At 35.5% G+C, this 72,089-nt stretch overlaps 1 protein-coding gene and 2 pseudogenes across 1 annotated transcript; 1 reads left to right on the forward strand and 2 right to left on the reverse strand.

Moving 5' to 3' along the window:
- Positions 1–3,301: 3,301 nt before the first annotated feature.
- Positions 3,302–11,239, forward strand: LOC126591244 (isoeugenol synthase 1-like). Its single transcript, XM_050256828.1, has 5 exons — positions 3,302–3,658; positions 3,819–3,953; positions 4,111–4,339; positions 10,481–10,684; positions 10,921–11,239. Exons 1-5 carry the CDS (start codon positions 3,470–3,472, stop codon positions 11,112–11,114), a joined length of 951 nt encoding a protein of 316 aa, XP_050112785.1. The 5' UTR covers positions 3,302–3,469; the 3' UTR covers positions 11,115–11,239.
- A 14,803-nt stretch (positions 11,240–26,042) lies between these two features.
- LOC126590328 (probable carboxylesterase 18) lies at positions 26,043–39,879 on the reverse strand (annotated as a pseudogene).
- Positions 27,068–33,106, reverse strand: LOC126591432 (uncharacterized; annotated as a pseudogene).
- Positions 39,880–72,089: the final 32,210 nt, after the last annotated feature.

Below are 72,089 nucleotides of genomic sequence, written 5' to 3' on the forward strand. Positions count from 1 at the left end.
CCAAACTTGAGGCACAATCCTAACACAAATTTCTTATTCTTCAATATGATGTGACTATTCACGCAGAATGAGGATTATGTAACCGTGATGAAATATGTCAACAAACGAAAGTCATGATATCTAAATGATATCAAGGCTGACACACTACTAGAGGAGGAGAAGATCCTAAGTATGCTCTGAACAAACTAGGCTTTAATACCAAACTGACACGCCCCAACCCCAATATCCCCACATACTAGGGTAAGCACGTGCTGGCTAACACCTGAAGGTAACGAAGCAATTTTAAACATGCACACAAATAGAAGATAGACAATTAGAACGAAATATGCCATTGTAGGAACGTGTTCAAAGCATACAACTATAAAGAATAATATGGAAGAATTACTAAGAAAAGATACGAACAAGGAAATGATACCTATACTGAGAAGACTCGGGGATACCTATGATGTAGAGTCCTGACGCCGGGATCGTATGCCTCGACTCTAACCCCTGAGGTGGCGCAAAACGGAAAAGGTGAGTGGACCAAAGTTTATAATAATACTAATAATAAGAAAACCATTTTCTTTATGAACATACTAACCCCTTGTTTTGAAAACAAATATAATACTCCATAATAGGTTTTTCATAAAACCCTAGCATGCCATGAAATCATCGTAAAACAAGTATGAGTAAAAACATGCTCAATAATGGTGCTATCGTCACCCGAAGGCAAGTCCATAAATCTCATCAAATATGTACTCTCTCTAGGGGTATCATAGTTGCTCGAAGGCAGTATGATAGGGATTTTACCACACAGCAAACGGGTTAAAAATTCCTATATTACTTGCAAGAATGACAAAGATATTATAGTATAAACGGTTCTTGCAAGGTCGTTCTCCACAGAGATTATTAAATAAATTGAAGCAAACCAAATTTCAATTAATTATTGTAAAGCAGAAAGTTGAGATGATTGATTTTAGAACGTACTTAAATTAAAACGAATTTAACTAATAAAAGAAATTAATATGCAATATTAAAGTTGAAAGAAAATGAAACAATTTTTAAAATACTAATTTATAAAAGCATTAGGGTTCCACCATCACCTAGCAATCCTATGCATTTTTACCAATTACTTATGATCTACACATGTCACTTTGATGGTTAGGTTTTTCTAATTTATATTCTACTTGGAACCTCTAACATAAAATGTATATCTAACATGCAACCTGTGCAGACGTTCGGATCAAATATGAACATGAAAGACTCATTATGCTTTATGAAAATCCTTTGAAAAACCATGCAACCCTTAAGACATGGTGTTCATCCTAAGTGAAATTACAATTATTAATCACAAGAAGTTAGCGTCAATTTCAGGGAACCTTCCGACCAAAATTGCATCAAATTACTTTTCTAAAGATCCTAATGGTGATCAGGCATTACGATAATTAGATAGTTTAAAACAATGATTAATAATTCAAAGTATGCATGTAATCAATCATAAGCAAACAATGATTAATAATTCAAAGTATACATGTAATCAATCATAAGCAATTAAATAAAAATCACATATTCATGATAAGGCTCAAGGTTTCGTCCTAGCTAAAAGGAATTAGTTACGCATATTCATAATTGAAATCATAGAAAATATTATTAAGAATAAAAAGAATGAAAACACCTCGAATTAGAAAATCTGAAAGAACCCTAGCAATTACTCTCCATCTCCAAAGTTGCATAAAAGAAGGCGTAGTAAAATAAATAAAATCATAATCATTAATGTACAAGTCTAAAAAATGTGAAAGCATATATAAACACTCATGATTTCATCCTCTACGCTTAGATGATGGTTACATGATCGTTTAGATTTTTAAAACCCTCCACATCTCATGAATAGTGTTTTTTATTTGAGTGCAAAATTAATAAATTTAATAATAATTATTGTAGGAGAGTGAAAAAAGTATACAATCATACGTAATGACAAGCTTTACAACTTTCGTAAAAGGATCAACTTTGAAATCCGACACCATAATTCATAAACCTTAGATTTAAATTTAACCGTCGATTGTTGTTTATACTTTATTCTACTCACCGAATTTCAAATTTCAAATTTTAGATTTTTATTGATTTAAAATATATTTTCTTTAACAGGTAACGGGTCGGATCATATTATTTGATAATATTACAGGTCAATTTCGGGTTTGGTTATTTTACCTATTTACTTTAACGGGTGTTACACAACACGACCCATTAACATATTGGATATGTCACGAAAACGAAATAGAAAATACGACACGAATGTCAGGTTAACTTTGTACGACTATTATTAGAAACATACATTTGAGTGCCATAATAATGATGTGATATATTAGAAACCAACACATGTGACAATAAATATTAGAAACCAACATTTGAGTGCCATAATGATGATGTGACAATTAATTTTTGTAACCTCGTTTTTCATGATTTCATGGTTTTAAATGCTTGATTAAGTCACACCAATGATGGAGCAGACTTTAGCTTGTATTATTCAAGTTAGAAACAAGAAGGTGAGTGTCGAGTTGTATTTCAGAAATTTGGCTATAAAGAGTGCAACTTTTAATTTTTGGTTGTAATGAGTGCACCACGTGGATTAATTAATGGGAACTTTAACGAAAAGCATCCGGTACTATTCACTTTAACGAAAAATCATATTTTTACACTAAAAAGTCAATCATGGTCCTATTCACTTTACCCTTTATTTTGTCCTTATCATTAAAACTCAAAGTTTTCAAGCTCTTTTCATTAGTTTTCCTTTAATTATAAGAAACTATTTTTTTAAGAGTGAATCAACTAACGAGTATCCCGCACTAGCATGTGCGGTAGTGAAAGTCAGAGACCTAATTTATCGATTTTGAAACTCAAGGACGCAAATGAGGAGTTGAATCAATTTCGAAGACCATTTGGGAGAAAGACCCTTATTTTGTGTAATCCACGTGTCACAATTTTATTGGATTTGTGGGTCCCACCTAAAACTAACAAAATTGTTGACAGAATTTAAACGGAATGACCAAATTGATGTGCGATAGTGAATGTCAGGGACAACATTGATTGATTTTGAAAGTGAGGGACCCAAATGATGAGTTTGATCAATTTCAAGGATCATTTGTGATAAAAGCCCATTTGTCTCTAACGATTAGAGTTCTCACGTGCTGCGTTTTTTAGGGACATGTATGTGCAAAGATGTGAAAGTTCACCCACTTTCATCTTCAAGATTTTTTATGGTCCTTAGAGTATCGAATACTCCGAGTCTTTTAACCATTTGATCTTTGATAAAAAAAATTTAAAAAAATAAAAAAATAAAAGACAAAAATCAAGATGCAACAGTTCAAATGTGCAAAATTTCCTATACTCTGGAGCACCATATAATTTGTGTTCTATCTTCATCATGCACTCCTTTTCCCTATATTAAACACAATAGCCCTTGCTTAGAAGAACAATATCTTTGAAGAAGGCCATGGCTTGTGAGAAGAGCAAGATACTGATAATTGGAGCCACAGGGTATCTAGGCAAGTACATGGTGAAAGCAAGCGTTTCTTTGGGCCATCCAACCTATGCCTACACCCGACCAATCAAACCCAACACTGACCCTTCCAAGCTGGAGCTGCACAAAGAATATGAAGCCATGGGACTCACCATCTTCCAAGTAATTAATTATATATATACTAACGCTAATTAACCTCTCATTTCTTAGTTGGCTAAATCCTACTAGTTAACTGATCATGTTTTATATATAGTTACTCTATTCAATACTTAGGAGGTGCATTACCTGTTGGAACCAATTTGATATGGTGTGAACTGAACAGGGTGAACTCGATGAGCACGAAAAGCTAGTCGCAGCGCTTGGACAAGTTGATGTTGTAGTATCTACGCTGCCTGTGCCTCAGCATCTTCAACAGTTAAAAATTATCAACGCCATCAAAGATGCTGGCAATATAAAGGTGAAAATATATGTGAGAAATGTTCTTTCGCGTTGACTGTGAATTTGAATCACTGATTATGTGGATATTCTTTGCTAGACTACTCTGTCAAGTTCATTTACATATATGTTCATGTCTAACTACGTTCAATATATACATGTTGGGACCGTGAAATCAGAGATTTATTCCGTCAGAGTTTGGAGATGATCCAGAAAGAGCAAGCGCATTGCCGCCTTTCGAGGCTCTACATGAGAATAAAAGGGTGATTAGAAGGGCGGCGGAAGCAGCAGGAATTCCGTACACTTGTGTGTGTGCAAACTCATGTGCTGCATATTTTGTTGATTATCTGCTTCATCCTCGTGAAGAACGTGAGGAAGTCGTTGTTCATGGCACTGGTGAAGCCAAGGGTAAGCTTGCAAGTGTTGTATTTCACTTCTGGACCACAAATATTAATGCACTTGTCCTCACATAAGGGTAAGATAGTGGACTTTGTCTAGGTTGAAGACTCGTAGATAATAACAGTAGCTGAAGAAGATCTCAAGAGAGAGAAAGCTCAAACAAGAACCAGAAATGGAAACCTTATATAATAGGGAACTTTAATGAAAAGATCCTGGTACTGTTCACTTTAACGAAAAACCACATTTTTACACTAAAAAATCAATCCTGATACTATTCACTTTACCCTTTATTTTGTCCTTATCGTTAAAACTCAAAATTTTCAAGCCTTTTTCATTAGTTTTCCTTATATAATATTCTTTTACTGAAATTTACCAAATTAGTTACAAATGAATATTCCCTTTGCTATACATACCACATACAGAGCTTACAGACTAAGCAACCTTACAACTACCCAACTCACAAGATTATGACACATGTATAACATCAAGATATGCCACATATCTCTATCAGAACCTTACATCACTCAATATCCCCCCTCAATCTCAACTGGGAAATCCCAGTTTGAGATTGGAACAATGACCAACAAAAGCTAGACCATGAACACCTTTGGTCAAAACATCGGCAACCTGATCTGCAGTAGCAATATATTCAACCTGAAGATCTCCCTTTTTAACCGTTTCACGAACAAAATGGAAATTAGTACCAAATGTTTAATACGAGTGTGAAAACAGGATTCGACCAGAAGCTAAAGTAGAAACATTATCATAGTGAAGCAATGGTGGCTGAGGAAGAAAGACATGCAGATCCTTCAAAATCAAACAAATCTAGGCTATATCAGCAGCTGCATTAGCCAAGGCCTTGTACTCAGCCTTGGTTGAACTTCGAGACGCACTATGTTTCTTAGCTTGCCAGGAAATAGGGTTATGACCCAAGAAAACAACATAACTTGTTGTGGACCTTCGAGTATTAAAATCCGATGCCCAATCGGCATGACTAAAGCCAATTAGATCCAGAGTTTGCATTGAAGAATAAGTGAGACCACAATCAATAGTACACTGTAAGTATCTAAAGATGCGCTTAACAAGATGAAAATGTGCATCAGTAGGATGAGCCATAAACTGACAGGCAAAATTCACAACAAATGCAATGTTTGGATGGGTAAACAAAATACTGACTTACAAGCTGTAGACCCATTAGACTATGTACGTGGCTAACAAGGAGCAGGACATGACTTGCAGGATTCCATATATGCCTTTTTGAGCAATTCTTTAACATATTTTGGCTGAGAAATAAAAAGATCCCCATTAGACTTATAGGTGACCTGAAGACCAAGAAAGAAGGTTAAAGGACCCATATCCTTCATATCAAATACTTCACCCAAACTGTCAATAACTTGCTAGACAAGAAGAGAGTCTGAGCCTGTATTGAATATGTCATCGACATATAGAAGAAGAACAACCACATGTATATTGGAAGCTTTAAGAAACAAACTTGGGTCTGAATCTGAAACAACAAAGCCTAAAATAGGCATTAGGTAGTAAACTTGGAGTTCCATGCTCTAGAGGCTTGTTTAAGTCCATAAAGAGAGTTAACAAGCTTACAAACATAATGAGAACGAACTGGATCCTGAAAACCCTGTGGCTGTTTCATAAAGACTTCCTCTAGTAAATCACCATGGAGGAAGGCATTTTTGACATCTAACTACCTTAAAGTCCATTTTTATGCAGCAGCCAAAGCAAGAACAATCCTAATAGTACTATGCTTGACCACATGATTGATAGTATCATCATAATTCAACCCCTGCTCTTGACTATACCCTTGAGCCACTAAATGGGCTTTATACCTGGAAATAGCTCTATTTTGATCCTTCTTAATCTTATCAACCCACTTACTGCCAATAATATTCCTATTGGATGGGGCAGGAACCAATTCCCAAGTTCCTTGCTTCTGTAACGCTTGAAACTCGTCAGTCATTATTGCTCTCCAATGAAACTGAGAGTCAGTAGCCTTAAATGAAGTAGGTTCACATGAATCCACAATGCTCAATACTGCAGTATAACCTTTACAAGCAACTTCATCTGGAATACTAAGATTAGAAGCTGACTCATTAGCAAAACCAACCAAGATATCAGATTCTCTTTGAGAACCAACAGTGAACTAAGAAGAATCAGACTCAGAGACAGCCATAGAACCATCTCTTTTTCTAAAAATCACACCTGTTTTAAGTCTAGTTTGCATAGGATGGGAAGAAGATACTAATGTTCAAGGAGAAGAAGAAATAGAATCACTGGAATAGGTAAAAAGGAGAATTACCTCAAGTTGAGCATCATGATGGACAGGCAACAAGGGTTCTGTAGAATGCTGGAGATGAGTAGTGTAAACTTGAGAATGAGAGGTTTATGAAGAAGAGTCAGTCCCAATACCCTGAACCATAATATCAGGTACAACCTGTGTAGACTCATTCAAAGATCTGAACTAGAAACATCACTGAGAGACAAAGGAACCATTATCAATCTGGGCAAAATTATCAACATCTTTAGTAGTGTCAACAGAAAAAGTATTTTCAACAAATAGAGGAATAACATAAGGAACAATCACTAGATGTCTTGATAGAGACTGTAGTTTCATTCTAAGAACTGGGAACAATTGAATTTGAATGAAAAGGAAATACTTGTTCATCATGAACAACATACAACATGCCTGACAATGAAAAACTTTTGTTTCCCTCTGTGATAACATATAACACCCTTGTACCCTAAGGCATAACTCAAGAATACACATTTCTCTGATCTAGGCTCTAGTTTGGTAGAAATATAGGGCCTAACATAGGGATAAACTATTGTACCAAATATTTTCAAAGAACTCAACACAGGATGAGAACCAAAAAGCTTAAAATATGGAGATTGCATATCTAAAGACTTGCAGGGCATTCTATTTATGAGAAAAATGGCATGAGAACAAGTATGAAACCAAAAATTGTGAGGTAACTTAGCAGTAGTTACCAAAGTAATTGCAGTCTCCACAATATGTCTATGTTCTTCTCAGCAATCCCATTTTGTTGAGGGGTATAAGGACAGGAAACCATATGTATAATCCCATTAGATTCTAACAACTTCTTGAAAGCATTGCTCATGTACTCACCACCACCATCAGATTGAAAGAATTTCACAGAGGCTTGAAAATGATTCTTAATGAAAGCATAAAACTTCTCAAATACATAATACACTTAAGATTTATAAGCAATAGGAAAAATCCAAGTGAATTGAGTAAAATCATCAATGAAACTGACATGGTATTTATAGCCTTTAGTATATACAACTGGTGATGGTCCCCAAACATCACTACTAATTCTCTCAAAAGGTTTTTACAGAAGTATGAGAACTAGAGGAAAATACTTGTCTAGACATCTTGCCACACATACAAAATTCACAGACATGCTTATTTACATCAGCTTGGTAAAGAACCTTAGAGTAAGATAACATACTATTCAAGACCTCATTACTTGGATGACCTAGTCTATGATGCCAGAGAGAAGCTTTCACCATTCATCCTAGAAAAGCAATCGGCTGTAGTAGCTTATTGTAGTTGAAAAGACTTTTGGTAATGTAGTACAGGTCTCCCTTACTCCTTCCTCTCGTTAGAACCTTCTTTGTTGCCTTGTCTTGCACCCAAAAGCCACTCATCAAGAATAACAAAACAATTATTATCCTTACGAAGAGTATAAACAGATAATAAACTGCCAGCAAGTGCAGGAACATGTAAAATTGTAATAAGATTCAGTGGTTTTGAAAGAGTTTTAATAGAGGTTGAACCAGTGCTCTTGATTGGAAGACACTCTCCATTGCCAACTGCAATCTTTTGATATCCCTCAAAAGGTGAAACCAAATTCAAATCTGCCATCTCTCCAATCATATGATGTGTGGCACCAGTGTCCATTATCCAAGCATGATTGAGCTTAAAACCAGCGGAAGAACTAGCTGTCATAGCAGTGAGAGAAGGAGGTCGTTGAGCACCTTGAAATGTATAGTTATTCATGTGAAAACAGTTCAATGCTGTATGACCGCATTTGCCACAGAGTTGACACTTAGGGACTGTGCCAGCAGAAGTAGAAGATTAATCATTCTAGTAGAAGCAATTGGGAGCAGTGTGCCCTCTTTTGCTACAAATTTGATACTCAAGGATGATGGTTGATTTTTTTACCACTGTTACCATTCCAAAAATTCCAAGAAGATCCCTTTCGAATTATTAGCAGCCTGATTAGAATAGCCACCAGAAGTTCTGTTGTTAAACCTGCCATTATCTCCTCCATTAAACCTCTGTCTAGAACCATTGAAACCACCCATGCTTCTGTTAGAATTGAAATTGGAGCTGGTGTTGTTTTGAGAAAACCCTCTATTATTTCCATTACCATTTCCATTGTTCCTTGGATATTGTCCCATAAAACACGTACCACCATTGAAATTGTTATACTTTTGAGTGGATGATTCTCCAGGATAAAACTTCCTTTGAGAACCAAAATTACAGGACTCTCGTGGATAAAATTGTCTCTGTGCACCTATTGCAGATGATTCTCCTTGTGAAAGCATGCCAGCCATAGGAAATGTAGCTGGAGTTTGCAACTATTCAGCTGTCTCTCAGCACCCGAAATTCTTTTGGGGTGATTGGTGATTCACTAGCCTCTATTACTGTCTTAAGGCAGCCACAATCAAATCATTCTTAGATAAACTCTCTCCTGCAGCCAAGACTTGACCTTTCAAATGCCTAATTTGAAGAAGATACTTCTCAACAGAATCAGCCCCCTTTCTGATTGTATGAAGTTCAGTCGTTAGGTGATTAACCCTAGCTCGAGACACAATAGTATATCGATCAGTTAAAATGAGCTGTTTTGCTTCCAACTACATACTCAATTGCTTCATCACCCGGTGTAGCAATAAATAGACTAAGTAAAGCCTTACCAACTTTTATCCGCTCACGATATGCCTCTGTAATTTCTTTTGTAACTCCTTTCTCCAAACAAATAACATGCTTGGGAGGCCAAACATTAGATCCATCAAAGGAATCAAAGAGATCATAACCTTCAAGAACTGATATAAATTGAAAGACCACTTTGCAAAGTTGTTATCATTCAATCGAATGGTAAGCATACCAAGTAATCCATCAATTTTCAATGGTTGAGAAGTCATAGAAACAATTCATGGTCAAAATTATAAAATTGATAGAAAGACTAGAAATAAATCACCAAATGAACACAGTATACAAACAGTAACAAACACAGAGCTTCGTGCTCACAGATTTCAACTTCAATTTATAGAGCTTTGTTCTCTCAAACTCCATACTTCTCCAAGAATAAGCAACAAACACTGAGGTTCGTGCTCGCAGAGTCCAAACTTGTTCAAGAAAAATTGAGGCTTCGTGTCCTAGACAACTTAATTTCTTCAATTTTCTCAAACAATTTAGGCTTCGTGCCCTAACACAACTCTTCAAGCTCAATTTTCACATAATTCATATCAACAATTACCAAATTCATATCAAGAATCATCACAATTCAGATCTATAACAAACAGTCAAACAGATATGGCTTCGTGCCTCATCATCAATAAAAGATTCAATATCAAAGAATCATAAGCTACAAATCAAAGATTCAATCAGAAACAACCTGAATTGCAACCACCGCCATAGTCGAAGAACACCGATCAACAACACCAGAATCTTGAAATTACAAACACGAAGTACACAACTCAGCTCAGATTATCACTGAGACTCATGTCCGATGAAAAAGCTAAGCTCATGATACCATAATAACAGTAGCAGAAGAAGATCTCAAGAGAGAGAAACCTCGAACAAGAACCAGAAATGGAAGCCTTATATAATATCTTTTACTGAATTTACCAGATTAGTTACAGATGAATATTCCCTTTACGATATATACTACATACAAAGCTTACAGACCAAGCAACCTTATAACTACTCAACTCACGAGATTATGACACATGTACAACATGAAGATATGCCACATGTCTCTATCAGGATCTTACATAACTCAATACTAAACACATTTTAGTCGATTCGGGATTTATATCATTGTTTCGATAGAAAAAAAAGTTAAATTGTTTTGTTCTCTTTTTCAATTCCTTTTTGGATGCCTATAGCTGTGCTGAATTATGAGGAAGACATAGCCACATACACAATAAAAGCAGCAACAGATCCAAGGGCAGCCAATCGCGTCCTCACTTGTAGACCACAAGGAAACATTATATCTCAGCTGGATTTGATTTCTTGTTGGGAGAAGAAGACCGGACGGACTCTTAGAAGGATTCATATCCCAGAACACGAAATCCTCAAGCATTCTGAGAGTAAGTACCTACAACTGCATATAACAAAGTAAAGATGGCGAAGGGCTTACCATTTTTGCTATTACCGCATTGTCCCTCACCATTTTGGCTAGCCCGAAGGGCTTACCATCTAATTTAACTGGATAATCAAATCATTTTTACAGTCATAAACAACACAATGCATGTCACTATTCGCTAAACAAATGGATGGTGATGATCTCATTTTTTTATAAGCATTTTGCTTCAATTTCTTGTAGCCCTTCCTCACCCAGACAATGTACGTGCCGCAATCATTTACAGCTTATTCATCAAAGGTCAGATGAGGATTGAACTCACAGCAAACGACTTAGAGGCCTCAGAATTATATCCTGATTACAAGTACACTCCTATTGATAAGTTCCTTGATATTTGCTTGGTTGATCCCCCCAAGCCAAAATTAGCAGCATTCTAATTAGCTTCCTTGATATTTGCTTGTTTAAACTAGTATTGTAATTTCTTTTTATTTAATAAAGTTATGTGATACGCTACGGTATAATATAATATAATATAATATAATTACGGATTTATATCCTATAACATTGTGCTTATATAGTCATGATTTCATCACGCAGTTTTATCATCAAAACTACCTCCAAATATCTTTTTGTCAGATATAGTAGTGTCGAAAACATACGCAAGCCCAAGGGTTCCCACAATAGATCCTACAATGTACTTTGCTGTCATTTTCCAACTGCAATAATAAAGAACACAACAATAAGGAAAATGAAGAAATGCCGAACGAGAAGAGCCATTTTCTTACTACACTTCACTCATCACCTATAGCCTTTTAACACACACAAGCACTAGGTTAGACGGAAGCATCACTAAACATTTTACACTTTTTAAGAAGTTATGAATCTAGCTACGATCATTGTTCAAACCAAGCTTCTGAGAATACTACCATAAAAGGTCGTACCCAGTGCACAAGGCTACTGATGGCTAAAAGACTAAAAATTTGAGTTAAGAAAACATTTTTGACAAGTCCTAATTCCAACTTACGCACATGAACTTCAATGGGCTAAAATCAGCTAAAACACTCTTCACAAATAAAATTATAGTTCAAATTTTCAAGAGGCGAAGAAATGTGTGAATCTCATTCAAGACCCTAGAACCTAGTTTTCTTTCAACTGGATAGTGGAGGATGGATTGAAACATTAAACCTAGTGTGAACTTCTCTCCATAAGATAATGGTGAAGAAAATAATCCAAGAGATCGATCATTAGTCCCACAAACATGCCTTCTGCTGGGGGTAGAGAGATAGAGGTGGTGGCTAGGGTGGGTGTGGTAATGGCAGCGGAGGGAAGGTAGGAAACCACAATTTCACAGCCAAGAGATTCAATTCACACATTCATGGACAAAACACTAGCAGTTGAATGACGTGATTGCAACGCCATCCAATCACAATCATATGACGTTTAAGAAACATCGTGGGTCTAAATTTTCAGCACAAATTTCTTCTCTTGGCGCCTCTTCATTTTCATTTCCATGATCATATACAGATAGTATGTATGTCCCCTTGTCAAGTGGTTGTATGACATTTACTATGTGTAAAATAAAAAACGAAGGAAGAATGTTGCTTGAGCTTATAATGAATCCTTCTTGTGTACAATTTTCTGGATAGGTTCTTTAAAAAAAAAAAATTGTTATTACTAAGTAAAGTGAGAGAGTTTGAAACTGTTATAATAATTTAGCAGAGGGGGAATTTCGATCTCAAAACGTATGGATAGAAATTCAACACCCTATCCACTAAGTTCTTGTTAATTTGCTATTTCTCTAATTATAGGGATGATGTTCAAATAAAGATGAAGAGATAAAACGGTTCCAATGATGAAATTTGTACATGAAGATACGCTATTTACACGTTGGAGAATTAGCTCATCCCCAATGGGGGAATGCAAGTATTATCCTTTTTTTTTTTATTATTATTGAGGGGAGGAGGAGGATTTGAAACTACTACATTACTTAGAGGAGGAGGAATTTTGAACTCGAAACAAATGGCTAAAAACTCAACACCGTATCTACTAAAATATTGAACCATATGCTGGTATTGAAAGTCATTAATCTCGTGAGAAAAGAGTGGTGTTACAAAAATAAAAATAAAAAACATGAAAAAGGCGTACAAGGTGGAGAAAAGGTCTGATATCCCCATTTTCTTTTTAACACAGAAATGAAATTACAACGAGTAACTTCGAGAGATTGTAGTTCCAAACAGGTCAAATTTTAACCTATACAACATTAAATTAAGAAGGAAAATTACTAAACCAAATACATGAATGATCATATATAAATTACCAAAGGAAGCTAACGTAATATCCCCGTTTTAGACACTGATGATTGTGTGGTATTCCAGTGATGTGTAACAAACACAACCAAGGATTAAGATCTAGTTTGCTAAAAAATAAAACATCTCAGAGAGAGAGAGAGAGAGAGGAACAACTTTATTGACTAGTAGATTGCTTGTCAATGAAATCCTTCATCTCCTTAAAAAATAAAAAGATGACTCCTTTACACTAGTACGTTTTACTATTTGCGTGACGAACTAAAGTTGGTTGCGCAAAGTGTATTTTCATCGCACGAACTTCAACGTGACGGAAACTTCGTCGCACAAAGATCATGAAGAAAGACTTTGCGCAACGAACAATATCATTGGTCGCAACAACACGGCGCGACGGTTTAGCCTTCATCGCACAAAATTTTTAGGAACAAATGTGTTTGTTGCACAAAATACCAAGATCTAAACTTGGAACGACTAATATTCGTCTGTCTAAACTTTGCGCGATGACAGTTTATTCATGCACAACAAAACCTTGTTAGTCGCTAGAGTTTTGCGAGACGAAGGTATTCGTCACGCAAAAATATTTTCTTTTTAAATTTAATTTTTTGTTATGTTTTTTTAATTTTGTAATAAAATTAAATTGCAATAAAAAAACTGAAAATATAACTTTAACCCTTGAAACTCAAGTTTCTTTACATAAAACCCGACATAGTCTTTTTTCCTGAATAATACCCAATGACTAGGCTCCACATAAGCAAATTCATTAATTATGTTTGCCTTTACACATTTTGCATTTTTAGATGCCTAAAACACCCCTAATTACGGTTTTAATGTATACATTTAATTCTATGCATATTTGCAAGGAGGGATTAATGACAAAATGCATTAATGTTTAAAATCATTGCATATTAATATATCACAACAAATTGTATATTAATGCTTTTGGCAAAAAAAAAAAAAGAAAAAAAGCACTAATGTTATACTTTCCTTAAGATTTTGTAATTGTTTTTCAAATTTGCATATTTGATTCAAAATAAATTTATCTATATTTTATACAATAACATAGGTGAATCATTGCACACATATATATTAGTAATAAAATGTGCCCAATATATATGTAATAATGCATGCAAATGATTAACCTATAAATAAAGGAAATTTGGTTTAAAATAATATATCTACTACTTTTAATTTTCCTTTTTTTTTACAAACATAATGTACTTACAACATAATTTACCTATTGTTTAATCTTATATATATATATAAACTAATGTATCTACTGTTTTATGTTAATGGTGATAATTTGTCTTGGTTTAATTTTTTACTATATAATTTGGGCACTATTTTACTATATAATTTGGGCACTGTTTACGTATATTTTACATATAAATTTAGATAAATTATTTTTAACATGCATATATAATAACAAATAAAAAATGTCTAATGTATGTAAAATAATTTACCTACAACATAAAATATTAATTGTTTGTTATTTTATCGAACAATATTATTTGATGCAAAATAACTGATTGTACAAAGGATTTTCCTTTTTCATACGAAAAATGTACCCATAATTGTTTATGAATATTGATAAATTAATATTATATATATATATGTTACTAATATTTATGATACAAGAAGGATAAAATTTCCATATGGGGTTAATTGCTAATGATAATTAGGGTGTGTGATAATATTTATTGACATAATCAGGGTTTTGTGGCATAAGTTGTAAATATGTTGTAATAATTGGTTATATATTTGTCTACATGGTAGTTTATTTGAATTTTGGGTTTTATTTGAATGTTTAATATTATGTGGGTTTTTGTTTGGAAAATAGGAATTTCAAGGACCTTTCTCTAAAGAACCCATAAAAAAATGTAATGAAGAGAAAAATAATTTATTTAAATTAATATAAATGTGTGTACAAGAAAAATGTTTAAAAAGTAAGGCAGTAAAAAACTAAGAAAATAATGTGGCGTAATCTACGGGGTCATCATTCGGAGGCGGCTGGAAGGTCTCGAGATTCTGGATGGGCTGAGAGGTCAAAGGGGTAGAGTTGTGGGCATGCTCAGGTTGAAGGGGCTTGGATATTGACGGTGGACGAAGTTCCGGGAGACGAATGCCAGACTGATTGAGGGCTTGTACAATTTGTGACATCTGGCTCCTATATGAGGTGAGCTTAGTCCTAAGGTTAGCCACCTCTGCTGTCAAAGTTGTCAGTTGACTCTTTGACTGCGATGATGAAGGAGTTCTAGGTACCCGCCGTTGCGCATTCCTCATCCCCCTACAATACGTGCCCGGCCTCCGCCCGAGGGTTTAATCCAAGGTCTCTGTAAGGATCTGAAACCCCGCATCTTCTAGGGGATCCACAGACTCAAGCGGAGTCTCGAGAGGAAACTAGGAGGCGGACTCGAGAAGAACCAACTGCCGCTTCTCCATCATCGTCACATGTGTAATATAACATCAAATATTAATTATAACATTCAAATAATAACCATAAAACTTGAATGTGTAAGATAGTAATTACAATTGAAGAATACTTACATGAAGGGACTCAACCAACTCATCCCCGGGTTGAACATAAACGTCGCTAAAGACATCGATCTCCCAAAATTTTGAACTCCCTGAATAGAACAAGAGAAGAAAAATGTTAGTACAAAAAAAAATATTAATGACATGTTAAAAATTGAATATGAAAAACTTTATTATTACCCGCCGCCGCACCTCCATCCTATATGAGAAGGGCCTCGAACCGGAATGGTGGAGAAGAGTCTTCTTTTCCCGATTGCTCTTGTTTGCTTTCGCCTTCTTCTGTTATACAAAAAATAAACGTATTAGTTCAAATTTAAATGAAATATAAAAAAATCAATAAACATTAGTAAGAAACGTGTAATACTTTTAAACTTAATATAAAAAAAGGTACCATATAGCCTGACTCCTGAAAATGACTGCAGAGCCACGCCTAATTATCTTCCCGGTCCTCAAACTCCTTCAGGCAACCCTCCTCAAGAGCAACCTGCGGATCATCAAATATCTCAAAATATTGGCGTAGGTCGTTCTTCCACTTCTTGTACCGTTCAGCGAAGAGCCTGTCGACGTACGCCAACATATCCTCGTTGATGTCGACAAAATTATAGTTCATCTGCAATGTAGCAAATTAATTACATACATTAAGTAATACAAATATATAAAATTTAAAGGAAAAACAATTAAAAGGTAGCATACTTAACGACAATTGTGCGCGCACCTTCGTCTTCACCTCCTTTGGCATCGCCTTCCAAGACTTCCATTGCATAGGGCAATAGGTCCGAACGACGTGACCAATGTCGTGGGCCAATGCGCTATGCTGCTCCACTGTTGGTGCAGCCCGATGCCAGTCGTCGTATTCGATTGTGATACGTCTGTTGGTCACCCGGGTGATCTTTGCTGTCTTCAACTGGCGACAAGGTCCCCAGGTGTTTTTCTTGGCTGCAAAGAAATATAAAATTAACGTTAACCCAAAACTAATAACAAAGCCTTCTAAAATTTTGGCATAACCCCCTTATAATTAAAACATTTCCCAAAACCCTGAAAATAACATAAATAATATATGTATCCAACACAATGATCACAACTGTTTAATAATAGGTTTGGAACGATGACAACAATAAATAATATATATATATATATATATATATATATATATATATATATATATAATAACTTTTTAATGCTTAAATGACATAACTTAACAAATTGAACCTAAAATAACAAAACTAAGTTAACTGAAATTTCTTTCTACTTTAATTACCAACGGTGGAGGCATATCACAACTATTAGACTCTAAAAACATATAACAAAACAAGAACATATTCAACAGTAGTGATGAAAATGACAGACCAAACATTAAGGATAAAGGTGAAACACTGCAGAAATAACCATACTAACAGACCCATTATATTGCATAAGAACTCAAACATTTAGTTTTTTCAGCATTGTCTTCCTGCTACTCTATCACGCACAAGTTGAAATACGAACACAAATTATACCTGATGAAACGGCATGAGAAAAACATAACCGAGAAATGTTCCAAACAAACCATAAAGAACCGATGATAGCCACCACTCATTTTATGTCCTGAAACATGTCTCTCGCTTATTGCTAAACCAAAGGGGCTCAATCACATAGTCAACCGCCAAATAATTCGTCTAAAATCATAACAATACCTTAACCAAATACTTTTCAAACTAAGGAATTGCGGATAATATCTTGGCGCAGCTGCCTTAAAACTAATAACTGTCACTAGGCAATTCTTTACTAATTTGCAATGTCATTCAACAACCAAATGAAGGGAAAACCATGAGATTCATGTGGGATTTCTAGTGACTAGCATGCATATACAATTCAAAATTTATATACGAAAGCAACGGAAGCATGTTATCAAATAATATCAAAGCAATAGTCATGTAAACCCCCTTCAAGATGCATAGGTTTATGTAAGATGCATCAAAAACAAATTTATATAAGAACAAAGTTTAGGAGTAGTTTTATACCTCTTGATCTAGATCTTAGACCAAGGATGGACCACCTCCAAGCCCTTTGCTCCTTGAACTCCATGAGCCTAGCCTCCTTCCTTGCCTCCTCCACTTTGTTTAGAATGAGTGCTCCTAGGTTCTCTTCAAGTTTCCAAAATTGAAAACCTCTAAAGATCCTCACCCACTAGTGTAGTGAGAAGGATGAAGGAATAACCAAAGGGGTGAAAAGATGATTAGCTAAATCCCCCTTATGGTGGCCGGCCCTTTGAGTGTTAGAGAGATATTTTTCTTTTTCTCTTTTGTTCTTTTAACACTTCAAAAACCCTTAATGAAACATTTGCTATAAAGTTCCTTTTATAGCCAAAAGGAAACAAGTCAACATTTGACCTTTCTCTCCCTCCTTTGGCCGGCCCCTTTGTGTTGTTTGGGCTTTGGGCTTTTATTTATTTCAAGTCATCCAATGCTTGAATAAAAGCCCAATGGGTTTAGGCCCAATGGGCCCAATTAAACCCGAACGTTTCTTTAAGCCCAAAACGATCTAATATCGCTTTTATGATTTCTTTAGACTTTCTAATTAATCACAACACTTAATTAATCCAATTAATTATTTCCATCATCCATTAATTACTCACTACAAGAGTGTATTGGTGAACAATCGTTTTAGGTTCTAATTAGCAAGGCAGTGAGGTGATTGGCACCAATCCAATTGATTATATTTAATCCAATCACTTAGTGAATTAAAACTTACTTTTAATTCACCTTCTTCTTTGACGACTACATTTAATCATCTAGAAGAACTCACAAGCCATGAGTGACATCTAACCATATATCATGGCTACCCAAGCTAATGTAGAAGTTGTTCGGAGAATCTATTCAGTTGGAATTACAATGTAATTCGATCATTCTCTAAAACAATACTCTCAATCACATCACTAGGGTATGGATATATTATGTCAAACCCCTAATGTGATTATTCCTTCTTATATGATTCATTTGAGTCGTATAGGAACGCTTTCCTTTATTGCGCTCGATACTTCGGCCGAAGATTCCAGAATCATATCTTAGAGTATTCATCCTCTCTTAATGAGGATTAGAGATTCCTTGTTGCGCATTCACTTGCCTTCATGACTAAGTGGCTTAACCCCGACTATGCCGTGGACACCCGCGGATGGAGTGACTTTGACATAATCAAAGATCAAGTACTTAACCACAAGACAACGATGATGCTCAGGTTAAAGGACTACTTACATTATTCCAACCATTAGAGTTACTTGCTTGACATGTGAGTAGACCTCCATGCAAGTACTCTCGTTCGATTGTGTTCAGTGAACTCATTCCTTTAATGAGCACCTACATACTTGTCTTAGTGTCACTACACGAATGGGATGAGACTTTCCATCCTTCTAATTGAAGCAGACATAGTATGTACCGGTCTATACATTGTCAGTTTCCCTCCGACAATCCTATGACCAGGAACCTTTTGGACATGATGGTTATGTGAAGGTCTCTGTAGTCTAACTTCATTAGAATTGTCCATGGATTCACCATTTAGGACATATATCGTTTATAGAGATAGTCCTAAATAGTATCTTTGCCATTTGATGTATAAGAGTCATCTATACATCCATTTATTGTCCTGAAAGGTTTCTTCCAAAGATTGACTTTCAGGGCATATTTCCAACACCAAATTCTTCTCATATTTCATATTTGGTATTCCTTATAAGGTTTCTACTTTGCCAACATCGTATGCACTGTTACAAATGTAAATACAATCCAACTCCACGATTTGCATAAGTAAACAAAAATTACTTTCAGGTCATGCAAGCATATGCATTTTAACAGCACAATGATACGTCCACTTTACACATTTTCTTTCTACTTACCTAACTAACTAAAGATCAAACTTAGAGCAGCTGCAGCTCAAATTTTGAACAAAATTGAACTAGTAAAACTCGGAATTAAGTAGAAAAATTGAACAAACATTTTCAAAGACACGTTGTTCCCTACAAAGAACTAATGACCACCCTCCTAGCATCATTAGGCAATCCAATATCATGTAGAATAATGTATATGGAGAAATCTCCAAAGCACTATAGAAAAAAAAAAAAACTGTTATCAATGTGCGGGGCGTTATTAAACTTTATCTTGTTGTGACCCCGATGCATCAGTAGTGGATGCCAATGGCATGTCTGGCGTGCGTGGGCGGTAGTGACCATGCTTAGCGCTAACAGGTAGCACCACTGATGAGGCTAATAAGGCCAGCGCCTAGGAGGCCCCGAGACCAACCAGATCAACCGGCATATGGTCCATTTTTACTGAAGCAGTGACAGCTGACGGTTGAGCCGACAGAGGCGAATGGGGTGCAGTTGTCACAACCTTATGACTTCTAATAAGGTTTGACATCTGCACAATTATGTGGCATATCACTCACACCAACCCCACACATAACTAAATCAAGCATTTTAACCATATATATATCGTTAAACATAAAATCGACAATCAAACCATAAAAGCACGTTGACCTATATGCATTTCCTCATTCAATTAAACAACAAGAAAACAAAAATATATACGGTACTTAGAGCTAATTGGCTTGGGCAGCAGTTGCCTTATGTAGGTCTCGAAATATAAACATAAACATATCCTTCACTACTTTTTCTCAAATTCATATGAGTTCCCTTCCTTTCAACTGAGATTACAAATAATATTAAAAAAAATAAATAAATAAAAAAAAAAACCAGAAACTGTCTCTGTTTCTCATAGGTGGAGAAACTGCTTCTTAAAACCGGATCTCATGGTTTAAGTGGAAGTGTCCAAATGATGCAGCAAAATATTCAAAAAACACACTTCAAGGCCCTAGGGACCAAACACAAAGCTAAATTCTAAATCCCTAGTCCTAAAACCCAACATTACACCCTAGAATAACAAATTATGTCATTACATGGAAATGATGATAAACAAACCTAAAGAAAGCCTAGTTCAAAAGGGTTGGAATCCCACAATGCGAGACCCCATTAGAGGAACTATCAAGATGTATTATACATGACATATTTATCTCTAATTGCACATAAACATGTAACAATAGGCAGGGTATCCTACTATTTGGAGTAATTTAGGGCTTACTTAATGACCTCACAAGGCATCAAATCTACCCAACCGTGGGTGCATAGACTAGAATGCCCTTGTCCACTCAACTTAATACCATACTCAGTTGCAGCCCCCGCTACAAGACTTGACGACTCTTCTTTGTTTGAATTGCTTCTTACAAATAGCATTAGTCAAGTGTAGAACCACAGTCGTATGATATATTTTCTCATACGAATAGCACTAAAAAGTTTAGAAATTAAGAGAATAAAATTATTAGCAATTTAGAAAAGGAAAGTGATTTTCAAAGACCTTTTATAGAATCACACTCCGACTCTTGATTTATCGTCATCGGATTAAATAAAATCAATGGGCTTGATTAAACAGAAGTGTATAACAAGCTAAAAATGTGTCGACATCAATTACCTTTTGGAAATATATAAAGGGTGTGGGAAAGAACCTATGGTAGGTTCCTTTTCACCCTTCAAAACTAAGAACAAGGTAAAATCGATACCAAGTTCAACACCAAGGAAGCGACAAAACATGGCAACTTTTAAGAACCAAATTTGTTGCTCGAGAACAATATGCAACCAGGGAAGAAGGAAAACAAAGATTTGACACATAAAGTAGGACCACTATTACATGTTCAAACAAAACTTAAAGCTTGTTAAGACAATTTAGTTTAGAACGATTCTGTAACAAAATCTCATGACAAAAATCAGGCCTATGATGCTAGTAATACTCGAAATAGTATGAGGTCATTAAGCACGCCCTAAATTATTCAAAATAGTATGCACTGTTACAAAATATTTCGCCAAAAGACCTGAAATTGTAAACACCCAAATGATTACATATATACGGATCTATCTATAACTAAGAACACGCATAAAAAAACTGCCATGCCATACATACATTCAATTATACACAGAGGTTTAATCGTATACAATTATTCTGTGTATCTTTCTAAACATTAGAACCCTAATTGTAGAACCCTAAAGCAGATTAGAACCCTAGTTCTAGAACCCTAATTCAAAGCAATTATCAAATCAAAGAAATTATTCAAAACATTAGAACCCTAATTCCTAATTTGACTAGAGTTAAGTAAATTGAAATTTACCTCAGAGGGAGAGCGTTGTCGGAGGAGGAAGAGACAGGGTTGTCGGAGGAAGAGAGAGGGTTGTTGGAGGAGGAAGAGAGAGGGAGGTACCGGAAGAGGAAGAGAGAGGGCTGCCAGAGGAGGAAGAGAGAGTCTGAGGGAGAGTTGAGGGAGATGGATGTCGAAGGGAGAGTTTACAGAGATGAGAGGTGAGGGAAAAATGGGAAAGTGTTTGCGATTTTAGTTTAATCCTAAGGTTATTGCGCGACGAACATAAGATATTTGTCGCGCAATAAATTCAAACTTTTATGAAATTATTTTCGTGCGTGTCCAATTTTTAGCTCATTGTGCGACGAAACATAATTAATTTTCACTCAATTTCCATTCGCGCGACAAATAATATTTTGTTCGTCGCACAATGAGCTGAAAATTTAATATACCCGGGTAAATTTTTTAAAATTTCTATTTATTCAAATAAAACCAATTTCTTTATAACATAAGATAATTAAATTACAAACAATTTCATTTACTATGTTTTACATGGCAAGTTACAAATAAGTTGCATTATTCATCATCCAAACTATAATTACTTTCTCTATCGTCGCTATCATCACTTTTGGTCTCACAATCCTCCTCCTCGATAACTACGTCACCATTGTCGTTCGGGCCCACTGCAACATCGTAGCACGGAAGATCACCAAGGTCAATTGTAATTGACTGAATCGGTATTTCGATTGAAAACACTCCTTGTATCTGAAGTGGTTCTTGGATAAGATTTGTATCTCGAAGTGTTTCCGCATTATTTTCCATTGAAGATTCTAAACGTTGGTTAGCGATGTTGTTGACGTTGTTGTTAGTAGGGTCTTGTTTTGGTATAGCATACACGTTCCTCTAATCCATCTTCTAAACAACTTTTCAACCTCTCCCGGCTTTAGGATCATCTAGATACACAATCGGTTTTGCCATGTTTGCCAAAATGTAAGGGTCGTCATCATACCAAGTTTTGTTAATGTTCACAGATAGTAAGCCATGGTCGATTTTAACACTTCCCTGCCTATTTGGGTTTGTATCAAGCCATCAACACTTAAACATGATCACTTGGTATTTGTCTTTGTAAAGCAATTGCACGATAGTTATTAGTTTTCCATAGAAATCAATGTCCGTACTTTCGCCTCCACCTGGGACATGGACATCGCTATTTTGCGTACACAACTTGTCATCTCGTGCAGTTCCCAAAAAATTGACGCCTTTAACATGACAACCCAAGAACAATTCATCATGAATTTGGCTGAACACCAAGTTATACAACTCTTCACTGTAAGTGGGGGAATTTAATGCTTTCAATTTATTAACCTAACATTATACAAAAACCTACACCTGTTAGTTTGAGAAAATTAAATACTATAGTATATATCACAAATACAAAACACTTATAACTTACATATTCGAGAAACCAATGTGGAAACAATTCTCGGTGTTTCTTGGCATGCAATTTGATGGATGTTCTCGCTTCACCGTCTATTCATGCTCATCTAAGTATGCCATTATCTCGTCACAATTGTTCAGTACGAACCAATGTACTACCTCCATGTCATTTTTGGAAAACGACTCGCCTCATACAGGATCTCTAAAGGGTAGTGCGTTTTGGGTAAAAACATAAAGTTTCTCCTTTCTCACACCCCTGTCATTATTGTGCTAAGGATGATTGAAAGTCGTATCCACATCTTTTAAATACATTCCACAAAAGTAAGCGACTCATATTGAATGGAAGCCTCTATAATTGATCCTTCGGGCTTCGCCCTATTGTGTACACTTTTTTTCAAATCCCCAAGAAGCCTGCCAAAATAAAGCGATATGATACAAATTAATAACCGTGGGTTAATGATGAATAAACAGATGATGAGGATTATATACCTTTCTATTTGATACATCTAGCGATAGTTGACAGGACCAGCAAGTAATGCCTCTTCGGGCAAGTGAACGATCACGTGGATCATACTTGTGAAAAAAGCTGGAGGGAATATCATCTCAAACTTGCATAGGACTTGGAGAATGTCATGGTGCAGCTGATTAACATCTGTCTTTCGCAACGTTTTTGCAGTCAGTTAGGAAAAAAATCTGGACAACAACATGATTGGCTTCACAACATCTTCCAGCAATAAGTATGTCATGTACAAATTTAACAACATAATATAAATATAATTTCACAACACAATATAAACATAATTTCACAACACAATATAAACATAACAACATAAGTTCAACATAATTTAATTAATTTAATATTTTAAAAAAAATATAATGGAGAAAATACCTTCTCAATCGTTCTCCACCAATCGCTAATCAAACACAATATCCCTATAGACAACGAAATTCATGGCTTTAGTATGAATTTACATTAATACTTTTACCCTAACAAAAAAAAAACGCTTACCAGACACACTGAGATAACTCGATCAACCTAGAAAAGAAGATGGAGGGAGTATTAGATGATGAAATTGAGTGAAAATGGAAATGATGGATGTTGGATTGAGCAAAACCGAAGGGGATAAGTGTAGAGACAAAATCTGCAATTTTTCTGCAGTTTGCCTCTGCACAAGCTAAATCCAGATTATAAAGTTTACTTTTGGACGAATGATTTTGCGCGACGAACAAGGTCTTCGTCGCACAAATGTCCTTTGCATGATTAACATAGTCTTCGTCATGCAAATAACATTTGCACGAAAAAAAAGTATTCATTATGCAAGTTTACCGTTTTTATTTTATTTCCTTTACTTTATAATTTATTCTTTTCAACAAATTGCGCAACAAAAACATGTATCGTCGCGCAATGCATATATATATATTTTTTTATGTTTTTCCGTTTTATTTGCATGTAATGTAAATTTTTATTTTATTATAAATAAAAAACTCAAATCTAATTAAACATTAAATTAATTAACAAAACTAATTTACTATCTCAAATACAAATTATAATTAATATAAATATTAATACTCATCCACATAACATAAATAAATAAATTAAATTAAATATAAAGTCCACAAAATCTTATTTCAAAAAAAAAAATTACAATTCAACTTCAATCCTCTCCCACCCGCAACACATCAAACTTCCACCACTGGAAACTCTCCTTGAAAAGTCCATCCACATAAGTCTGACAGGAACTTGCGCGACGAAACCTTTGTCGTGCAAGGTCCCCTTTTTCGTCGCGCAAGGTTTTCGCGTCAAAATAAATTACCTCACATTTTCTTGATGACTTTGCTCGACGACAACCAGTGGCGGATCCACAGTGGGGTCATTGGGGTCGCACGACCCCTTGGAAGCCATGGAAGCAACCTTAGAGACCCCTTGGAGATGGTGGGACGACCCCTGGTGCGACCCCGTTGGTTTTCTGGGCAGGTTGGACGAAGAGGACGAAGAAGACGAAGGCGCTGTGGCGCCAGTTTGATTTTTAAAAAAACCTGGGCAAAACGACGTCGTTTTGGCCCAGGAAATTTTTTTAAATGACCTGGCCAAAACGACGTCGTTTTGGGCCAGGTTTAAACAAAAAAAAAATGCCCAGCGTGTCCTGGGCAGGTCTGAACAAAAAAATAAATACCAAGCGTGTCCTTTCAGCCTTATTTTGCACAGAGACAGAGCCTAACCCGAATCCAAAACCCCCAAATTTCTTTTGTTTTCTCCTCCCCCAACCCTAAGTTCCAAACTCAATCCCCCCCTCCAAACCCTCAACTCCATCTCCTCCCAGCTTTGCTCTTTGTATTTGCTCATTGTTATTGTGAAATTTCACAATCCAAGTAAGTTCTAAACCCTATGTATGATATATTTAATTTAATTGAAATCCATTATTTTGATTATGTTGATGGTTTGTTTATATTGTGAGTATTTATTTTGAATATTTTGTATATGTAGAATATATTTAATTTAATTGAAATTCAATTCATATTTATTTTGATTATATTGATGATTTGTTTATATTGTGAGTTTTTTCATTTTAACACCAATTATTTTGTTAAAAATTATTAAAAAAATTTATTATTGTTCCATGCACAGATTAATTCGACACTGCACCAAACGCCCGACTAATGGAGTTAGTACTATCCGACGACTATTTATCTTATCCGACTGAAATAGTCAGTACAGTCCGAAGTACCAAACGAGGCTAAAAAAAATTTTCGCGCTGCGCGCGCTATGACCCCACAAGCATTATTTCCTGCATCCGCCACTGACGACAACTATTATTAGTTGCATGTAGTATTCTTGCTTGACAAGGTTTTCGTCGCACAAATATTTTTTTTTTCCTTTCCTATCTTTTTTGCGCAAAGACAATATTGTTTCCATCACGCCAGTACCTCTTGTGCGACGAAATATCATTCGTAGCACAAAATCTCGTCGCACAAGCTGTTTTTTTCTAGTAGTATTAGCTCAGGAAACGCATAAAATGCCTGAAATGAATTCAGGTACTCGATCAAGTAAGCTTGTATCCTATTCTTCTGCAACCCCTGGTAGCATATCTTTTGCCAGTCTTGTAACGGATCAAAACTTCCCACGAAAACAATCGTTGTTGGAAACCTCACCCCCAAGACACAGTGTGATTCTGGTCCGAACACGTTTGCCACCGCGTGGTCCCTATCCGACCCTTCGGCAAAAACGCCTTCCAATACCAGTTAGTTTGCTCCAAAGTAATCGCCAAGCCCTTTTTTGGAAGCCATGTTTCCAGTTCGGTCTTTTCTTTCCTGCCCAAAGATGGTTGTATCACTATTTGTCTTATCACCCTCATCTGGCAAAACTCATGGTTACTCGCCTTGATTGGCACATGGTGGGCCAGATGTTAGAATATGAGTATGAAAATGAATATTATAGCCGGTTGTAGTGTTTCAATTGACATAGAAAAGCATTGCTAGAAAACTTAAAACTATCCTAATTCTTGTAGGATTGTAATTAAAATAAGATTTGAATTCATAGTTGGTATCCTATGGTGATTCTAATAGGAGAATAAATTAGGATTGATCTATTACTAGTAAAAAAAACACTTTGCGCGACGTACGTACATTCGTCGTGCAAAGTCAAAAATCGTTGCGCAAGGGTTTGCGCGACGCAACATTCGTCGCACGCTAACCGTCGCGCCAAGCTCGTGACACTAGGGTTTGCGCGACGAAGAAATAACATGCGTCGCGCAAAGACACTTTGTGCAACACACGACCTATGTCGTGCAAAGTCACTTTGCGCGATGCACGTCGTACGTTGTGCAAAGATACTTTGCGTGACGCACATCCTAGGACGTGCGTCGCGCAAACCCTTTTTTATTATTTAGTGAAAAATAATTTTTTTTGTTTTAGTGATTTTTTTTTTAATTTTTGATAAATATTGTAATTAAATTCTAAAGAATAATTAATTAACCAAGAAAAAGTATTTAATTATAAAATATATGAAAATGTACATACAAGATGTCCAAACAAAAAAGAAAAACTACAAGTGAACTAGGTTTAATACATCAGGCTATTGGGTATTGGCAAGGCGAGATGGCTCTAAGGTCGAAGGTGAAGCAAGATGAGGTGCTGGTAGCGAGATTTGGAGGCCGGACATCTGTATAGCTTGTACAAGTTCTTGCACCCTCCCGACACATGTCTTCATCTCCTCACCCTGGGCCCTCAGCTGCGCCTTCATTTGCTCGCCCTCGACCCTCAGGTGCGTCACTTCCGCCTTCAATGCATCGACCTCTGTTGTGTTCGACATCCATGGTTCTTCAACATCTATGGTTCTTCAATGCATCGACCTCTGCTGTGCAAACAAAAAAGAAATAACATGAATATAAAAATAATAATAAAACTAAAAGAGAGAACAACATTTAGAATTTAGTGCCTAGGGAAAGTAAACAGCTATAGCTCTTCAACATCTATGGTTAGATGGAATGCTTTGATTGCACACATTTTAAGCAAAAACCGGAGATTCTCGGCGAGGCCACGAGTTCCGTCATGCCCCACAGGATGAAGCAGACATGTTACATTGTGTTCAACAATCTCTTTTGTGCCTCCGGCTTCGGTTCTAAGCACCTGATCAAAGCAAATACATAAGAATTATATTTAATCAAACGATCGAGATCAGTATTAGTAATGCCATTTTGCTTCAAAAGAGGCTTTATCTTTTATAACTGTTTCTGTTGTTTTCGAGGAGAAACCGGAACAAGGCATACAACGCTACAAAACACCATTTTGTTTTCACGATGCAAAAAAGAACGGCGATACTATCCCTAGCCGAAAAAGAAAGATTATGCCATAAAGCAGTCATATAGTAGCATGCCTTTGCATATTTGAGGTTCGATTAGGGAGACTAAATGTTAGCTGCAGTATAAAAAAAACTATTGATGAGTAGATCTTATATTATATATTTTACCCTAATCTTAGTATATTTTGGTTAATATATTAGAAGATTTTTGATACTTTGAATTGTATTTTCAATACAGGACTTTTGACTTCCTCTGGAGCAAAACAGGATTAAATGGACGAATTTTGGAGTAATTCCAGTTGGAGGACGTTCGTGAGTCACTTAGCTTGATCGTATCAAAAATTGGGATTTTTCCACTAAGCGGTTATTTTCTGACGATGAAATAAAAAAGCAGTGCGCAATGCTGGAAAATGACTTTTTTGGGCTTAAATTGCGTTTTTGGACCCCAAGATGACCTCGGATGGGTTCGTGGCCTTCTGGAAAAGTGTTCAGAATATCCCAAACATTAAATCCAGCTATATTGGGCTAGTTTTGGAGCAGCTTATGGGTCAAAACGTGGCTGTTCAGATTTTAGACGAATTTTATCATTTAATTTAGGGTTATGTTTCCTAGGGCTTGGGGAGAGGCTTGGCAGATATATTGCTTGGCCGTCTACAGTTTTTTTAGAGACGTTTTCTTTTATGCAATTTTGGAGATAGAGAATTGTTAGGGTTTTGAAGAGTTTTTACTTGAAGGTGCTTTCAATCCTTTTCTTGAATATATTTTCTATGATTTCAATTATGAATATGCGGAACTAATTTCTTTTGCTAGGGCGAAGCCTTGAGCCTTAGCATGAATATGTGATTTTTATTTAATTGCTTATGATTAATTGCATGCGTACTTTGAATTGTTAATCACCGGGATAAAAACTATCTAATTGTCGTAATGCCTGATCACCATTAGGATCTTTAGAAAAGTAATTTGATGCAATTTTGGTCGGAAGGTTCCCTGAAATTGACGCTGGCTTCTTGTGATTAATAATTGTAATTTCTCTTATGATGAATATCACGTCTTAAGGATTGCATGGTTTTTCAAATGATTTTCATAAAGCATAATGAGTTTTTCATGTTTAGATTTGATCCGAACGTCCGGACGGGTTGCATGTTAGATATACGTTCTATGTTGGAGGTTCCAAGTAGAATATGAATTAGGAAAATCTAACCTTCAAAGTGGCATGTGTAGATTATAAGTAATTGGTAAAAATTCATAGGATTGCTAGGTGATGGTGGAACCCTAGTGTTTTCTTAATTTTATTCTCCCAAAACTATTTTCTTTTCTCTCTAGCTCTAATATTGCAGATTGTTTATTTTAATTCATTAATTTCGTTTTTATTTTAATTAGGTTATAAAATCAATCACTTCAATTTCTACTTTACAATAATTAAATGGAATCTGATTAGTTCGAATTATTTAATAATCCCTGCGGAGACGACCTTGCGAGATCCGTTTATACTACAATAACCTTGTGATTCTTGCAAGTAAAATAGGAGATTTAAGCCCGTTCACATGAGTAGTAAAAATCCTATCAACTATCATCCAAGTGGGATGAGGAATAAAATGTCATACCGGAAGACTGAATGCCATGGCTTCAATTGTCACTCTCCCAAAAGTTTCTCCCAGTCCCTGTGCACCATTTGACAAACTGTGTTAATTCTAAATGATATAGAATAATTGATCAAATGCATACAAGCATAAATCAAGATTATATATTCAACTGAAATGAGAAATGGGTTACAAACGCAATAAATTGGAACCGCTACATACATATTGAACAGAATAGTAACATTTGGTGGTATGCCTAGTTCATACATCACCAATGGAATTCATGAATACATATTTGACTATTTGACATGACTATCATCAGACACTTCTTACGATACTGTAAAGCATCCAGCTTCAGCCACAATCCTCTTTTCATAAACTTCATATAAAAAAGAAAAACCATGTGCTATTCTTATAAGCATGAATGCAACAAAGTTCTTAAACCCACAAGGTTTTTTAACTTAATCAGATTGAACTTCTTAACCATAAAGTGAAACCTATTGTGTTTAGTAACTGCCATTTTGAAATGGAAGTAAGATAATCCAAAACTGATTAATCTCAAAGGTAAGAGATCATGGAGATAAGGAAAAATGAAAAGTGACGAAACTATGTTACCTAAAACAGAAACAGGATGACTCAACTGTTTCTCTTCCCTCTTCTTCCGCTATAGCACCACTATTTTCTTACTTTATTGATACTCAAGCAGCAACTCAACTACATAAAATATTAAGCTAAATTAGCAGAATATAATAATCCACATTTGGGCATTTTGCTTTAAGCCATACAGTACAAAAAATTATGCTAAAAGTACAAAACAATGAACCACCAGGTAAATCAGAAAGCAAAAAACCCACATCCGAAAGAATGATAGAAAGAAGGAGAAGGGGTATTTATATGTACTTGTCGTTGTTGCAATCCATTTTTGAGCAGCAGCAGTAGCAGTAGCAGCAGCAACTCAATCGTCGCCGCCCAAATGTCAAACCCTCTTTGCCTTCTCTCTTTACACACAGACTCTCTTTCTTTGGAATCGAGAACATATATACCGAGAAAACTTTGAAAGATAGAGAGATAAACCAAAAAATCAAACATGAGAATCAAATGGCTTACCAACTGGGTAGGTTTTTAATTTCTTATGCAGTTATATGAGTAATCAATATCTGAGTTGTGCATTCAATTGCTCACCTCCACACGCATTCTTGTCCACCTTTTTTATGCAATTGAACATCAGCGCCGCTAACGACGCAAATATGCCTGCAAAAAAAAAAATCCCATTTCGCATACACAAATATAAAACCCTAGAAATCTAAAAACATGCAGAAACAGAATTTGGGGTTCGGGTCGGACCTTGAAATATCCAAGAACGATGTGAACTGGCTGAAAACAATTCCCTTTGCAGATCCATCCTTTTCAACCATGGATCTGATTTCTTCTCTCTACAGCACAATTTGTTGGAAATATGCCCTGAAAGTCAATCTTTGGAAGAAACCTTTCAGGACAAATGAATCGATGTATGGATGACTCTTATACATCAAATGACAAAGATACTAATTAGGACTATCTCAATAAACGATATATGTCCTTATTAATGAATCCATGGACAATGGATCGATTGAAGAAGTAATCTAATGATGTTAGACTACAGAGACATTCTTCACATAACCATTATGTCCAAAAAGGTTCATGGTCATTGGATTGTCGGAGGGACACTGACAATGCTTAGACCGGTACATACTGTGTCCGCTTCAAATGGAAGAATGGAAAGTCTCATCCCATTTGTGTAGTGACACTAAGACAAGTATGTTGGTGCTCATTAAGGGAATGAGTTCACTGAACACAATCGAACGAGAGTACTTGCATGGAGGTCTACTCACATGTCAAGCAAGTAACTCTAATGGTTGGAATAATGTAAGTAGTCATTTGACCTGAGGCATCGTCGTTGTCTTGTGGCTAAGTACTTAATCTTTGATTATGTCAAAGTCACCCCATTCGTGGATATCCACAGCATAATTGGGGTTAAGCCACTTAGTCATTAAGGCAAGTGAATGCGCAACAAGGAATCTCTAATCCTCGGTAAGAGAGGAAGAATACTCTAAGATATGATTCGGGAATCTTCGGCCGAAGTATCAAGCGTAATAAAGGAAAGCGTTCCTATACGACTCAATAGAATCATATAAGAAGGAATAATCACATTAGGGGGTTGACATAATATATCCATACCCTAATAATGTGATTGAGAGTATTGTTTTAGAGAATGATCGAATTACATTGTAATTCCAACTGAATAGGTTCTCCGAACAACTTCTACATTAGCTTGGGTAGCTATGACATATGGTTAGATGTCACTCATAACTTGTGAGTTCTTCTAGATGATTAAATGTAGTCATCAAAGAAGAAAGGTGAATTAAAATGAAGTTTTAATTCACTAAGTGATTGGATTAAATATAATCAATTGGATTGATGTCAATCACCTCACTGCCTTGCTAATTAGAACCTAAAATGATTGTACACCGATACACTCTTGTAGTGAGTAATTAATGGATGATGGAAATAATTAATTGGATTAATTAAGTGTTGTGATTAATTTAGAAAGTCTAAAGAAATCATAAAAGCGATAAAAGATCGTTTTGGGCTTAAAGAAACGTTCGAGTTTAATTGGGCCCATTGGGCTTTTATTCAAGCATTGAATGACTAGAAATATATAAAAGCTCAAAGCCCAAACCAACACAAAGGGGCCGGCCCTTGCAAGTGGAGAGGGAGAGATATTTAGTCAAGTTGTTGACTAGGTTTCTTTTTGTCTATATAAGGAACTTTATAGAGATTTAATCCTTAGGGTTTTTTTGTGTGTTTTAAAACAACAAAGAGGCAAAAGAAATATCTTTCTATAAACCACAAAAGGCCGGCCACCTTGAGGGTGATTTAGCTAACAATCTTTCACCCTTTTGGTATTCCTCCATCCATCTCACTACACTAGTGGGTGTGGATATTTAGAGGTCTTCTCCTTTGGAGACTAAAGGAGAACCTTGGACCACTCTTACTAACAAAGTGGAGGAGGCAAGGAGGGAGGCTAGGCTCAAGGACTTCAAGGAGCAAAGGACTTGGAGGTGGTCCATCCTTGGTCTAAAATCAAGATCAAGAGGTATAGATCTAAACTTTCACTTAGTTCTTTACTTGAATGTTTTAGATGCAATATATATAAACCTATGAACCTTGAAGGGGATTTGCATGACTATAGCTTTGATGTTATTTGATAAATTGCTTCCGTTGCTCATGTATATAAATTTTGAATTGTATATGCATGCTAGTCATTTAGAAATCCCATGTGTTAAACTCATATTTTTCCCTTCACAATTAATTACACAATCATTAAATTAAATATACAAATAATGAGATTGAATGTGCGAACCTGAAGAGGACATTGAAATTGACGGCGGCGAGAGCTTGGCCGAGATGGAGGTGTATGAAATTTTTTTGGATGAAGGCAAAAATAGAGAGAAATGGAGAGATGGTGTTGGGAATGAGAGACAGAGAGTTTGAGAGAGTGATTGAAGACCGAGAGAGAGATGAGGCTCAAGGCTCAGAGCTCAGGCTACTACACGAGATGTGAGAGATTGAGTGAGACCAAATTTGGGAAAATAAAAAAAAAGCGCCTAATTTTTACAAAATTACCGCCAAATTTTTAACACATTGCGCGCATGTATACCTTATGTCATCGCGCAAAGTGATTTTGCGCAACAATCCCATTTAAGCGTCGCGCAAGTTATATATATATATATATTTTTTTTTTTTTAAATTATTATAAAATTCTACAAAATTAATTTCAACGATCCAACTATCAAACTTATTTGTATATGCTTCAAGATTGCATACACTAAAAATCGCAAAAAAAACATACATTTAGAGCTCAAGTAACGGGACAAAACATTTCGACGATTATAAACAAAAAATCACGATTTAATAATTATTTTAACTCCGAATTTGATGATTTTTTACATTTACACTCCTTAACCCTATGTGAATACAATGAATGAACTCAGTCGTCAATTTAAAATATTTACACTAGTGAATACCACAAAATCTTATGTTATGCTTAATGAAAGTATAAATAAACTCTTAAGTGTTAGTAAATCTATTGTTTTGATGGGGTACGCATTCTACAAAACTAATTTCAACAATCCAACTGTCAAACTTATTTGTATATGCTTCGAGATCGCATACGCCAAAAATCGTAAAAAACAAACATTCAGATATGAAGTAACGAGGCAAACATTTTCGATGGCTATAAACGAAAAATCACGATTTAACGGTTATTTTAACTCCGATATTGATAATTTTTTATAGCTACACTCCTTGTTCCTATATGAATACAATAAACAAATTCGATCGTCAATTCAAAACATTTACACAAGTGGATACCACAAAATCTTATGTTATACTTAATGAAAGTATAAATAAACTCAAAGTGTTAATCAATCTAATGTTTTGGTGGCATACACATTGTACGAAACTAATTTCAACGATCCAACCGTCAAACTTATTTGTATATGATTCGAGATTGCATACGCCAAAAATCTCAAAAAACAAACATTCAGAGATCAAGTAACGGGACAAACCTTTTCAACGACTATAGACGAAAAATCACGATTTAACGGTTATTTTAACTTTAATTTTATTGATTTTTTACAGTTACGCTCTTTAACCTCATATGAATACAATAAATCAATTCGATCGTCAATTTAAAACATTTATACAAGTGAATACCACAAAATCTTATGTTATACTTAATGAAAGTATAAATAAACTCCAAGTGTTAATCAATCTAATGTTTTGATGGCATACACATTGTACGAAGCTAGTTTCAACTATCCAACCGTCAAACTTATTTGTAAATGCTTCAAAATCGCATACACCAAAAATCGCAAAAAACAAACATTTAGAGATCAAGTAACGGGACAAAACTTTTCGACGGTTATAAACAAAAATAACGATTTAAAAGTTATATTAACTTCGATTTTGATGATTTTTTACAACTATCCTCCTTGACCCTATATGAATACAACGAACTGATTCGATCCTCAATTTAAAATATTTACACAAGTGGATACCACAAAATCTTATGTTATAGTTGATGAAAGTATTAATAAATTCCAAGTGTTAGTGAATATATTGTTTTGAACGCATTGTACTAAACTAATTTCAACGATCCAACCGTCACACTTGTTTGTAAATGCTTCAAGATCGTATACGCCAAAAATCACAAAAAAACAAACATTCAGAGATCAAGTAACGGGACAAAACTTTTCGACGGTTATAAACAAAACAATCACGATTTAACGGTTATTTTAATTTTGATGATTTTTTACAGTTACGCTCTTTAACCCTATATGAATATAATCAATCAATTCGATCGTCAATTTAAAACATTTACACAAGTGGATACCACAAAATCCTATGTTATACTTAATGAAAGTATAAATAAACTCCGAGTGTTAGTCAATCTAATGTTTTGATGGGATACACATTGTATGAAACTAGTTTCAACGATCCAACTGTCAAACTTGTTTGTATATACTTCGAGATCGCATATGCCAAAAATCTCAAAAAACAAACATTCAGAGATCAAGTAACCTTTTTAACAGCTATAAAAGAAAAATCACGATTTAACGGTTATATTAACTTCAATTTTGATGACTTTTTTATAGCTACACTCCTTGACCCTATATGAATACAATGAACTAATTCGATCCTTAATTTAAAATATTTACACAAGTGGATACCACAAAATCTTATGTTATAGTTGATGAAAGTATTAATAAATTCCAAGTGTTAGTGAATCTATCGTTTTGATGGGAAATGCATTGTATGAAACTAGTTTCAACGATCTAACCGTCAAACTTGTTTGTAAATGCTTTGAGATCGCATACGCCAAAAATCGCAAAAAATAAACATTCAGAGATAAAGTAATGGGACAAAAGTTTTCGACGGTGATAAACAAAAAATCACGATTTAACGGTTATTTTAACTCCGATTTTGATGATTTTTTACAGCTACACTCTTTAACCCTATAAGAATACAATGAACCAATTCGATCATCAATTTAAAACATTTACACAAGTGTATACCACAAAAAAAAGGCAATGTAAGAACCCACAAAAAAAAAAAAAAGCCTTTGCGCTACCTAGGTACCACTGCGTCGCGCAAAACGTCTTTGCACGACGTAGTTGTACGTACGTCACACAAAGGCTTTTTTTTTTGTTATTTTTTTTGGGCCCTTTTGCTTATAAGTACAAAATAAATAAATGAAAATGTACTTAGTAAATACATATACCATTGATTTTGATGGGAAACGCATTGTATGAAACTAGTTTGAACGATCCAACCGTCAGACTTGTTTGTATATGCTTCGAGATCGCATACGCCAAAAATCGCAAAAAAAAAACATTCAGAGATCAAGTAACAGGACAAAACTTTTCGACGGTTATAAACAAAAAATCACGATTTAACGATTATTTTAACTCTGATTTTGATGATTTTTTACAGCTACACTCTTAACCCTATATGAATACAATGAACCAATTCGATCATCAATTTAAAACATTTACACAAGTGTATACCACAAAAAAAAGGCAATGCAAGAACCCAAAAAAAAAAAGAAAAAAAAAAGCCTTTGCGCAAAGTCTTTTTTTTTTTTTGGGCCCTTTTGCTTATAAGTACAAAATAAATAAATGAAAATGTACTTAGTAAATACATATACCATTGATTTTGATGGGAAACGCATTGTATGAAACTAGCTTGAACGATCCAACCGTCAAATTTGTTTGTATATACTTCGATATCGCATAGGCCGAAAATCTCAAAAAGCAAACATTCAAAGATCAAGATGTTTTGCACGACGCCAAATAAATGATATTTTGGGCCCTTTTGCTTATAAGTACAAAATAAATAAATGAAAATGTACTTAGTAAATACATATACCATTGATTTTGATGGGAAACCCATTGTATGAAACTAATTTGAACGATTCAACCGTTAAACTTGTTTGTATATGCTTCGAGATTGCATCCGCCAAAAATCACAAAAAACAAACATTCAGAGATCAAGTAACCTTTTTTACGGCTATAAAAGAAAAATCACGATTTAACGGTTATATTAACTCCAATTTTGATGATTTTTTATAGCTACACTCCTTGACCCTATATGAATACAACGAACTAATTCGATCCTTAATTTAAAATATTTACACAAGTGGATACCATAAAATCTTATGTTATAGTTGATGAAAGTATTAATAAATTCCAAGTGTTAGTGAATCTATCGTTTTGATGGGAAATGCATTGTATGAAACTAGTTTCAACAATCCAACCGTCAAACTTGTTTGTAAATGCTTCGAGATCGCATACATCAAAAATTACAAAAAATAAACATTCAGAGATCAAGTAATGGGACAAAACTTTTCGATGGTGATAAACAAAAAATCACGATTTAACGGTTATTTTAACTCCGATTTGGATGATTTTTTACAGCTACACTCTTTAACCCTATAAGAATACAATGAACCAATTCGATCATCAATTTAAAATATTTACACAAGTATATACCACAAAAAAAAGGCAATGCAAGAACTAAAAAAAAAAAAAAAAAAAAAAAGCCTTTGCGTGACCTAGGTACCATTGCGTCGCGCAAAGGCTTTTTTTTTTGGGCCCTTTTGCTTATAAGTACAAAATAAATAAATGAAAATGTACTTAGTAAATACATATACCATTGATTTTGATGGGAAACGCATTGTAAGAAACTAGTTTGAACGATCAAACCGTCAAACTTGTTTGTATATGCTTCGAGATCGCATACGCCAAAAATCGCAAAAAAAAAAAACATTCAGAGATCAAGTAAAGGGACAAAACTTTTTGATAGTTATAAACAAAAAATCACGATTTAATGGTTATTTTAACTCTGATTTTGATGATTTTTTATAGCTACACTCTTAACCCTATATGAATACAACGAACCAATTTGATCATCAATTTAAAACATTTACACAAGTGTATACCACAAAAAAAAGGCAATGCAAGAACCCAAAAAAAAAAAAAAAAGCCTTTGCGCGATGTAGGTACCGATGCGTTGCGCAAAACGTCATTGCGCAACGCAGTTGTACCTACGTTGCGCAAAGTCTTTTTTTTTTTTTTGGGCCCTTTTGCTTATAAGTACAAAATAAATAAATGAAAATGTACGTAGTAAATACATATACCATTGATTTTGATGGGAAACGCATCCAACTATTAAACTTGTTTGTATATGCTTCGAGATCGCATACGCCAAAAATCTCAAAAAACAAACATTCAGATATCAAGTAAAGGGACAAACCTTTTTGACGGCTATAAAAGAAAAATCACGATTTAACGGTTATATTAACTCTGATTTTGATGCTTTTTTTATAGCTACACTCCTTGACCCTAGATGAATACAACGAACTAATTCGATCCTCAATTTAAAATATTTACACAAGTGGATACCACAAAATCTTATGTTATAGTTGATGAAGTATTAATAAATTCCAAGTGTTAGTGAATCTATCGTTTTGATGGGAAATGCATTGTACAAAACTAGTTTCAATGATCAAACCGTCAAACTTGTTTGTAAATGCTTCGAGATCGCATACGCTAAAAATTGCAAAAAATAAACATTCAGAGATCAAGTGACGGGACAAAACTTTTCGAAGGTTATAAACAAAAAATCACTATTTAACGGTTATTTTAACTCCGATTTTGATGATTTTTTATAGCTACACTCTTTAACCCTATAAGAATACAATGAACCAATTCGATCATCAATTTAAAACATTTACACAAGTGTATACCACAAAAAAAAAGGCAATGCAAGAACCCACAAAAAAAAAAAAAACTTTTGCGCGACATAGGTACCACTGCGTCGTGCAAAACGTCTTTGCGCAACACAGTTGTACCTACGTCGCGCAAAGGTTTTTTTTTTTTTTTTTTTTTTGGGCCCTTTTGCTTATAAGTACAAAATAAATAAATGAAAATGTACTTAGTAAATACATATACCATTGATTTTGATGGGAAACGCATTGTATGAAACTAGTTTGAACGATCCAACCGTTAAACTTGTTTGTATATGCTTCGAGATCGCATACGCCAAAAATCACAAAAAAAAACATTCAGAGATCAAGTAACGGGACAAAACGTTTCGACAGCTATAAACAAAAAAATCACGATTTAACGGTTATTTTAACTCTGATTTTGATGATTTTTTTACAACTACACTCTTTAACCCCTTATAAATACAATGAACTAATTCGATTATCAATTTAAAACATTTACACAACAAAAGAAAAAGGCAATGTAAGAACCCAAAAAAAAAAAAAAGAACTTTGCGCTACATAGGTGCATATGCGTCGCGCAAATATATTTTGCGCGACGTGCGTGCACTTGCGTCGCGCAAAGATGTTTTGCGCGACGGCAATATTCGTCATGCAAACGTCCTTTGCGCGACGTTTTGTGTTTTCGGTTGCGCAAGCATACTTTGCGCGGCGAAATTTGCTCGGTCGCTCAAGATTCCGTCGTGCAAACATATTTTTCTACTAGTGTAGCCACTGCTCTCACAAAATGTAAGCTCAATATTGATCTGAGACCTATTGTTAGTTTGAGTACTTTTGGTTTTGCAAGAGAGAAGAAGGTGCATTATTTAGAAGTCTGCTTCGTCTTTTCTTCTACTGCTTCTACTGGTTAGTTTGTTATTGCATTTATTGAATTGTGATTTCAATTCTTGTATAAATTTGTGATTCATGAGCTTAATCTCTTAACTTATGTTTTGATAGGTTTAGTCTTACACCAAGTTGGCGCTAGCCCTGTCTTCAGCGAGGAAACATCGGGGTGATGTTAAGATCAAGGTCATCAATTCTTGTTGTGAAAATGAATTTGAGGACGTCGAAGCCATCTTCGCATTGGGAGGGATACCGATACTTCGGCGCATAAAGATAGTTGATTGAGGTGACTACTGCGGGGAGTTCGGTGGCGAGGCGTTTGCAGAGGTCGTTGTAGGGTTGCGAGTTGGCAGAAAAGAACACCAATCCACCACTGTGGAAGTAGATAACGAGTGGGAGTTTGGCGGCAGCATTGATGGTGGTAGGGATGTAGAGGCTGAACCAGAGATTGCAAGAAGGGTCCACCATTATGTCGGAGGTTTTGACGGGGTTCTTCGGTTTGTTTAAAGACGAGGCTTTAAAGTTGAACAGGCTCATAAGACGGCGGTTGACAGTGCCGCTGGAGAAACGAGTGGCGTTGATGATTATGGTGAGGATGGAGAGTAAGAGACGGACATTGCATTGAAGGTTGGGCGATGTGGGCGTGTTTTGGGCCATTTTGCTCTTTCCGTCGGTGTATGCATGCATGTTTTCCCGTTGGTTCTAAGCTTAATTAATTTAAAGGGTAATGCCAAACAGATTAAATTTGTAAACTAAATAATTTGTCATTAATAAGAAATAACTTCGTTAATTAACACTCAAGTAATAATTCAATGATCAACTTTCATATCATTTAATTACAAAATTTGAGAATTAATTAGCAGATTATAATATTTTTAAGTTGAAAAGAACAATAATATTTTGGGAAAGATTCTCATGTGTCAAGCACATCACATTTAATTAGCTATAGTAGAAACAAACATGGTGGGATTTGGATCCTCTCCTGAGCCCAAGGAGAGGATCCTACGAAGAACTGTGGGTCGTTGGAAGCAAATCGAACGGTTATAATTATTATAACTTTAAAGGGACCCTCTTGTTTGTAACCGTTAGATAAAAATTCAACGGCCCACAGTCCTTGGTCAGGAGGATCCTCTCCTTGGGCTCAGGAGAGGATCCAAATCCGTCTTATTATATTAGGTGTTTTTGGTCGATGTAATCGAAGCTCTCTTGCGATGAAAACCTCACTTGTACCGTATTCAACAATTCATCACGTTGTGAATAATGTCATTTTCTGCATCTTTTCATAACGATCCAAATGCAAGAAAAAAAATACTACTGGTTTTTGGACCGAAAAAAAAAAAACTATTTTTAGTTTTCTTAATATTACAATTTGGTGATATTCTTTTTCACACTAGTAAGTGAAAGAATTTAAGTTCGAATCTTAGAATCGGCAAGCTCGCTCCCACCCTCAATATATCATTATATATAAAATAAAAATAAAAATAAACTGTTATTTTTAGAACATCTTCAACTAAGGGCTATATGCCACTTCTAGTCCTCAAATTAATAAAAACAATGTTTTTTCAGAAGGCAAATGTTAAGAAGACTAATTTTTATTTTATTTTTAGTATATCGATATTTTTACATTAGGAGATGGAGAGTTCGGTTAAGCTATACAATGGACAACCTAATTTAATATCGAAATCCTTATCCAGGAGATTCGAACCTAAGACCTCTCACTTCTAAGTGAAGAGGAATACCACCAGACTGAGTACTGAGTGGCAAGAAGACTACAATTTTAAATCAAATTTGCAAATTAAATGATGTGTCATCAATAGAAAATGAACATTTTAATCAACACTTGAGTAATAATTCAATTATCAACAATCACATCATTAATTTACATATTTTAATTTACAAATTTGATCTCTCTAGCATTATAAAAAAAAAATGCAACCAAAGAACCTTGCTTCATCCAGTTACCAAAAAAATAAAAAATAAAGAACCTTGCTTCATCTAACCCAAGAGCTAGGCACAAAGTGGATTGCGAGCCCCATCATGTGCGACCCACAAGTGTCAATTACTGAGCTCCAGCATTAAACGTATGGGCATTGTCATTTTTTAATTTTTAAGACTTTGGAGCCTTCATTTAGGTGGTTGTGGTATTTAATGAGGTTTTTTAATTTTTTAATTTTTTAATTTTTTTTAACAATCAATAGTATTTAAACTAAATTGGTGAAGGAGTAAGCTAAGCCTTACAATGGATTTATCATAATAATGTGGTTCAACTTTACCTTTGACAAGAATCGAACCTAAAACTTCTAACTTACAAATAAAGAGAAATAGCACTAGATCGTAATATTAAATAACATTTAATGAGGTATTTAAATAAGGAAAACGAATGCATCTAACATATGCCTACGTCCTACCAATAACCAATCAATCCTAACATCGACTCCGACTCCAAACGTTTAGTTTTCACTTGTTTTAAAAACTAAAAACTTTTAGGTAATTGCTTTCAGTTTTCAAAATGTTAAAATAATAATTAAATTAGTTTGTAATAATACAGTTAGTATTTAGTAAACTAATTTCAAAAGCAATATTTGATCATGTCAATTATTAAACAGCGTGAACTAGATAGATGAATATGAAAATTTTGTCGCACCAAAGGGGGTTTCGTCGCTTAAAATTTTAGGCGACGGATATTTATCCAAAATAATTTATTCAATTTTTTTTTAATCAATTTCATTTCTAATTATATTAATCTAAAAAGTTAATATAAATCACAACTTTAGAAATTTATTTATTATATTAAAATAAAAATATTCGCACAATGATATGTAACCCCCTCTGAGGTTCCGAAGCTGAGCTGCTCCTAGTTCGCGGAATTCTTTGCCTTTTCATTGGCAACCCCATCCTTTGCAACTGCAAAGACACCTCTGGATCAAGTTTCAGCTTCTGTATTTATTAGTGTGTCCGGTTGTTCCTAGGAGAGGTTGGCGAGTTCTATGACATAAAAACCTACAAAATAAATAAATAAAGACAAACCAATTATGATCATTGCTCATAATTTAATTTGTTTTTTAATGTAATGAAATTTGAATTTAAAATGTAGAATGGATTACTTACATAAATGTTGTTCGCGACCTGGTTGCCATAATTGGCATGCATAGCCTCCCAAGCCTCCACTTCAAGGAAATGTGAACCATTTGCTTGCGTCCCTCGACCCGGTAAGATAGGGGCCGAGAACCGGAGTGATGAAGATACATCTTCTTTACCCTGTTACTTTTATTAGTTGCTGATTTACGCTATAAATTAAATAAAGAATTAAACTTTAAAAAAAAAGAAGCTTAAATAAAAAAGAGAAAAATTAAATTAAAAGATAGATGAAACTTACCAAAAATGCTGGGCTCTAAAAATGGGTGCACAACCACTCCCACTCGCCAATCCTCTCCTCAAACTCCTCGGGCGGATCGATAGAAGCGGCATTAAGAGACACATAAGTCTTATAGTAGCAATGCAGCTCGTACTTCCACTTGTTGTACCGCTCCTTCCATACATGGTGCATGTACTTGGCAGTTCCCAGGTCTTCCATGTTGATCTCGATGTTGGCGTGAAATAGATAAAAAAAAAAAACAATTGTATTAGTTTTAAATAACATTAAATAAGTAAAAGTACAAAAAAAAAATTTTAATTAAGAAAATTATACACTTACTGAAATCTGTCTCATCATCTCGGCATGCATCCCGGGGGGGGGGGGTGGTGTGCTTCTATGAGACGGCGATCAAAGGGCACTTAGTACAGATGATGGCACCCATGTCATGAGTCAATAAGCTGTTGACTTTCGGGCTCGCTCGCCGATGAAGTTGGTTGTAATAGACTCGGATCTGAGCCTGCAAGATCTAAGTGATCCAATTGGAGGCCAACCCTTTATAGATCCCCCGCGCTTTGCTCTTTGTCCCGGTTGGGAGTTATTCCAAGTGGTGTATTTCAACAAATATTAACATATGTCAAAGCAATATGATGAGTGATATTGAAAGAATTTGTCTAGTGCTGCTCTGATGCAACCTGCGAAACATTTCACCAAATACTTGGCGGACACAAAAGGACTCGTACCAAACATTCAAAGGATTCTTGAAAGACATTCACATGTATATTTTTTGGAATCCAGATGGTTCTGGGACCACTTTGATCCCAATGTACATCCACCACTGTGTCCGAGTTCATATTAAATAGTAATTCTTGGTGCAATGGTGGAGTCAAGAATCTATAATTATGAATTCATGAAAAAGAAGCTTTCACAAAATAATCATACTTTTATTTATATTGTCCACAATGTGTTCTTATCACATCATCATTATGGTGGAGTCAAGAATCTATAATTATGAATTCATGAAAAAGAAGCTTTCACAAATTAATCGTACTTTTATTTATATTGTCCACAATGTGTTCTTATCACATCATCATTATGGCACTCAAGTGTAGGTTTCTAATAAGTTATCAATAGTTATACCCATAGCTATGTATATTTATATTTCCTCTTCCCATTATATCCTTTGTACTTGTACTCATTTTTGCATGTTCTGCTCATGAACTTTAAGCCATTAGATGAAAGAATCTTACGTGATAGCTTTCATGAGTTTTAGATTTGGTTGTGTTTTAATTGTGATATTTATCTTCCACAGTTTTGTTGGGAAAATCGTTGCTTAAATCCTAGATTAAACTGTCGCTTATGTCACTTGATACTATGGTCTAGAGATATTTTTCTATACTAGTAAGCGAGAGATCTTAGATTCAAATCTCGTGAATGGATAGTATGAAATTAAGTTATTCCTGTTCCCTCACCCCTATTGTCAATTTACCCCTTGGACTATTTTTTTGGCTACTTTATCCCCTAAACCAGCATGAAATGTCCAAGTTACTCTCCTAACGTTATATCTGAACCAATCTCATTTAATTTTTTATTAATGGGTGTATCGCGAGAGTCATGCGACTCACTTTTGAGAGCTAAACCATTTTTCCACCACCTGACAATGAAACAAGTGCAATATGCGTATCTTTGAGACTATGGTGAAGTGTTGAAGAGACAAACTATAAGGAGCATAGTTTTAGTGAAGACTTTATATCCTCAAAAGTGAGTTACATAACTCTCAAATGACAGAAAATTGGATGAAGGTGGGTACAGAAACATTTAACGTGGTTTAGCTCATATATATTGTGCTAATGTTCGGGTGATAATGACGAATTAATCAATAGAGATTTCTCGTTGATCGTCAATTACTTGTAATTTCTAGATACTATTGAAGCATTTATTTAGCAAGTTTTGGTATCTTTTTTCTCTTCATTGCTACATTAGGTTTGTGGTGCAACTGCCTAACTGGTAATAGTCTTTTAAAAATTTAGGCCTTTGCTTATTTATTTGGACAAAAGTTGTGTCCCATCAATTTCATGTACAACCTAAAAATTAGTATATGATGTTTGTTATCTGCATATATGTTTCTCGTGTTCAATCATACTACATTGGAAAGAGACGCTTCCATCCACACCATAACACCACAAAATATTCATAGAGACAAATGATCACTAGTGCCAAACTGAGACAAATGACCTTTGATGAATACGCTGTAAATAATTGCCGCATGTGGGGGAGGAAGGGCTATAGGAAATTGAAGCAAAATTCTTTAAAGAAAAAAATATTAATAATAAATGAGACCATCACCATCCATATGATTCACAAAATCAAACAACTAGTTAGTGACATGTATTACTTTGTTTATGGCCGTAAAAATGATTTGATGAAATGGTAAGCCCTTGAGACTAGGTGAAATGGTGAGGGACTGTACAGTAATGGGTGAGAATTATGATAGGTTCATGTTCGATTTTTTCTAACGTAACGAAGAACACGTGAAATGAAATGTTCTTTTTTGGTCAAAACTACAAGAAACATAATCTGAGTATCCATAGAGGAAAGTATAATGAATGAATCCGCCATCTTTACTTTGTTATATGCAGTTAAATGTAGATTAGAATTATTATTACGCTCAGAGCGATTGAGGATTTCTTGTTCTGGGATATGAATCATGTTAGCCTTCTGAGGTTATAAAATTAAAATACAAAAAAATGAGTGACTGATCTGATTCCAATGATGGCTATGGAAGTCGAACACGAAAACAGGCAAGGCACGGCAACACAAGATCTTCTATAAACTCCTAGCCGGATACAACTACTCTATGGGAAGCATTATGTTGTGTGTTCTAAGGCTTATAGGGATCGGTGTTTTTATATAGGCTAAAAGCTAGGATTTCCATCCATAAAGGAAACCTAAACTTACTTTATTAGCCTCCAAGTCAAGTATCATAATCATATTCAATTAAGGATCCCATCAATCCTATTTCCAATATAAGACACCTTATATAAGATTGATATCTTTAAGAGATCAAATCACAATTAACATTATTCTCCAATATTACATTCTTATTACATGTAGTAGACCACTTAAAGGTTGATTTATATTGGATAAATCCAACATTCTCCCACTTGGTCTACAAAATGTAATATTCACGTTTATACTTGAGATTGGAGACTAATGTCACTTTAGTGGCCATGTAACAGTGATTACATCTCGTCCTTAATACAGTTTCTGTCAAATGCATTTCTTAACATGGAACTAACAAGGTTGTAGGATTGACACAACCCAGAACCTTCATAATCACACATGCTAAGATCCTCATTCACATGAAACAAAAATTATGATCAAGAGATGAAACTTTAAATAAACTTTAAATTAATCAAAATGTCTTACTTTATATCATTTCAGGTCCACCTTATAGTAACTCACAAGTTACACTTTATGCTTTTTTGAAGCCTTAAAGTTGCCAATGCAGATATCCTTCATCTAATGAAACCACCATAACCTGCAGATGTGAATACATCTCCAAAATAATCATGCATCACTTTCATTAGATCAATAATAATACAAACAATGTTTGTAGCCAATGGACACAACTGATAATACCAAATAGGCACATGTCCAAGTAAAATATCCCAAAAACTTCATAAAACAAATTAATTCAACACTTGTGAGCAAGATGAATTAATATGTTTTTGACACTGATCTATGCACCATACCAGTTACTTTCATAGTGATTTCCAACACCTGCGGGCAAGATGGAAATCCTCACAACTGAGGTAGTGCACAAACCATGTCATGCCATTTAATATGCAATTTGATAACAACTTGATATCTGATATATATTTCATCAAATAATTGACTAGCACACGAAAAATGTGACTTAATGAATTCAACTGGAGATTAATATGAATACATGGATTCTATACTTACTTTATAGGTCATCTGCAAATGTAAGGCATTACTAACACGAAACTCAAACTCCCACTAATCTGCAACATCGTTACTTAATTTGCAAATCAATACTTAAATCATACTTTTGAAAATATGCCTTTGGGAATAGCCTTACTTAGTCAATGAATGCATATTACCTCAATGAAAGGCACAACTAAGCATGAAAGCATTCATTGCTATTTACACAAAAAACGTGCATCCAACAACCATCTTATATGTATTAATAAGTCCACATTTATTTTAAGTCCTTATGAGCCCCAAAACAATATGATCAATCAAGAAATCTAAATGATTGCAAGGAACATAAATATGTACACATGTACTAAGTAGCCATTCAACTTAAACATATTATTGTTATTCAAGTAACACAAATTCATGGAAGATAGAATAACACTTTAATAAATTCATGCAAAACCACTTAATGCCCAAAAACTCCCACTAAGTTTTCAGAGTTTATACTTGCAAATAAGTTAATGAAGCCCAATTTCTGTTCACTAATTCTCCCACCTGGGCAAACACTTGTTAATATATTCTTTCAAAGATGTTCCTAAAGAAAATTGCTCTATATTTTAGACATAATAAAATAGACATCTCAACCAACATAAAGTTGTCAAACAGAATTTCAGCAATGAGTTATACTTACTTTAGAATTTATCATAATTAATTTACAAGCTTGATTACTACGAAAGTTATACTGATCAAAATAGACATACTAATCTTCATAAAATAAAAATATAGAGCCTTTTTGGGTCAAAATAGTAGTCTAAAGTCATGTCTCAAAAAGACCAGCACAATCTGCCTATACGAGCATGGGTTACTAGTAAATTCACCATAATTAAAATACATGGCAAACAATTACGAAACTTTGCAGACACATATTAGACATTTATATGTTGAACATATCCAAAATTCAGGTCATTTGGTGACAATTAGACATATCATTCACCCGATTTAAATCAAGACACGCAATCTGCCAGAAAAAATCATTCTAAGAGTCTGTCCGATCTTCTTCTCACAACAGGAAATCAAATCCAGCTGAGATATAATGTCACTGGTAGAAAAAACCATTTGCGTGACCAAACTTTATGCTACGACATAAAACTCGTCATGCAAAACAGGTTAGCATGATGAAGGTAACATTCCGTCACTCAAACCCGTCAGAAATAATTTATGGGACAAACATCTTGAGCGACGCCATGTTTTGTCGCTCAAAAGTAGCTTAAGCGACATAAAAAAATCGTTGTCACGCAAAGGTTCACAGAAAAATGGGCGAATGACTGTATTTTTTGCGCTAAAAAAGCGCAACAAATTTTTCGTTGCGCAAAGGTTGTATCAGTTGTTTGGTCAAAGTGTTGAATGCGTTATTTACTCCATTGTTTTGCTTGATCAAGGTTTCGTCGCACAAAGTAATAAGAATTCCTTTAAATAGCCAGTTTCAAGGCGAAGGTTATGAGAAAGGTAATACGTACTAAATTTTGTTGGTTGTTTAATTAATTAAATATTTAAGTAGACTAATATAAGTTTTTATTTTGTTGGTAGACAAGAAAAAGAAGAGAGTTGCAACATGCGTTCGATACACTTCTTCAGCTAAGAGCCGCTACCGAATCACTTACGCAGAATTAGTAGGATATTAGAAGTCGGATAAGGTGAACAAGTTTATGGGTGACATCGGGGTATTGGTGCGTGACAAATGCAGAGTGAATTAGGAGTCTTGGAGAGATGTCCCGAGGAGATAAAGACGGTCATGATCGATACGTTAGCAGTACGTGTAAATTATTAATTAGTTAAATAATAATTTAGTTCTTTAGATAAAATATAACATTGATATGTATAATTTATTTATGGGATACTTTGGATGCGGTCCTTAATTATGAATATTCTTTAATTAAAACCTTGTTGGTTTTTAATTTTTGATTGAGGTCCCTGAAATTAATGTGATAATTTATTTCTATGTATGTTACAATAATTTTTAAATTAAAAAGTAGAAATTTTAGTTGTTTATATAAATGAGATTTTAAATAAAAAAACCATAATTTGTGGGATTAAAATATAAATATACTATTGTGTGTGTGTGTGTGTGTGTGTATAACATGCGTACATTCATCAAAATTAACCAAACAAATTATTGTATCAAAACATGGGTACATTCTTCAAAATCACAAAATAAAAAAAGATATTAGGCTTAATAACATTAGTAAATTTCTTCGATTAAACTTGACATGGATACAATTTAAAATCAAAGAAAAAAGAATGTACCCATATAAGTTTAAAAATGGATTAGAAAAAAATTGAATAGATTTTATATAAAAAAAAATGGTACATTTTACATATAACAAATTGGTATATTTAAGAATGAGTACATTTTAAGATTAAAAAGTTTTACATGAATGGGTACATATAATTAGCATGGGTACATTTAGCAAAATAAAAAGTACAAATAAAAAAAAATATATGGGTACAAATACAAATAAACTTTAAAAAAACATGGGTACAAAAAGAAATTAATATACGGGTACAAATTAAAACTGAAAACAAAATTGGTACAAATTAAAAAATAATTACAAATTAAAAATGGGTACAAACTAAAACTAAAAATATATGATAAAAAATTTAGTCATAAATATAAATATACTAATTGTAACATTTTTAACATTAAATTAATATATTTAGAAATTATTGAAATAATTAATGATGTTATTAATACCTAAGGACCTTGATCAAAAATTGAAAATGAATAGGATTTTAATCAATTGAGTAGCAACAGAAAGGATGAGAATGTGCATCGATGTTGTGTTCAAGTATTGTTTTTGGGGAGTTAAAGTTTGATGTTGAATCTGACACAAAGCGGCACGGAGTGGCTGGACCAGCGGACGATTATAATAGTTTTTTTTATTAGTCTAATTATCATTTATTAAATTTATATGAACTGTATTTATTTTGTTTCGTTTTGAGAACAGATTTCCAAAATATTATAATATTGACATTATTTTGTTGAGAAACTATTTTTGAGACGGAATAAAATAAATATTTTCAGTTAATCGTGCAAGGCTTTATGCGACAAAACCTTTGCGGGATGAGATTTCGTCGCGCAATAACACTGTGAAATAGTCGGTTAGCGTTTAAGGTGTTGTATTTATTGCGTATTACCGCTTAATTATGCGACGAAATTTTGGTCGTGCATAACGCTGAGGGACGAGACTTTGTCGTGGAAAGCGATGGTCGATGGCATTGAAGTCGTGGCATTTATTGTGTATTTATTTCATACTTTATGCGTCGAACGTTCCGTCGCTTAAAGGTTATGCGCAACGAAGGCTTCGTCGCGTAAAGTGTTACATGTTCCTTATAAGCACATATTGTTTTGCAGTTTTCTTCACATGGTTTTGTACATCTGAAGGCCGATAATAGGGATAGTAGGAGAGAGATGGTCTGGGATCGAATAGTGGAAAGAAACAACACTCCCCCGTGCCCCATGATATGACGAAATATGTGGAGCTTGCACATTCGATTTGTTTAGCAATGCAAAACAATTGTCTTACTGCTGAGTGGCGCATTTGGAAATTTGTGCCCTAGGACGTGAAGAAGGCGGTGATGGATCAACTATTAGTAAGTGTGACAAATGTTGAAAATAATTAATTTTATAAATTTTTTTTTATATGTTGTAAATAATTATGTGCATATATGTGTAACATTGTAACAATACTCTTGATGAAGTTGATGGAGAAGGCGTTGAAGAGGGGTTACAAGTAGTGGCGTTATGACGTGGAGTGGAATGGAGCACAAGCGAAGTAGTTTTAAATTTATATTTTTGAGGACAATATTTATTTTTAATGTTTTATTTTAAGTTATGTATTTGGACTTAATTAGCGTTTAATTCATGTTTTATTGTTTAAATAATTGAATTGTTAATTTACTTTATTTAAGTTTTCTATTATTTTTAGAATAAATATTATAATTGAATAAGTCTTTGTAATTATGAAATTTATGTAAATATAGAATATAAAGATCTATGTTTACATAAATTTCATAATTATAATCAATTACATATCTGTTCGTCGCTAAACAATTTACGCGACGAAATATTCGACGCAAGGAGTATGTGTCTCACATATTTCCTTCCGTGACAAAGTGCTCGTAGCGTAATGGCCATAAAATAGAATTTTACGGCTTAATTTTCATTGTATTGCATAATAGACAATATATACAAGATACAATCCTTTTTCTATAAGGAAACAATAAAAGACACACAACTAACCTTCCTAATAAAGGATTCTAATATTTATAATATAATTACATACCCTTTTTAATACCATTCACGTTAACACTCCCCCTCAAGTTGGAGCATAGATATCACACATGCCCAACTTGACAAGTGAGTCACCAAAAGATCTACTACACACGGCATGTGTGAGGATATCCGCAAGTTGCTCTTCCGAGTTCACAAACGGTATCGAAACAATTTTCTTCTCCAGCTTCTCCTTAATAAAATGACGATCAACCTCCACATGCTTTGTTCTGTCATGTTGTACCGGATTCTCTGCAATCTCCCGTGCGGATTTATTATCACAATACAAACTTGTCGCCTCTTTTGCTTTGAAACCTAGACATCAAGTAACTTACGTAACCAAAGGACTTCACATATTCCATGTGCCATACCTCTGAATTCAGCCTCAGCTGACGATCTTGACACCACGTTTTGCTTCTTGCTCCTCCAAGTAACTAGATTTCCTCCAACAAACGTAAAGTATCCAGAAGTAGAGCGTCTATCAGTTACATCACCTGCCCAATCAGCATCAGTAAATCCTTTAATCCTCAGATGACCATAATTTTTATACAAAATTCCTTTTCTTAAAGCCGACTTCAAATAAACTAAAATCTACATAACAGTTGCCATATGATCCACACTTAGCGAGTGCATAAACTGACTCACCACACTTACTGCATAGGCTATATCTGGATGGGTATGAGCTAAATAAATTAGTCTTTTTACCAATATCTGATATCTGCCTTTATCCACTGGTTCTTGATCCGGATAAATTCCCAAGTAATGTTTCTCCACAATGGGAGTATCCACGGGTTTACACCCAAGCATCCCTGTTTCCTTCAATAAATCCAGAACATATTTACGTTGAGACAAGAAAATACCTCTAGATGACCGAGCAACTTCCACACCAAGAAAATATTTCAAATCTCCCAAATTCTTCATCTCGAACTCGGCGGCAAGGTTTTTTTCTAGCTTCATCATCTCTTCCGAATCATCACCTGTTATTATCATGTCATCCACATAAATAATTAAGGCTGTCACTTTACCACTTCCTCGTTTCACAAATAATGTATGATATGAGTGACTTTGATAATACCCAATCCGCCTCATAACTTGGGTAAATCTACCAAACCATGCATGAGGTGATTACTTAAGTCCATAGAGTGACTTTCGCAACCTACATACTCCGGTTTTCCCTCCGGCATCGTACCCCGGAGGAAAATCCATATATACTTCTTCTTCCAAATGCCTATGAAGAAAAGCATTTCACATCATACTGTTTTAGTGGCCAATTCAAATTTGCAGCTAAAGAAATCAGAACTCGTACTGTATTCATCTTCGCTACTAGAGAAAATGTCTCTTGATAATCAACACCATAAGTTTGAGTATAACCTTTTGCTACTAACCTTGCTTTATACCTATCTACCGATCCGTCTGCCTTGTATTTGATCGTAAAGACCCATCTACACCCAACTGGTTTCTTTCCTTTAGGTAGTTCTGTTACCTCCCATGTATCATTCTTATGTAGTGCCATCATTTCCTCATCCATCGCAGTAGCCCATTTAGGATCCTTTAAAGCCTTCTCAACTCGGGTTGGTGCTTGGATTGCTTCCACATTGTTTACCCAGGCTTGACGTTCTGGTGCAAGGTTTGAGCATGACACATAATTAGCTATTGGATACTTCATTTTTCCTTCAGGAGAAAACCTGTCAGGAGGAACACCCCGATTTTTCCTTGGCGACAACTTATATGTACTCATAACATTATCTGGATTAGTTACATGAGTATCAGTACTACCCCAGGAATATTCAGAGAAGACATATTGGGTGGCACTATTGAGCTTGAGAGAGAGAGGGTTGCAGGTTCGGTAGCTAATGGTTGCTGGAGCGGTGAAACTTGTTCGGCAACTCCCTGCTGACACTCTGCATCACACTCGGCAACACATTGCCTAGAAGACTCAACTGGTTCAGTGCTACTTGGCTGAATGATACTCACATTCTCGGCAGTGTCTTGCTGAGATTCACTGTCTCCATTCTCGGCAGTGTCTTGCCGAGAGCTTTCATAACTTTTTTTGTCAATAAATACTCCCCCTGAGCTACATATTTCCAACCACCCAAGATCACCACTCATATTCTCCCTCAAGTGATTGGAAGGTGATGGAGTCGAAGCATAAAAGAACTTAGATTCGGAAAAGGTAACATCCATAGTTAAATAAATATGACAAGTTTCAGGGTGGTAGCACCTTTACCCTTTCTGTTGAGGAGCAAATCCCAGAAAAATACACCGGTGAGCACATGGATTGAGCTTACTACGATGAATCTTGTGAATATGAACATAGGCTACACACCCAAATACACGAGGAGAGAGAGTATTGGTTGACACTACTGGAACAAATTATGTCAATACTTGGAGAGGTGTACGAAAATCCACAACCCGGGATGGCATACGGTTAATCACATACACGGCATAAGTGACAGCTTCAAGCCAGAACCGTTTAGGTACAGATGCACCAATGAGCAAGGCACAGGCAGTTTCTAGGATATGGCGGTTCTTTCTTTCAGTAACCCTATTTTGTTGTGGGGTATGAGGGCAAGTAGTCTCATGTAGAATTCCTTGATCCCGAAAAAAGCTGGACAACTCGGAACCAATATACTCACCTCCATTATCAGAGCGAAGAACCTTAATAACAGAGGAATATTATGTTGCAACCATTTGAGAGAATGATCGAAACACCATACCCACATCACTTTTATTCTTCATCACATAAATCCAAGTCATACGAGTGCAATCATCAACGAAGGTAACAAACCATTTAATTCTAGACAAAGTACTAACAGGAGAGAGACCCCAAACATCAAAGTGCACAAGTTCAAAAGGAAACAATCTTTTATGCATACTGGGAGGAAATGAAATGCGATGACTCTTCGCGAGAATACATACCTCACAATGTAAGTCTAATTCTATTATTTCATGAAATAAACTAGGCAACATACGCCTCAAATAACCAAACGAAGCGTGTCCTAACCGACGATGCAATAACCAAACTTCATGTAAATTATTGGTATGGGATGTTCGAACTGCATTAGCTCTGCTAGGAATGACGTCATCCACATAATATAACCCCTCTCTCTTAGTGCCACGCCCAATTATCTCCTTGGTCTGAATATCCTGAAGCAAACAAAACAATGGATACATAAGTACAACACAATCTAATTGCTCAGTAACTTGAGGAATAGATAACAAATTATGAGACAACGAGGGAACAAGCAGGCAGTGATGAAGGGGAAGGGCCGGTGTGAGGTTCACAGTGCCGGCCCCCAAAACCAGTGTTGTTGTTCCGTTAGCAGTTGCAATACACTTCCGTGAACTGGTTGTCAAACTAGTAAATAGATTCTTATCAAAAGTCATATGATCGGTTGCCCTCGAGTCTAGAATCCAACCTGTATGATGTTCCATATCAGAGGCTAAAAGAACACGCCCCATACTACCTGGAGTGGTCGAAACATCACTTTGAATAACCACCGGATCGACAACACACCCGTGGGTAGAGCCAGACGCCCCACCCTCCAATTTCAATCCAACCTCTCATTCGTCACTCGCCATTAACTACCACACAATACACACACGTACACATTAGTCAGTTTTTTTTTTTTTTTTTTTTTTTAAAAAAACACACGGCTGCACAGTTTGAATTATTCACGGCAGCAGCAGAAAGCTTCCACGTATGTAGCTCTTACACGGGTAGATATCCTAACAATTGTGAGCCTTAATTACAAGCACTAGCAATCGTAGAACAAACACACACGACACAATTTTTAATTTGAAGCAGTAGCAGGATCACTGATTTATGCAACAACTATGCTGCAAGAAAGAAACACACGACATACACACAGCAGCAGCAAGACAGCATGTTGCAATCCCAGGGTACACAGTTTGATTAATTTCTGCAACAAACAGTGCAGGAACCAGTCAACCAAAAAAAAAACAACAGTAGCCACATTGCTGCACACACAACAATACCACACACACATGGCAAACTGTGCAGAAAACAGTCCACCAAACACAGCACCACCTACACTGCTGCACACGCATCAAGATTACACACACGACAACACTGTTTTCTGCAGAAGATTTGCAGAAAAATAGTCAACCAAGCACAACGGAAAAAAAATTGGGTTTTGGCAACACAGGCTCTGATGCCAAATAGAATTTTATGGCTTAATTTTCATTGTATTGCATAATAGACAATATATACAAGATACAATCCTTGTTCTATAAGGAAACAATAAAAGACACACAACTAACCTTCCTAATAAAGGATTCTAATATTTACAATATAATTACATACCCTTTTTAGTACCACTCACGTTAACACATAAAAAACCCGATTAAATTTACCGCCAAATTTGGAATCTATATGTTTTGAGCGATGAAACGTTTGTTGCGTAAGGGTGAAATCAAAGGGTGATGGCATTGCAGTCTAACGCGACAAATCTTTCATTGCGCAAGGTTTTATCCAGACGGTCAGTTTTCTAAGTCAAATGATTTAATGCTATTGAATCAAAGAATTGGGTTTAACTTCGTCGCACAAGGTGGCCAAGGTTCCTATAAATAACAAGTTTTGGTTTCCATATTTTTCAAACCTTTTTTTGGATTACAATTCCAATTGTTTTTCAAATTTTAGCATGATGGTCGACTCAGGTGCTCGTTCGTCGAAGAGGATGGAAGGCAAGAGTTCTGGAAAAGGTAATACTCACTAAATTAATTAGGTGTTTTCTATACATTTTATACTTTGCATTATTATTTTTAATATAATTTTTTTTTGTAGACAATAAAAAAAAATGCACCCGTGGTCCGATACAATTTTGGATGTAGCCGCTACCGAATCAATTATGAAGAATTGATGGGAATTTAGAAGTCGGATATACACAACAAGTTTATGTGAGATGTGCAAGTATTAGAGCGTGACAAATGCAGTGTGGATTGGGAGTCTTGGAGAGCCGTCCCCGAGGAGATAAAGACGCACTTGGTCGATGAGTTAGAGCATGATTGGGACATTGACCGAAGTGACCTGAAATTGATGAAGTGCATCGACAACATATTCAAATCATCTTTCTAGGACTGAAAGTTTGATGTTGAACGTGAGGTAGAAGTGAACCGAATACCAGAACCACCAGTGGAGGAATATAATTTTATTTATGTTTTTCTTTTATATTTAATTAAATAATAACATTTGGGTTTTAAGTTTTTATTTATGAACGTTTAATATGTGATTTTAAGGTTTTTGTTGAATAAAATATGATTGTAATAAACGATTATATTAATTAAATATGCATGAATGCTTTAATTAATTTAAAAATATGTAGATTTGTTCGGGTGTAATTTAATACTTTGTTTAAAAAATAATTAACAAATAGCAATGAATAAAGTAATAAATGTAAAAAAGTATTTTGTTAAGTGTGTATGTGATTTAAAAGGTTATAAAAAAACGTGAGACTGGCCATGAGTTGCCGCCAGAACGTGGAATGCATATGTTTTATGCGATGAATGTTTCGTCGCACACAGTGGGTAAAAAAGGCAATAAAGGAGAATAGATTTGGCGCCATGTACTCGAATGCACAGATTTTGCAGGACAAATGCTTTGTTGCGCAAGAGTTTGAAATTTAATTTAGCTTCCCAGACGTAGTGAGGTAGAAACTGCAAATTCATTACAGCTTTGTCTCTTCTCCCTCAGCTCACTGTCTCTCCTCTCCCATAGCTCGATCACTCGATCTTGTGCTCCCACTCTTCATCACCTATATATCATTTGGTAAGCAAATTTGTTTTCAATATTTTTTTTTTAAATTACACAATGAAACTAACAAAATTAAATTTGTTGTGTGTAGATGTTTTTTTTTAACGACTATCGGTGAGGAACACATTAGGAGGTATATTTTCTTTGACTATTTTATTAACATTAAATGTAGTTTATTTATTTGTTTTTTAGCATTTATGTGATACAATTTATTTGTATGCGAACATTTTTGTACAAAGTTAAGTATTAACTTCGTACGTTATTTTCATGAAAACTTAGTTTCCAGTATGAGAATTAGTAGGATTCCGTGCATGGATGCGAAAGTACGACTGCGGTCCAATTAATTCTTGAATTGTCCCAATTTTTGGACAATTTGGGAATGCACAGTTATGTATCGTAGTTTGCAGTTCACATATTAGATTTCGATAAGGAGAAATTTGGTAGCATGTTTGTGTGTTCTTCGAGTGTTGCGTACGTATTTAGTACATACATGCTGCACTTGAAGAACTGCAAGGATATGCTGCCAAAATTTTTCAACGTCGAAATCTAATATGATAGAGTTGGAAAATACAACATGTTGTCGTGCATTCCTGAATGGGATAGGACCCTTACCAGAGGCGTAAGGTGGCATGCTATAATTGAAGTGCTTGAAACCATTGTGATTTTGTTTCTTTTGCAGGCAATATAGACAGGCAGTGGCAGAATCCTAACAGATGTGCAGACGAATACTTAGATGGAATAAATTAGCTCATTGATTTCGCAATGGCACACGACCAGGGTTCACCTCTAATCCGGTGTCTGTCTAAGAACTGTAACAATTCAATGGTTGAGTATTATAAAAATGTTCGATACCATTTTGTACGACATGGTATGATTAAGACGTATAGCACTTGGAATCATCATCGGGAACGATTAGTACATCATTCATCTTCACATGTGACCCCATTAGTTGAGGCAGTTGAATCTTATGTTGATCCAAACGAACAAATTATGGATATCCTAGATGATGCTTTTCTAGACGCCTCAACCAATTTTGATCAGGAAGGGGGAGATGACATCCCTCAAAGCATGGATAGTCTAGCCTTTAAAAATTATGAAAAACCATTAAAAAGTGCCAAACAAGAATTATACTCCTGTTGCGGGGATTTTTTGGTACGGACTGCTATTGTGGAGCTGATGCATGAAAAACTAAAATTTCGTATATCCAATAAGTGCTCTAATTATTTTTTGGGCATTTTCAAGAGGATGCTTCCAAATGAAAATTGTTTGCCTAATGATCATAAAAGTGCAAAGAAGGTGTTAAATTAGGGGTGGGCAAACGAGTCATCTAGGTCGGGGCGGTTCCAATTTTTTTGGAGAGTAAACAGGGCGGGGCGGGGTGGTGCAATGACAATTAAGGTTTGGGCCCAAGTCTAAATATTGAGAAGAACGGGCCTCGGACTGGCCTGTTTCTTTAGTCCATCATCTAGGATCCTATCCCTAGTCTGCTGAATATCCTTAGATACTAATTTAAGACTCGAAAGATCCCCAAAATTATCCTTGCAACCTGCCACCGCTTCCATAGTCTCATCCATCCTGTATGCATAACCCCAATGGATTTATCTAACTGCAACCCAACCCAGATGGCAAGAAGCTCCACACGTTATACCGAAGTAGTCCCTTGAAACCTCCTCACCACCGGTGCCCTGAATAAACCACCAATCCCCTTAATCACTCCTCCAGCACCCCCTCCCCTCTAAGACTCTTTCTCGTCTCCTCCCACCCACATACTCTGTGTCACTCATTTTCTCCTCCTCGACCTCGACGACATCAAACTTAGAACCACCACCACCGTCGCACCACCCATCTCTCAATTCTCCTCCTCAACAAAGACCCTCATCATCAACATCTCGAGATGGTCAAACACCACCATCGTCAGCGCCATGTGAATCGAAATCGACCACCATGCCCTTTGTTCTTAGTCTTCTAGTGTCTCCTCTTAGATCTTAATTTTCTGTAAGATTGGGCATCTAGCTTATCTAGGTTTTCATTAATCTGCAGGTATCGTATTGTAGGAAATCTGATATGGGTTTTTTTTCTTCTTTTTTTTTTTTTTTTTGAATTTGTTATGGAGTTTAGACTTTAGTCTCATCCTTCTTTGATTTTGTTTCTAATGTTTAGATTAAGGAAAAATTGAAGGACAATGTCTCTTGCAGGTTGTTATCTGTGTAGGGATCTTGCAATCGAAGGGTATAAACCCAGATCCCTTTTGTTGATTTTGAAAAGAAACTAGAGACAAAAGTGATTGATTTTGTTAATTTCGGATAAATGGTGCCACGATTTTATATGTATGGATCCACAATGGGAAGTACATACAAGGCGGTGATGGAGTTTAGGTTTATCATGACGGTGAAGCGGCTGAAGGACTTAAGGAGGTACTCGAGGATGGAGGAGACGTGGACTTGCTAGGGAAGCTGAGGCATCCACACTTGGACCCGTGGGAACCCGTAGGAACCGTCCCGTTTCAAAAGGGCCGGGTTAGGTCCGAATCCCATTTTGAAAAATCCAAAACCTGCCCCGTCCAGCCCCGTTTTATTTACCAATGGGTTCGGTCCGATTCTTTCAATTTTGGGCCCAGCCCAGCCCAGCCCGTGCCCACCCCTATGTTGAATGGTCTGGGATTAGGCTATGAAAAAATTCACGCGAGTAAAAATAATTGTGTATTGTTTTATAAGGAGAATGAAGCACTAGATAAATGCCTTATATGCAAAGAGTCGAGGTTTAAAATAACAGCTAAAAACAGAACAACGAAGATTCCACAATAAGTTATGCGTTAACTTCCAATAAAGCCCAGACTTTAGCGTTTGTATATGTCAACACATACTGCTAGTGACATGACCTGATATAAGGACAGACGGGTGGATAACGATTTGATGAGGCATCCAGCTAATGGTGAGGCATGGAAAAAGTTTGATCGTTTATACCCTGATTTTACACTAGAGCCGTGGAACGTAAGATTGGGGCTGGCCATAGATAGATTTAATCCATTCGTGGTATTAAACCAAAACTACAGCATTTAGCCAATCTTCGTAATTCTGTACAATTTGCCGCCTTGGAAATGCATGAAGAAATAATATATGATGATGACTATGTTGATAGCCGAGCATTCGGGCAAGTCTATCAATGTTTATTTGCGGGCATTGGTTGATGAGCTGAAAGATTTATGGGAAAATAGAGTTCCGACATACGATAAAGCAATAGAGTTCCGATATACTATAAAGCAACTGGGCAGATGTTCACCTTGTGAACAGCAGTAGTGTGGACTATAAACGATTTTTCCATGTATGCTATGATGTCCGGGTGGAGTACTAAGGGTTATTTGGCATGCCCATTTTGTAAGGAGGACACAACGTCTTCTTGGCATGCTGGGAAGGTTTGTTACCTAGGGCATCATAGATGGTTGCCATGGGACCACAAGTGGTGTTAGAATGAGACAACATTCTTCGACAGAGCATAGATTTAGCCACGACCTAGAGAATGGTCTAGAGAAAATATTTTAGCGCACTTGAATCGTTTGGATTTTGGTCCATTTGGCAAATCGATAAATAAGACTAGACCAAACACCCATCTAAACTGGACACACAAGAATATGTTGTTTGAGTTGTCATACTAGTCCAAATTGAAACTGTGCGATGTTATGCATGTTGAGAAGAACGTGTTTGATACACTGGTTAGAACTATATTAGACATCAAGGGAAAGACGAAGGACATGATCGAAGCTTGCATCGATTTGGAGTGAATGGGAATAAGGCCATGTTTATGGATGACAAGGGAGGGTGAGATAGCTAGAAAGGGGTTAGGTTCTTTTTCAATAAAAGCAGAGAAGAGGAAAGAGTTTTTTAAGTTTCTATCCTCCATAAACTTTCTAGATGGGTATGCTTCAAATATCAGATGATGTGCAAATGTAGATGGGGGAAAATTTTCTAGGCTTAAGACTCACGATTTTCATGTCATACTGCAATGCCTGCTCTCGATTGGTATTCGACACCTATTACTAGAAGATGTGGTGAAGCCGATTATATTGTTGGTGATGTTTTTTTCTCAATTATCTACTAGGACGTTGCAAAAGTTTGATGTACAATAGTTACGCACTAACATTGTCGAAGTCCTATGCAAGTTTGAACAAATATTTCCTCATTCTTTCTTCACAAGCATGATTCACTTACCAGATGAGGCATTACTTGCCGGACTCGTCAACTATTGATGGATGTATCCAATCGAAAGGTATAAAGTCCTTAGTCATTAATTGATTTGTGAGCAATTGATGATTTAACTTATTTGAATCATCACAATTTTATTTTTGCATATTACTAGGTGAGTTAAAGAAGTGTGTAAGGAACAAGGTGAAGCTCGAAAGATCAATTGTGGAGGCTTGGGTGGCATTTGAGACGAATACATTTTGTGCTATGTACTTACATGGAGTTGAGACGGCATTCAATCGACCACACCGTAATAATGACGGTGGTGTGAGAAGGCAAAAACTATCTATGTTTGCCCAAATCACACGACCATTTGGCGAACTAGTAAGAGGTGATTCGTTCACCGAAAGGGACATACAAGTAGCTCATTGGTTCATACTTAACAATTGCAACGAGGTAATTGAGTACCTGGATGAGCATGAAAAGTTGATGAAGCGGGAACATCCTTTGCATTTATATGCCGTGAAGCTCCGTGACTTGTTTCCTCATTAGTTTTGCGAACAAGTAAGTTGTTTAGGTTTTTTTTTGTTGATTTTGTCCTAAAATATAATTGCATGTCAGTTTCTTAAATTTTGGTACAACCAACATGTCGATTTTTTGATATAAATTAGGTGAAAAAAACTAAAGGAAACCAATTCTCCCGCCTATACTGAAGAATTATACAACTTGGATATCGAACCTCTAAGTGCGGAACTGTACTTAGGGTGTCATGTGAACGACATAAAATTCTTGGGAGCTGAGCGTGATGGCAAGCTTTGTACTTAAAACAACGGTGTACATGTCCTAGGAGCGGGAGATATTGTAAACATTGAGTTCTATGGTAAACTAACAAGTATGGTCCAATTGTTTTACAAATACCGTTGCCAAGTCATCATTTTTAAGTGTCGTTGGCTCCATACAAACCCTAGTAGGAATGGGAATGTTAAACGGAATGATGGTTAACTGTCGGTGAACATTACTATATGTTGGTACAGTGAAGACCCGTACATTTTGGCAACTATGGGCAAGCAAATTTTCTACATCGATGATGCAAAGGCCAGGAGGGGATGGAAAGTTGTTCAGAGGATGAATCACAAAGGGGTGTAAGATATTCCGGACCGAGATCCTGATGGCAGCGACAATGATGACAACTTTGCCGACCAACTCTTCAAAACTTCAACACAAATTGGTGCAAACACACTTCGGGATACTAATATTGTCCAAGAACCATTTTAGGTAGTTGGAGGTCCTCAAATTGAAATTCCAATAGACTCAATTACAATTGATCTTGGAAGTCTCCCAAGATACAATCCACCTGAGTGTGCGGATGATGTTGTTGATGTAGCAATCGACGAAGATGAATGGGAGACTGAAAGTGATCAAAGTGAAGATAGTGATATTTATTGTACCGAGGATGAGAATTAAGGACTTTTGACTTATATGCAATGCAATTAAGTGTATTTAATTTTTTGTTTATAAACAAATTTTAATTTATTAAATTTGTAATTGGATAAAGGATTTTTTTTTTAAATTCAATTCAATTCAAAGAACGAAGACTAGAAAGTCGTCGCGTATAACGTAATAGCACGACGAAAACAAGAAAATTCGTCGCTCAAGGTAGGTTTGCGCGACGCAAGGGACACATTCGTCGCACTTGGTGGTTTGCGTGACACAACAAGTTCAGTTCGTCGCTCAAGGTCTTCAAAATGTCCCACAATCAAAATATGGGCGCTTTTTTTTTAAATGTTCATTAAACATTGGGCAACGAATGAGGGTGAATCATCGTGCAATACCATATTGTGCGACGAATGGGATAACTTCATAGTTACAGGTCCTCAAAATTCCCAAATTAAAATGTAGGCGCCTTTTTTTTTAAATGTTCATTGAATATTGCGCGACAAAATGTGCTATATTTGTTGCACTTTTTACTTATACGCGACGAATGTTTTCCTTTTGCTGCACAAGGTTCTCAAATTAAGCAAAAATAAGGAGGCTTTTTTATTTTATTTTTATTTATTGTTTTTTTTAAATTCATTCAAATTGAGTGACAAATGTGTTTGTCACGCTAAGTCCTTCACATTATTAGGTCCAGAGAGTCTTTCTTTCTTTTATTTTCCAGAATCTCTCAGTATTCCAACCATCTCTCTCACTCGAACTTTATCTCCCTCCAACTTTCTCTCCCTACAACTCTCTCTCTCTCTTTCCCCCTCAAACTCTTTCTCTCTCCCTGCAACTCTCTCTCTCTCTCTCTCTCTCTCTCTCTCAACTTTGAGGTAATTGGTTTTTTTTTTTTTTCATTTGTTAATTATTTTAGATATATGGTTTTTGTGGATTGATTACATATTAGGGTATTAGGCATTAGGGGTTACGAATTTAGGGATTTTGTCAATTTGGGGATTTAGGGTTTATCTCAATTTGGAGATTCAGAGATTTCGAAATTGGGGATTTAGGGATTTTAGAAATAGGGAATTTAGGGATTTCAAGAGTAGGGCTTGGGTGGGATTCGGGGGTGGGTGTAGGTTGTGGTGGCGGTGCCTTAGTCATCGAGGGTTTGATAGGGGTGGTGCAAGGATGGGTGGTGCGAGGTGGGGGTTGGGTAGGGTTAAAAATTTCATAATTTTTTTATGCAAATTTCATTTAATTTTCAATTTATTCAATTTGTTAATATGTTAACAAATTTCATTTAAATTACTTAAATTTGTTAGGTTGTTAACTTCATAATTTTTTGTGTGAATTTTGTAAGTTTAGGGTTTTTTGTTTTTATTTTTTATATATATATAATGTTAGGATTAACATAAAGTGTTGCTATTACCACCCTTCTGTCTTATTTCTACACCCACTCTTTATTAAAAATTTAATTACTAATTTATCCTCACGTAAAATGTCAAATAAGAACTAAGGGAAAACAAGATCAGATCGTTACTTCCACCCACACTCCTAGCAACTCGTAATCTCAATTCCCAAACGTCTTATCGTCACTTTATTCCTTCTAAATTTTAATTTATGTTTATTGGATCCTAAATTATTGAATCACGAATTGATTTTTGTATTCGTCAAGCCCATTGTATGTAATACAAATCCTAAACACACTGAATGCATCAAGTCATATATGGATGTCAACTGAGTTTCTTTCTCTACCGATTTCACTTCTTATTCTTTTGGCTTTGATTCTATGATTGGTTAAGCGACTAACTCTTCGTTGTATTGTTGCATTGCCTCCGTGGTCAACTATGGGGATAGTCGGGATGGTGGTAAAAAGTGCAGAAGGGTGGTTGCTGCTTTACTTCTCTTTATTTCAATCATATAAATATAATCATTTTCCTTATATTAAAATAGTATTTAAATAATTAAAAAATAGACGGGAGAAAAGGCTAGAGAAGCAATATGGATGTCAATTTCTGTGCTTCTCATCGGTCAGTAATATGGCTATGGGAAGGGGTACGCTTAGGGATGGGTAAATAACCATTGGTTATGGGTAACTGCGGTTATCCTCCCATTTAAATTTGACGGTTACAGTTATGGGTAACCGTTTAGATAAATAAACAGTTATGGGTATAACCGTTTACCCGTGAAATTTAAATAGGCGGTTATGGGTATTACCCGCAGTTATAAACGGGTACCCATTTAACTGTTTATTTTAATATATGTAAAACTAAAAAAAAAAAAAATAGTTTCTAGCTAAGTTTAGTATCCCAAGACATATTTGGTTATAAGGGCCATATAATATATATATATATGCCTCACTTGAGAGAAAAATATAGTTGATAGAATGGGCCAATGTTTAACATATGTGATCGAATGTGCTAAAGCATTAGAGTGTTCGACAGTTTTGTTTTGGAGTCTTTTGAAGCTTTGGCCAATTCAAGATAATGATTACAATGAGATTTTAGAAATATGTTATTGTCGGCTAATGCGTACTTACATATACAAACATTTATCAAATTAGTTTATTAGCAGACTGATGCGTACTTACATATACATATATGTGTGTGTATATATATATATGTATACAAAAATATTAATTAACCTACAACCATGCATGATTCTTGTAATAGATTGACCGTCAAATAATTGGGAGACATCACATATATTTATAAATAATATTGCTGTTAATACAAAAATACATGTTAAATGTACTTATAAAGTATTTAATTGTTAGAAAAAGAAAATTATGACAAATTTTTTTTAAATTTTCAAGTTTTTAAAAAAAAATGGTAGACGGGTTAAAAAAAAAGGGGGTTAAAAACGGGTAAACGGGTACGCGAATATGGTTAAATGAGTATGCGGTTATGGGTATGGTTAACCGTTTATAAACGGTTATGGGTATGTGTATACCTGTTTATGTAAATACCCAACGGGTAAACGTTTATGGGTAAATAACCGCGGTTACCCGCCCGTCATAACCGTTGCCCATCCTTAGGTACGCTGTGCTGGTGAACAGTGTCAAGGGTGGAAATTGGAAGGGTACTTTGGGGATAATGGTTGGTGGGAAGATAGTAGGTCATTTTTCTTGTTTTTTTATGGTGGATGGTGATAAGAGCATATTTATGCGACTTAGTTAGCTTGTTCTTGTGCATTTGTGTTGTTATTCCTTAGTTATTTTAGTGTTTAAAGTAATTTTCGTGCAATTTCATGTTTATATGGCTAATGTGGCAAATAAGTGCATTTGGAGCCTTTTTGGAGCAAAATTGGGCTTGGAATGGATGACACATGCTTGGAGCTAAAGGAATGGATGAGATTGAAGATCTAAAGATGTAAGGATTCCTAATTGAAAGAGGATTCCTAATTGAAAGAGGATTTCTAGAAGACTGAGGATTCCTACTTAAAGTAGGAAAGTTAAGCCAAAGTTTCCTATTTTGGTTTGACATTTCCTAATCCTAAATGGCCCTAAATTCTAGCAACAGTGAAGGTTTCCTATGCATTTTAGGACACAAACCAGAGGTTCCTTGCACTATTCAAGGCCTTGTCGTAGGTTCTAACCTTTTCCCCTTTCCCTAAACCTTTGATGTGGCTTTCCTTGTCCTTTTCTCTTCCTTGCCGTGCAAGGGAGAGCCTTTCTTTCCTATTTCCTGCACCAAATCACATTCCCTTTTCAATTAAATGCCTTTCCCTTTCCCTGCCGCATATCCCTTTCCTTTTCTTTTTAATTTCTGACTTTTAATTCTTGTAGGACAAATTAGCTAAGTTCTAATCCTTTCCTATTATTTTCTAAGTACCCTAGCCCTATAAATAACATATAGCCACACCCTTCACTCATCACGCCATACACCAACCATTCATCCATACATCCATCTCTACACATCCAGCCGACCTCCTACACAACCTTAATCTAGTCTTCCATAAAAATAACCATCCAAACCATCACCCATCCCTTGTGCCATAGCAAAGGAGAAGGAAGGAGACTCTTGGACGTGCTTGCTATTCAAGTTGGATCGCTGGAACGTTTCTTAGGTGTTTTCAACCTTTTGTTTTCAATGTTTATGTTTATTAATCTTTGTTCTGTGAACATGAGTGGCTAAACGCGTTTTTGCTAGAGGGAATTCAAAGCCATGAATATATTTGCAATATGAATTAATTACTTTCACTTGTGAGTTCATAAACCTTGAATGCAATTTACTTAACGGTTTGATTGATAACTTATTCTTGTATGTTGATTGAGGGTCGACACTTAGTTTGCATGCATGAATTTAATGCTAGAATATAAGGGAGTTTCACCTAATTGTTATGAACTTATATTCACAAGTAGTGGAGATTGCTAGTCATGACCGTGTTAAGTAAATTCTTGGCATAAGTATCATGCAATTCATAGTTACAAGTGCCTTGTCAATGCTTATGATTTTCATAGAACTTAATGATCTTTGCTTGTATCTCTACTATTCAATTCATGTAGGGAACTTGTGAGGAATAATTTGGGTTGTCACATGCATTCATCCAATTCAATGAAACTAGGAAAATCTGATGGTTAATTAGTGCAATTCACGGTTAATCTAGGGCATTGAGGTTTATGGTTTATCGAAAGAACAATTGAATATCAATTTGTATGCAAGTGTGTCATGTGTGGAGAAGGAACTCTAGCTAACCAATCATCCATATTTTTCCCTAATTTCGTGTAGATTTCTCTAAGTCTTTAATTTACTTGTTTTACTTTCAATTTCGTCAAAACCAATTCCCCCTTTACTTTGTTGAGTCATATTACTTAGAAACTGTTTTAGTTTGTGTTTATAAGTGCTTTAAGTCAAGTTAAAACCAATTTTTGTCCAAATTCACTCCTAGTGTCTAGTTGAGTCTAATTAGCTTGTTTTGAGCTGTTTTGAGTCATTTGAGTTGTTTTAGTGTATTAGAGTCTAGTTTTGCATTCTTTGAGTCTAGTTTAGTGTTTCAACCTTAGTTTTACGTTTTCAAGTCAATTTCAAGTGTTTTAGCAATCCCTCATAATCCCCGGTCCAGAACAATCCATACTTATACATATACTACAATTGTCAAGAGAGGGTTTAATTTGTGTGCTTATATATTTCGCATCAGATGGGACTATAACGTGGGTGTAGAAATAGGACAATGGGGTGGGCCTAGTAACACTCTTAACATGTTAGTGTTAGGGATTATTTTATAACTTTACAATTATAGGTTTAGAATTATTTTATATTTTGGATGTTTACTTGTTCATTTTTTAACGTTAAAATCTTAGGTTAGAATTTTAGTTTAATTTTTTAATTTTAGGGAACAACGTGCACAGTGCGGAAGCAATAGAGATAAAAGGGAATTGCGAAGGAATAAAAAACCAAACTACTAGCAGAACTAGTTAAGATAGAGTGCTAGTGAGAGATTAAGTGCAAAATACACAAGTAAAACATAAATAGTCTAAGTGCAGTCAAGCAGGACAAGTACTAATAATACAATACCCGAGGGTGATCCTACATGGTGATGTTCTGTTAGAACCCCCATCAGAATTCTCGTGATCCACCAAAGCACTTCTACTCAAAACCTGGAGGGGCGCAAAACAGAAAGTGTGAGTGGGCAAAACAAAGCTTTTCAAAATCATTTCATTTCTCAAAAGTTCTAACCCCTCGCCGTAAAACCTGTATAATTTCCCAGAAAATATAATATATGCTATATCAGAAATCATACTCAAGATGAAAATCCATAGAAGTATACCATGCCAAAGTATCTTAATGCAATGCTATAGGTAAACTAGGCAAAATATATAAATGTCAAATATCGCATCAGCCAAATATCTCTAACTCAAACTGCACTGCTGAGTATATAGCTCATAACCAATCTCAATCTTTAATTAATGAGCTTACCTGGCACTTACATGTGCGTCCGCAGTACCAATTATAAATATATGCAACTACTAATGCATAAATAAATTAGGCAGATACTTTGCATGGTATTTTAAAATGTATAATCATTCAAATTCATTTTCTGGGAAAAATCTGAGGTATATAGGTATATACGGAAAACCAAAAGCCCACTCATTGATATGTCGAAGGGTCGTAGCCCCCGAGCCTCGATTGATGGCGCTCGTCCTCAGGATAAGTCTCACTTATATGCGAAATAACTGAATAAATGTTATTTAAAGCACATACACAAAACTAGGAAATAACTTCTCATACAATGCTCAAATGGGGTATTTGAATATACCATCATGATCTACTTAACCTCAGGAACATCCCCATACTTTTAGAAAAAAATTGTCATGACTTCACACGCCCTCACGCGCCGGCCAAAGCACGGCCGGACATACGGCCCACGCACAGGCACGTGCTTGGCATACCAAATGGATTTCCTAACGGCGTTACGGAATATTCCGTTAAATATAAGCATATACTGTTAAAATCAACCAACGTCATTAGTTACCATTAGGAATATTTCGTCGTCTCCTACCTTCGAACTCTGGCGACCGTTACCGTCTTCGGAAACTGGAAAAACTTTAAAACCTTATAACTTCTTCATTTTTGTACCAAAATTCACCAAATTTATATCAAATTGAAGCCATGAAGGAGTAAAATAAAACCTTACCACTTTTAGACCCTAAAACTTCAGGAACTCGCCGGAAAAAGCTCTGATAATCCAGCCAAACTTAAAACTCGCCAATCTCAAATTCCCGACGTCCAATTTACTTGGTTTTTCTTCTCCAAGCTTCGTAAGGATGTTCTAAAACTTCCTACAAGCTTCCAATCTCCTGAAACATCCATAATTACAACCACATGAATAGTACCCCGAATCAGGGATTCTCAGTCCCCGAGAAATCGAAGGCTTCACGTCTTAAATTTAGTATAAATGAATTCAGAAGCTTGCAAGGAGTTCAAAAATTACCTTATTGACATCGATCCGTGCATGAAAGCTTAAGTTCGAAGTTCGTTTGTACGGCTTGTATGGAAAATGGAAAGAAGTCCGAGAGGGAGGAGGGAGAGAGAGAGAGCACGAGAGTGATGTGTATGTGTGTGAGTGAATGTGTGATCCAAGTTGGCAACAACCACAAACTAGGAAAGTTTAGTTCTAATTGGTCCAAAATAATTAGAACTTAACATATTGGTCCACAACCTAAGTCTAAACCACACAACACAACTCAAAACGTCCAAGGGCATATTTGAAATTTCACGCCTAAAAATATAATATTTCGAGACGGGTTGTGACAGTAATAATATTATAATGTAGGGTTAAAATAAATAAAAAAAGATTTGGATGAAGTATTATTTGTTGGGATTAATTTGTTAAATTAGTTAAATTTGTTAACTTAAACATTTGTAGGTTTACGCTTTTAATATAATTTTATAAATTTAGGATTAATATTTAGGTTGTAGGTATAAATTTGAAATTTTTTGTGTTAATCAACTAATTTTAGGGTTGCTTTTACAAGGTCATAAGTTTTGTGTTACTTGTATAATTATAAGGTTCAATTTTTACTTTTTAAATTTTAAGATTTTGTATTGATTATATAAATTAATATTAATAAAATAGTTTTAAATATTGGTCGTTCAATTGGATTTTGTAGATGTCACAGTTGACTAGGCGGCATATGTCAGTTGTTTAGGTAGGTCCCCTTTGACACCTCCACCACCTACTATCACTGCCACCATCGCTCCACCAGCACTAGCCTCGACATCAGAGGTTGTTGTACATCCACCCTAGGCCACGATATCGACAGTGCCTAAGTCATCGACTTCTTTTGTGACTCATCCATTATTAAGCGCTCGACGCTCTTATCGACGGCCCTGGCCTATTGACCAGGTTGATGAGTCTGCATCGGCTTCCACCGCAGTCGAAGAAGGAGCCAACACAGGTAATACATTGTTTTCTCCAAATTTTTAATTTAATATACTTTTATTCGGTTCTTCTATATGTGAATTGTTGTGTACTTTTGTTGGTTGTGTTCTTTTTTTGTTTGTAGGTTATGGGAAACGTTGTATTTTTAGGGGAAGTTCTGTCGAATTTTCTGTAGATTATTTAAATTGTTTTTACACTAACTTATTTCATTTTGTAGGTCATAAAAAACTAGGGGTCCATACAGACTCATAGGCATGTTTCACCATCCAAGGGCGCATAAAGATTTCGTGTGATGCTCGACATTGGGCGACAACAACAAAGGAGCAGCACAACCGTTTAGTCCATGACGTTGGCTCCATTGTGTGTCACCACTGCCCCATGTAGTGGGAGTCTTGGAGACTTGTCCCATAGGAGACCAAGGACTCCGTTCTTCATAAGCTATTGGTTAGTAAAGTTTTTTTTCATTATTTTGTAAGTAAAGTTGTGAAATTTAATAACGGTTAACTTTGATTACTTTTTTTCGTATTTGCAGCATCACTATGACCTCGAGGACCTTGATACCAATCAAGCCAAGTACATCTAAGAACTTTTCATCGGCCGTCCACTCAGTAGAAAAGCGAATTCCACAAGTATTTCTACAGATTCGACGATCCAACTGATGTTCTTGCACACGAGTGCCCCTTGGAGTTGGTGAAGCGCCCTGAAAATTGGGGCTGCCACTGCACCCATTTTCAGGACGAAAAATACTTGATAAGTAAAATATATAAATTATTATAGAATAATAATATTTTATTAATACTTCAATTCCGTTTATTAATTTATTTTAATACTTTATAATTAATAACGGCACTAATACAGTTCGTTTCTTTTTAACAGAAAAGAGCCAAGGCCAACGCAAAAAATAGGTCGAAGAAGAAGCTTCTCCACCACTCTAGCTCCCGACGCTTTTCATATTGGATGGAGGAGTGACGTCGGGTAACCACATTTTTTCCAAAAACATGTTATTACTCTTACTCTAAATTACAAAACTAATAACTAATTTTTATTATTTTTTAATGCAAGAGGGGTCGAAGTTTCCGGAAATTGTCACGTTCAAGGAGGTGTACATGCGGCCTGGGGAGGCTCCACGTAAGTTTTTGTAATTTTTAAATTTATAATTCTTATTCATTTTAAATAAATGTTATATAAATACTAATTAACTTGCTTTCATAATTATAGGTTACTATGGTGGAGAGGAGTCAGGCTTTCCTTGAGGAAATGGCTTCCCAACTTCCCCCTAACATTGTGACGCAGTCTTCTAACATTGCCACCCAGGAAGCTTATATTGCTGCCCAAAAGTCTAAGATGGCCTAGATCATCGACGCGTTTTAGCTGTCCGGCTTCAACATCCCCGTCACTACACCTCTTCCTACTACTTCGACCTCCCAAGCCCCCGACCCAGCACAGCCGACCGCATGAGTTGACTCTAATGACTTTTTATTGTAGTTTTTTTTTAATTAAACATTTGTACATACATTTTCCATATTTATTTTAAATTAATATTCTTCTTTATCAATTACTGTTCTTAATTAAATTTAACGAAACAAAATTATTTTGTTTTGAAATTCGGATTATAAACAATTAAAAAAAAGAAAAAAGGTTTGCGTGATGCAATAGTTTGTCGTCAGTATTAACTAGAACGACGACAGAGTTAAATCTTACAATAAAGAAACCTTTGTCCCTTGAAATTTTATGTGATGAAGGATCTCTTCATCACTCTATTCTTGCAGCACAAAACCCTTTGTCCCTCTAATCTTCATGCGACCAGTCCTATTTTGTCGTGAGTATAGATATGTGACGAATAATCTTTGTCCCTATTCGTTTTACTAGACGACCTCGTTCTTCATCGCGTAAGAAACCTTTGTCCCTCAAAACTTTATGCGACGAAGAATCTCTTCGTTGCTTCCGCCTTGCATCATGAAACCCTTTGTCCCTCTAATCTTCATGCGACGAGTTTAGTTTCGTCGCGGCCACAGG

This window comes from Malus sylvestris, chromosome 11, assembly GCF_916048215.2.
Source record: "Malus sylvestris chromosome 11, drMalSylv7.2, whole genome shotgun sequence".
Lineage (NCBI taxonomy): Eukaryota > Viridiplantae > Streptophyta > Magnoliopsida > Rosales > Rosaceae > Malus > Malus sylvestris.

Coding starts and splice junctions, on each gene's coding strand:
- LOC126591244 (XM_050256828.1), top strand. CDS start 3,470: ATGGCTTGTGAGAAGAGCAAGATACTGATAATTGGAGCCACAGGGTAT. Junction 3,659..3,818: donor TGGGACTCACCATCTTCCAA/GTAATTAATTAT, acceptor TGAACTGAACAG/GGTGAACTCGATGAGCACGA. Junction 4,340..10,480: donor TGGCACTGGTGAAGCCAAGG/GTAAGCTTGCAA, acceptor GGATGCCTATAG/CTGTGCTGAATTATGAGGAA.